This window comes from Brassica napus, chromosome C1 (genome assembly GCF_020379485.1).
Source record: "Brassica napus cultivar Da-Ae chromosome C1, Da-Ae, whole genome shotgun sequence".
NCBI lineage: Eukaryota > Viridiplantae > Streptophyta > Magnoliopsida > Brassicales > Brassicaceae > Brassica > Brassica napus.
Genome location: NC_063444.1, coordinates 45890285 through 45961463, shown reverse-complemented (window position 1 = coordinate 45961463; position 71179 = coordinate 45890285). Strand labels below are relative to the sequence as shown.

At 37.0% G+C, this 71179-nt stretch overlaps 5 protein-coding genes and 2 non-coding genes across 9 annotated transcripts; 5 read left to right on the top strand and 2 right to left on the bottom strand.

Annotated features, from left to right (window-relative positions):
* Positions 1 to 617: 617 nt before the first annotated feature.
* LOC106351108 (beta-galactosidase 1-like) lies at positions 618 to 5605 on the top strand. Its single transcript, XM_013790929.3, has 18 exons — positions 618 to 1005; positions 1153 to 1248; positions 1341 to 1453; positions 1553 to 1619; positions 1774 to 1866; positions 1960 to 2103; positions 2350 to 2438; positions 2513 to 2618; positions 2713 to 2800; positions 2890 to 3008; positions 3091 to 3255; positions 3335 to 3513; positions 3593 to 3702; positions 3777 to 3886; positions 3975 to 4085; positions 4265 to 4375; positions 4468 to 5010; positions 5081 to 5605. Exons 1-18 carry the CDS (start codon positions 841 to 843, stop codon positions 5189 to 5191), a joined length of 2520 nt encoding a protein of 839 aa, XP_013646383.1. The 5' UTR covers positions 618 to 840; the 3' UTR covers positions 5192 to 5605.
* A 1237-nt stretch (positions 5606 to 6842) lies between these two features.
* Positions 6843 to 9959, bottom strand: LOC106351119 (beta-fructofuranosidase, insoluble isoenzyme CWINV1). The gene is made up of 7 exons (XM_013790939.3): positions 9705 to 9959; positions 9572 to 9580; positions 8500 to 9371; positions 7997 to 8155; positions 7667 to 7914; positions 7392 to 7479; positions 6843 to 7175 (listed from the first exon to the last, which is right to left on the bottom strand). Exons 1-7 carry the CDS (start codon positions 9898 to 9900, stop codon positions 6996 to 6998), a joined length of 1752 nt encoding a protein of 583 aa, XP_013646393.1. The 5' UTR covers positions 9901 to 9959; the 3' UTR covers positions 6843 to 6995.
* A 17749-nt stretch (positions 9960 to 27708) lies between these two features.
* Positions 27709 to 31224, top strand: LOC125580072. The gene is made up of 3 exons (XM_048744040.1): positions 27709 to 28263; positions 28519 to 29861; positions 30243 to 31224. The coding sequence occupies exons 1-3, from the start codon at positions 27709 to 27711 to the stop codon at positions 31222 to 31224; spliced, it is 2880 nt and encodes a 959-aa protein (XP_048599997.1).
* Positions 31225 to 37943: 6719 nt separating this feature from the next.
* LOC125581088 lies at positions 37944 to 38050 on the top strand. Its single transcript, XR_007318799.1, has one exon. It is a non-coding gene; the product is annotated as a small nucleolar RNA R71 (small nucleolar RNA).
* Positions 38051 to 41470: 3420 nt separating this feature from the next.
* On the top strand, positions 41471 to 47479 carry LOC106351129 (protein indeterminate-domain 11-like). 3 transcript variants are annotated; one of them, XM_022695243.2, is made up of 6 exons: positions 41471 to 41559; positions 41635 to 41690; positions 42089 to 42326; positions 42769 to 43168; positions 44171 to 45054; positions 46909 to 47479. In XM_022695243.2, the coding sequence occupies exons 3-6, from the start codon at positions 42098 to 42100 to the stop codon at positions 47040 to 47042; spliced, it is 1647 nt and encodes a 548-aa protein (XP_022550964.1). In that variant the 5' UTR covers positions 41471 to 41559; positions 41635 to 41690; positions 42089 to 42097; the 3' UTR covers positions 47043 to 47479. The 3 variants fall into 3 exon arrangements, with proteins under 3 accessions (XP_022550964.1, XP_013646412.1, XP_022550965.1); XM_013790958.3 differs by having other exon boundaries at positions 41495 to 41690; positions 46983 to 47479; XM_022695244.2 differs by lacking the exons at positions 41471 to 41559; positions 41635 to 41690 and adding an exon at positions 41717 to 41948.
* Positions 47480 to 56790: 9311 nt separating this feature from the next.
* On the bottom strand, positions 56791 to 56862 carry TRNAW-CCA. The gene has a single exon. It is a non-coding gene; the product is annotated as a tRNA-Trp (tRNA).
* A 7414-nt stretch (positions 56863 to 64276) lies between these two features.
* On the top strand, positions 64277 to 67601 carry LOC106368800. Its single transcript, XM_048744039.1, has 6 exons — positions 64277 to 64807; positions 64916 to 65941; positions 66029 to 66169; positions 66491 to 66604; positions 66806 to 67114; positions 67365 to 67601. The coding sequence occupies exons 1-6, from the start codon at positions 64277 to 64279 to the stop codon at positions 67599 to 67601; spliced, it is 2358 nt and encodes a 785-aa protein (XP_048599996.1).
* The last annotated feature ends 3578 nt before the right edge of the window (positions 67602 to 71179 follow it).

Below are 71179 nucleotides of genomic sequence, written 5' to 3'. Positions count from 1 at the left end.
GATAACTAGCTTCCTCTTACATTGTCAACACACGAGAATAAACCACAAAAAAGCTATTAAAACAAAACATAAATGAGATAAATATTTATTTTAGGATTTGTATATCTATTCTATTAAAATGAATAATTAAAATTTTTTAGATCCAAATCTATACTACTCAAAATTTAATATTCATTTTCTCAATAGAAAAATTTATTTATTTATCTCGATAAAATTTTCGTGATCTCAACAATTATAGAATTTAAAAAAAAAGTATTTTATTTTTGTACTGAAATTTAAATCACTTCCGAAATTAACATACACTTATATACAAGGATCAAAACCGTTATAAATGGTCTCTTTATTACCTGTTCCCCAAAAATAAGAGTATAAATTATGGGCATTTAAAAAAAAAGGAACTTATGAACGTTCGGTCTCGTAAATGCTCTTTTTACATAAAAACATCCGGGAATTCTTGAAAATGCATTTTAAACCTTGGGAGGTGTTTAATTAATTTTTTAATCAACAAATGACAAAAAGTCCAAAAACACGGTGGGTCCCAAAAAGGTCTCTCAAAGGTGGCCCCCACAAGGAACCCTCCATTGCTAAGTGCTTTAAAAGCAGCTGCAAAGCATCACCATTTTGGCATCAAAACAAGAACCAAGTTTTCTTCTTTTTACACTTTCAAGAATATAAATTTCTTCACAGATCTTCTCTCCTTCCCCACTTTCTCTGAAGAAGAAAAAAATTTTAAGCTAACGAAACACTTTCTCTGTTCACCACATCTTTCTCAACTGAAGGAAGAATAGAATAAACCAACTCCAAGTAAAGCAAGATATTTTGCTTTTGCTTTCAACAGTAATGAAGAATGTGGCTATGGCAGCAGCTTCTGCTCTGTTTCTTCTAGGGTTTCTTGTCTCTTTAGTCTCTGCCTCTGTCTCTTACGATAGCAGAGCCATTACCATCAATGGCAAAAGAAGAATCCTCATCTCTGGATCTATTCATTACCCCAGAAGCGCTCCTGAGGTTTGTTTCTTCTTATTCTGAGTTGCAATGTAGTTAAGAGTTATTACAAAGCTTGAAGCTTTGGCTGTTTTTGTAATCTCTAAAACCTCACATTGTCTACCTAATTCAAGTAAATGAAAAATTTATGGTTTTGATTCTTGTGTGTAGATGTGGCCAGATCTAATAAGGAAAGCAAAAGAAGGAGGTTTAGATGTGATTCAGACTTATGTTTTCTGGAATGGGCATGAGCCTTCTCCTGGAAAAGTAAGAAAAAAATCTACCTTTTTTTGTGTTGTCAGTGATTTGATCTTTATTTCATTGGATTCCACTTTATGGTTTTTTGGCTTCATCTGCAGTATTATTTTGAAGGCAACTATGATTTGGTTAAGTTTGTCAAGTTGGTCAAACAGTCTGGACTCTATCTTCATCTAAGGATTGGTCCTTATGTCTGTGCAGAATGGAACTTTGGGTAATAATCTCTTGTCTCTTAACCTTAAAATAGAAAGTTCAAAGGAAACAAAGAAAAAAAACTAATATGATTTGTTTGTTTTCTGTATATGTTTCTCAGTGGATTTCCTGTTTGGCTTAAGTATGTTCCAGGGATTAGCTTCAGAACAGATAATGGTCCTTTCAAGGTTAGACATGTTTTTTTCTTAAAACTAGTCTCTATATATCTTCATCTTGAAGTTAATTAAATTTCACACTTGTTCATTGACCCTTGTTTTGACTCCTGAGATCATTACTTAATTAAGAAACATTGCCCTTTTTTTTTTTTTTTTTTTCTCAAAGGCTCAAATGCAAAGATTCACTACAAAGATTGTTAACATGATGAAAGCTGAGAGGCTGTTTGAATCCCAAGGCGGTCCTATAATCCTCTCTCAGGTAAGAACCCTCACTAGTGAACTGCTGTTTTTTTAACAATCCTAGTATAGAGTTAGTGTGGGACTAAGTAGACTTTTTTATGTTATGTGACAGATTGAAAACGAATATGGACCAATGGAATATGAGCTCGGTGCACCCGGTAGGTCTTACGCTAACTGGGCAGCAAAAATGGCTGTTGGGCTAGGTACTGGTGTCCCTTGGGTCATGTGCAAACAAGACGATGCTCCCGACCCCATTGTAAGAGTTTCTTTTGTCTCGTCTCTGGAACAGTTTCTTCATTAGCTGTATGTTACTGTCTCTCTAACTCTCTTCATTCTTTCTAAGGAAAATCATTTCATTAAATTATTAGTATTCGTTTAAGTTTGCACATGCTTTGGTCACACTTCTTTTCATGATCTTTTTCCCTTTGACTAAAATAATAATATTCAATCATTCTCCATGCATACTTGTTAACTTGTTGAACTTATGATTGTTCACTACTAGATCAATGCTTGCAATGGCTTCTATTGTGATTACTTCTCTCCAAACAAGGCTTACAAACCCAAAATGTGGACTGAAGCCTGGACTGGATGGTAAGCACAAACTCAAAAGTGAATCTCTTCTGCTATTATTGTTTTTTGGTGATCTCAGTCTGTTTTCTTGATAGGTTCACAAAGTTTGGAGGCCCAATTCCTTACCGTCCAGCTGAAGATATGGCCTTTTCCGTTGCAAGGTTTATCCAAAAGGGTGGATCCTTCATCAATTACTACATGGTAAAGCCAAAGTTGCTGTCTTCTTTTTTTTTACCATGTTCATAAAGTAGATTCATGAGCTATTCCAATTCTCATACACTGGTTTCTTGCTCAGTTTCACGGTGGAACAAATTTTGGTCGTACTGCTGGTGGTCCGTTTATTGCAACCAGCTATGATTATGACGCTCCTCTTGACGAATATGGTAAATCTGCTAAATCCCAACTTATCTTCTGCCAAATATATAGTAACTGTTGTCTTTTTTTATAAATATTGTCTATTACTTTCAAACAGGACTTGAAAGGCAGCCTAAGTGGGGGCACTTGAAAGATTTGCATAGAGCAATCAATCTGTGTGAGCCAGCATTAGTATCAGGACAACTCACAAGAATCCCCCTCGGAAATTATCAAGAGGTCCAACTCAAAGCCTTTTTTCATTTATTGTTATTGCTTTGATCAACTTTAATAAAACTTATGCATATTTGTAAATGTGCAGGCTCATCAGTACAAATCAAAATCTGGAGCTTGTTCTGCATTCTTAGCAAACTACAATCAAAGATCCTATGCCAAAGTTTCTTTTGGGAAGAATCACTACAATCTACCTCCATGGTCTATTAGTATTCTCCCAGACTGCAAAAACACAGTTTACAACACAGCCAGGGTAAAGAAGAATCATTACATGCTTCAACTAGATATAATGATTAAAGAGGATCAAAGTATTAAACTGGTTTTGGCTGTAGGTTGGTGCTCAAACTTCAAGGATGAAGATGGTTAGGGTTCCTATTCATGGAGGACTATCTTGGCAAGCATACAATGAAGACCCATCAAGTTACGTTGATGAGTCATTCACAATGGTTGGTTTAGTAGAGCAGATCAACACTACACGAGACACTTCAGATTACCTGTGGTACATGACTGAGTAAGTATCCAGACCTTGTAGAATCTATCAATGCATATTGACTTGTTTACTCAAATTTTCTGTTTCTGTTGTTGTACAGTGTTAAGATTAACTCCAACGAAGGGTTTTTGAGGGGTGGGAATTTGCCAACTCTTACCGTTCTATCAGCTGGACATGCTATGCATGTGTTCATCAATGGCCACTTAACTGGTAATTGCTTTGTGTACTATCTGCTGGTTCAACTCTTGAGCCTCGTTTTGACATGTTTTTGCTCTCTTATCCAGGATCTGCTTATGGTAGCTTAGACTCTCCCAAGCTAACATTCAGAAGAGGTGTGAACCTAAGAGCTGGTTTCAACAAAATTGCTATACTAAGCATAGCTGTTGGTCTCCCGGTTAGTCCATAGCACCAATCTTTTTTGCCAAACACTTAAGTTCAACGTTAGAGATGTTCTTAACCTATATGTTCTGATACAAATGCAGAATGTGGGACCACATTTTGAGACATGGAATGCTGGAGTTCTAGGTCCAGTTTCATTAAACGGTCTCAATGGGGGACGGAGAGATCTGTCCTGGCAGAAATGGACTTATAAGGTACATAAACAAATATATACTCCCTCCTTTTCATTCTAAGTTTAGTTTTATACATATGTGCACACAGATTAAGAAAACATTTATCTTTTTTATATTTTTCTAAATAAAAACGCCATTAGTTATACACTTAACCATATTTGTGCCACTCTACTGATTAGTGATGACATAACCTCTTTCAGGTTGGTCTTAGAGGAGAGAGTCTAAGTCTTCATTCACTCAGCGGTAGCTCTTCAGTTGAGTGGGCAGAAGGTGCATTTGTGGCTCAAAAGCAGCCACTTACTTGGTACAAGGTTGGTAACACATCTTGAGTTTATTTTTATTGTTATGGACATCAAGATTAGTTTCTGGTGGTTTGACATTGTCTCCATTGTCTTTGTTTCAGACGACATTCTCTGCTCCAGTTGGCGACTCCCCGTTGGCTGTGGACATGGGAAGCATGGGAAAAGGTCAGATATGGATTAATGGGCAGAGCGTGGGACGTCACTGGCCTGCATACAAAGCAGTTGGTACTTGCAGGGAGTGTTCTTACATCGGAACATTCAACGAGAACAAGTGCTTAAGAAACTGTGGAGAGGCTTCTCAGAGATGGTACCATGTCCCAAGATCATGGCTGAAACCAACAGGCAATCTATTGGTCGTCTTTGAGGAATGGGGAGGAGATCCAAACGGAATCTCATTGGTCAGAAGAGAAGTGGACACTGTCTGTGCAGATATCTATGAGTGGCAATCAACGCTTGTGAACTACCAGTTGCATGCTTCTGGAAAAGTTAATAAACCACTTCATCCCAAAGTGCATTTACAGTGTGGGCCTGGACAGAAGATCACCACTGTTAAGTTTGCTAGCTTTGGGACACCTCAAGGAACTTGTGGTAGCTACCGTCAAGGAAGCTGTCACGCTCATCACTCCTATGATGCTTTCAACAGAGTAAGTTTCATGGATCTTTGTTCTGTTTTGTGCCTTGTAACATTATCTGAAGGCTGTGTTTGTTTTGCAGCTTTGTGTTGGGCAGAACTGGTGTTCTTTAACTGTAGCACCGGCCATGTTTGGTGGTGATCCTTGTCCAAATGTGATGAAGAAACTCGCTGTGGAAGCGGTTTGCGCTTAAATATAACCGGAGGAAGTGGTTACTTTTGCATTCTTACAGGTTTTTTCTGATAGTATTAGTATGTTGTGGCTATTTACAAGCGGTGGAAGTTGTACAAAAGGGACACAACACACCGTTCAAACAATTTGGAGAGTTGTTGATTTATATGTGAATAAGCTTGTGTGGTAATTGTAACCCAAGAAAGAAAGAAGAAGAAGCACATTGAGACTGGAGAACAGGTGTCCATGTGTTGATGATTCTTTGATGGCAAAACTGGGATTATATTATTCTCTGAGTTTTGCTTCCAACGTGTTGTGTTTGTTGTTGCTGTAGTAGTTGTATTAGCCTGAGACATTCTCTGCAATTATCTCATTGCTAAACTTATGTAATGTTTTTATTTCTCTTTAATGAAACATCTTTAAGTCTTGAAGTAAAGCAATGTCTAGAAGATCAAATCACGTTCAAAATTTGAAGGCATGTGGCCCACCGAGAAGCCCATCTGATTTCACTCTCCTGGAGTATCAAAGTTACAAAACATGTAATAGCAAAGCCAAACAGCAAAGCCAAAAAGAAGTCTAGAGATGATTTATTTTTACCTTCACTAAATGAGACATCATATGTAAACACAATTTCTTTTCCTTTCTCAACTTCTTGAGGGACAGTATTGCTTTCGTTTCAATTCTTTGTGTCCTTGTTGCATGCTGTTAGCTGAGGATTGTTTTCACCCCACTCCTTCATAACCCCCTTTGAAGCCAACTCGGAAACCATGTACATTTGTTGAGTGAGTTCCATCTCTGCTTTCTCTAAGTACAGCTACTGGAAGATTATCAAGAATCCCGTACATCAATTTGAGTTAAGATTTACTTATAAATCAAATGAATCTAGGAGACACAGATACAAAGAACAATAATGCTAACTACTTACATATTAGCACGGTATTCATCATCAATCTTTTCCTTGAAGCTGAGTAGAAAATTTTAGAAAAAAAAATCGGATATGCCCAGTTTAAGAGAAATGTGAACCCTAAAATACCCAAACTTTAGAATGCAATATGTAATGTGGTTAAAGAGCGTTATTGATTTAAGAGCCAGAAGAAGCTTCATGTCAAAAGCAAAAATAGTAGATTGGGCTGCTGACCTAAGTTTTTATAAGCATGTGACATTGATCTCAAGAAATAATTTAAGCTTTAGACTTTTGCCATGAATTATTTGTTAAGTAGAGTTTAGTTGATGGTTTGACTCTGTTATAATAAGTTACGTTGGCATGATGGGATCTCAACTGATGTCTAGTGCCATAATTATTTCGTTAGTCATTAAGCTTGCTTAGTGTTGAAAAATATATATTCAACAATCAACAGCTTAGGTTTTTGCCCATCGTATTGTGGGCTAGAACTACTAGGCTTTTTAGCCGTTGTTATTAAAACTCTATGTTAGAATGGTCCTAAGTCGGTAAGTTCAGTCCAAAGCACACATATATACATACTTATTGTCATTTTTGAGCCAAACCATGCACATGCAAATTGTATTCGAGTTTCACATATAGTATGTATACACATGTGCTCGTATATTCATATATTCATATATTCATATAAAGTCCAGTATAATCATGCTTTCTGGAACTTAGAAGATTTTGACTACCAACAGAAGAATTGTAATTTAACACAGTAAACCAATACTATGAGAAGTCAAATAAAATGTCATATAACTTGAAATTTATTTCAACATACAAGTTGGACTCTTTTTCACAACCAAACAAATTGGACCACATAAGAATTCCAGAACCATATCATATAAATGCTCAATAAATCTATCTTTGCCATACGTGATCAACTGATTTGGGCAGACTTCATGCTCCAAGCACTTAAGCTTAAGACATCAACACTTTGAGATCCATAGTTAAAAGCAAAGAGATGTGAATTTTTTCCCATTGCCAGTTTTGGATACACTCTGGAGGTAATGCATGCTCTTCCTCGTCCACCGAAGCTCTCCACTACTGAATGATCAATCTACAACAACATGAAACAATAAAAGCTTCTTTAAGAAATCTATAGAAAATATAATCTTCTTGATTCTTGAACAAGGTAAATATCATATAGTCCTGAATCTTGATCAGAGGCTAATTAGCTATCTCATATTTTTTTCCTGGGGGTTTGCATGCCAATTTAACATTTCCTGAAATAGTAACATATATAAAAAAGTGTGTGAAGTGGAGACTTAATTACCAAGGCTCTGAGGGAGAGTGGTTGGCGAGGATTAATATCCACAAAAGCTCCATAAGTTGTTTTGTCATTATCTTCTTCCAATGAAGATCTGTCCCAAATTCAACATCACCCAAAATGTCACAAAATTAGAAAGTCAAAGTTTGGATATTTCTTCAATAATTTTTCAATTTGTATGTATGTGACTGTTGAAAAAATAAACATAAGTACTTGTCGCAAGGATTAGTCTAAATTAATGTACTTAATAGTTAATATGGATCGTAATCAAGGAAACGTACCTGCTTTGGTCACTGCACATGACCACAACGTACTTATTGCTGTTTTGCCGGGCTTTGAAGATTCTAAAATAAACGGATGTGTACTCTTCCAAGTTCTTAGATGCGAGAACCATTAAACCGAATGGACCTAAACCTGACTCAACCGACACATTCATCTTACTACAAATCAACTGTGGATCAGTCCAACTTGGTTGTATCACATCCGCTTTCTCCAAGTTTCTCACTTTGAACAAAACCTCCACATCCGCCTATAACAATCACAAGATTTTTAAAAACCTAATTTTTCTAATACTAATTATTTAAATCCACATATATATAAACTAATCGCACCTGTGCAGCTGTCACACCATAGACTTCAAGTCTAGATCTTGAATTTAAAACTTTGTTACGTAAGTTGACTTGCTTCATACGTAATCTCTCTAATTCCCTAACCGGCCATTGAATCAGTTGTTTCCCGGACCGATCAAGCCAAATTTTCCTTGGAATCGTCTAAAAAAAAAAGAAAGCAAAATTTATATATTAGTGTCTCCATTTTTAATTACTTGACGTTTAGGTTTGTACAAACAAATATGACATATAATTTTTTTTTTTTAAAACGAAACATCATTGACTATTTATCTAATCACAATCCAACCAATAAAAAAACTTGCATAATCTAACAAATCGTATTGACCCCAAAAAAATATCTATCAAATCATATATATAAAAAAAATTGAAAGTTGAATTTCATTTAGTTTAAAACATTTTTTCTAAAACGTCATCTCTTAAAAAAACAAAGAGAGTAATTTATACCAATATATGATTACTTAAGTTTCAAAATTTAAATAAATTACCTGAATACCGGACCAGCCTTTCTCAACATCATCCTCAACCGATGACGACTCGTTAGTCCAACCCCACAACACTCTTCGGTTCTTGGCCGAGTCGTAAAACGTTTTCGAAGCATAGTACTTTCCGTAATCGTACCTAGGAGCTGTACCGTCCATTTTAAAACCCTTGTCGGGTACGAACTTATCACCAACCCGGTCGTACGTACCGATCGTGTAATAATCATGTTTCGTGTCATCCAAGCTTATTTTCAACACGTGTTTTAAAACCTCATTTGGTTCACCAAAAGACGACGTTTCCACGCCTTTAGAGCCAAACCTCGTCACGGGGAAAAAGTCAGGACACTCCCACATTCCACTTCCGTCGTCATAATGCAACGGCTCAGGAGATTTTTCCCATTTTAGAAAGTCTTTGCTCGTGTAAGTGATCGCTAGTCCACGACGGTGGATCTTGCTTCCGATGATCACTCTCCATTTCTTGTCGTGCCCTAGCCACGCGGTTGTTGGGTCACGGAACGAGCTGGCGTTGATTCCGTTGACGGCATCAGGAGCCATCAGAGGATTTAACGGTGACTTTTTCCATTCCACGAGGTATGGATCGGAGAGATCTTTAGGCTCGGCTATGTTTTGAACCTGTTGGTTCTTGGGGTCGATTCCGGTATAGAGGATAACTGGTTTGCCGTCGGGGAGGATTGTAGCCGAACCGGACCAGCATCCGTTGATATCAAACGGCTCAGACGGGAAGATAGCCGGAGGATGTGGGTCCCAGTTGATTAAGTCTGTTGATGTGGAATGAGCCCACACGATGTTACCCCACACGGCGCCTTTGGGGTTCCATTGGTAGAAAAGATGATATATTCCTTTGTATATCATAGGGCCTGTATAAATGTAAATATTTTATTATATGCATATGTAACCATCGTGGTGCAGCGTAATAAAAGGTCGACCAATGCATCAGAAAAATCAAATATACGGTTGGTATGCTGACTTATTGGTATAATTAATGTTTCTTAAAAATAATAAATTACTAGTTTCTAGGGAAAATGATCTGTCTATTGGATAGGAAGAGTTGACTAACCATTAGGATCTGCTCATGGCAAGAGATCAATCCAATTTGTCCAAGCAGGAGCCATAGAGAAGGAACAAAAGGTTAGAGAAATAAAAACAATATGACAGTGAGGCTGAGATTAATGTGGTGGTATTGAACATACCGTTCATCCAATTCTTGGGTGGTTGAAAATGGAAGCCGGTCCGGTAGGGCTGGTTTACGGAAGGAGATTTGATGTTAGAGCTTTGGGTAAGTCTGTTGTACACATGGTGCGAGGCCTCGAGATCGACGACATAGTTACTAAGAAGTAACGTGAATAACAACCAAAGTCCAATGTTGGAGCAAACTTCTTTGGTCATTGTGTTCTTTTTTTTGTGTTGTTGGTTTCTTTATGGTCGTTGTTTGAAGGAGGGAAGATCATGTCAAATTTATAGGCAAATAACGAGGGCAAGCCTGTCAATGTAAAAGGTTGAGTATTATATTTACTAGTTATTCTTGGGTTCACCAACCAATAGTGTTTGAGTATTTGATATTTGATATCTTTTAAAAAAGAAAACAAAATTGAATTTCCAAATTAGATTATATTTTTAAAATAAATAAAAAATACATAAAAATAGTAATAGTTACAAAAAATAAATAAATTAATATTGTTAAGCCGTCAGCAAAATACTAAACCATATACCTTAAACCCTAAACCCTAAACCTTTGGATAAACCCTAAACCTTTGGTTAAATCTTAAATTTTAAATCATACATTAAAACTAAATCTTAATAACACAAAACCTTAAATCCTAATCACTAAACCCTAAACCCTTGGATAAACCCTGAACCCTTGGATAAATCATAAACTATAAATCAAAATATTAAAAATTAAACATTAGAGTTTATGATTTATCCAATGGTTCAGAATTTATCCAAAGATTTAGGGTTTAGTGATTAGGATTTAGGGTTTAGTGTTATTAAGATTTAGTTTTAATGTATGACTAGATTTTGATCCGCGCTTTCAAAGCGCGGGTTTATTTTCCTTTTTTTCAATTGACAAATATTTAGCGTCATATTTCATATATTTGTGTTTTATTTTATAAAAAACTTAAACTTTTTATCTTTCTTTATCGTGTTTCATTTTAAATGACTATTTATGTTTAAAAAATTAAACTTTATTTTTTTAATGAATTAAGATGGTATAACTCTGATGAATTAATTTTATTATGTGGTTAATATATTTAATAAAAATAATTATATAATTTTAATAAAGATTTATACTTTTCAATGAAAAAATTAATTTTTTTATGAATGCTTAAATTATATTAAGAAAAGAAAAAAAAATTAATTAAGAATGGTTGAAAAAAAAAATTGTTTGAACTTGGATTCAATGGCCCAAAGGAAAAAAAATGTGAGAATTGGATCTGATTTCTTAATCGGCCCAAATGGTCCAAGAGAGATCTGATGTGGACAGTGGACTGAATCCAAAAAAAATGGCCCAATATAGATGTGTTATTAATATTACTTGATTGCCCTTAATGAAACATGCAATGTTAGTAAAGAAAGGGCAGACTAAGATAAAAAGGACAATAGGATTTTGCTTTAATAGTATAGATTTAGAATTTAAGATTTAACCAAAAGTTTAGGGTTTATCCAAATGTTTGGGTTTAGGGTTTAAGGTATATGGTTTAGTATTTTGCTGACGGCTTAACAATATCAATTTATTTATTTTTTTGTAACTATTACTATTTTTATGTATTTTTGTTTTTTATTTTAAAAATATAATCTAAATTAAAAATTCAATTTTGTTTCTTTTTTTAAAAAATATCAAATATTAAATACTCAAACACTATTGGTGGGTGAACCTAGAGTTCGAGTTTTATTTCCCTTGTTGGCTTTATGTTAATCATGAATGTTATACTGCAATAAGTCAGACATTTAAACAAGTTGTTTCCAACAATTTTCGTTGTTTTAAAGATAAACGAGTCACTTAAATGCTTTTAGATTTCGTACCAAACTTTTAGAAACCATTTTCAAACATACAATTCTGATTGTATTTAAAAATATTTAAATAGAATGATGATATTTTGGAGTATTAATTAATCCAAAAAGTGGTAAAGATCTGAATTATATAATTTGTGGGATAAAAGTTAATAAAACACACGTCAATGTGATATTCAAAAAGTGAATGTCAGAAATATTTCTTGGTAAATCTATTATTTTGGTCATATCAAATTTAGAATATTAAATCTTAACTAAGCGTGTTTTCGGTCACATGATCAAAACAAACTTCGATAGGTGTAACTTGTAAGTTTTATAGAAACAATGTCTTATCCCATTACAACTAGTTAACACTATCAAAATTGTATACATAAGAGTTTGAACTATTAGGTTATGAGAGTATAAAATCTCGATGATATATTTTAAAATCATTTTATATCATATTCAGGTACATATATATATATACACCAAAAATGTTGGTATTAATAAGTGACGCATCAAATGCAAAACAATAATAATTAATAAAAAATACAAATTTGGTGATTTAACGGAGGTCAAGAAGCCACAACAGTTCATAAGAACGTGTCTTCTTCACTCTCCATCACCCGTCCATACACGAGGCGAGGAGATTAAAAAATGAATATATGAAAACTGAAAAGTAATTAAATGTTGAATAATATATTGGAAAAGTCAAATCCTGGACTATACTACCTTTGTCCCTTTGTAGATCCCCATTCACATTTCTATACAACTTTACAATCTTTGACATTCCAAAAACAGACCGTACCACGTCGTAAGCTGCAACTTATCCATTCCATTGTATGATATAGTTCACCAACCCGTATCTCCTCTCTTTTAACCACCGCCCACCGGTACTTTTGGTTGATTGCCTTTAACGAAAAATTGGAAAAAAAGACACTTTTAAATTATGTTTGTCTCAAAAAAACTTGTAGAAAATTATTTAGGTAATTAGGATTTATATTCTCTTTAATACTATTATACCTTTCAATTAACCTAATTAATATTAATAATTTGTAATTGATTTAAGTTTTTATTAAAAAGGAAAAACATAAAGAAAAAAAGCATCCACGGAAGAGATATTGCTCATCCCGACCGGAGGTCGTCCTCTTTAGCTCCTCACCACCGTGCTCTGTGCTTCGTGTCGGTTTCGTCTCGTCGATTTCATGGTCATGCTCTCTTCCAATCGCTGCGACCAAGCTTCCTCCACGGCGTCAACTCGTGATGTCACTCCTCCGTCTCATATCCGAAGGCTCCAATCTCGTCGTGCTCTCTGCTTCACTCCATTGTCTCTGTTACATTGGAATCAGCCCTTGCCGTCGCGGATCGAAGGAAAACTTCTCGAAAAGCAACAATGGCCAGTTTGGGTAATTTTGCAAGACATGTCCTAAAACTTTTGACTAATCACAGATTTGTCCCATAACTTTCTGTTTGTACATATTGCTCCTCAAATTAATTCCAAAACTTTCAGTTGTTCAATCTAGACCAGTCAGTATTCCTATTTTCAGCTTTGGTCCATGAATTTTTTGTGTAATGTTTACCCCAATCTTCTAAATTTACAAAAATGTCCTTATGATTTTGCCTTAAACTTCCAAACGTACACTTTTGACCCTGTTATATGAAAATTCAAAATATACAAGTCAGGAATTAATTGTGGATTAATCAAGGATCAATTTTAAGATTTTTATTATACTTGATAGTATATAAACTGGTATACATATCAAAGTAGCATAAATCATGTGTGGTCTAATGGCTTGCATGTGTATTTTTCTTTTGAATAACTCGGGTTCGAGTGAAGGAAAAAGCAGTTTTGATGAATTTTTGATTTCTGAGAGAAGATTCTATGAGAGATTTAGGGTAGATTTAGGAAATATATTTATCGAAATATGGAAGTTTCCATATTTTTCGTGATTTCCCTATAATATGTATTCTACGTATAGCAGAGCACTGAAGAGAGGGTATGAGGTTTATTTTTCCCTACGCGTATGATAACGTAAAAGGCAGAAAAGATTATGACACATAAAAAAATAAAGGTATTTCACAGAATCAAGGTTATAAGTTGTAATAAAAGAACAAGTAGATTAAACACATCTCGTTAGAATACTAGCTAGCGTAATCTAGCTCTAGTAGAATATAGAAGAAAGTTTTGTTTGTATTCTCTACCCATGATAAATATGTGTGTAATACTTACTATAAGATTTGTAGACTAGGTAGATGGCTAGAATGAGTATTATATTTGTGCTAGAAAATTAAATAAAACATGATTCCACTATTTTTAAAAATAAAATTTAAACATATAAATAGTCATACTAATGTTTTCAATGGTTTTCATATTTTTCCCAATTTTTAAAACTAAGTTTACTATTTTTTCCATTATAAAATAGTAAATCTTGTCCAAAATGACTAAATGTATGAAAAATCCTATTTTGTTATAAACCATATTGTGGATGTCCATAACCGGCTCATCCGTTAGAGAGAGAGTCGGCCGCTTTTACCTTTACCTATAGTCGGCTGGTTTTCCTTTTATCTCTAGGTTTATGATTTGTACTCTTTCCATATTTGTATTTCATTTTCTAGTCTTTCCATTATTGTATGAAGGTTTATCTATCTTGCAATTTCCTATATATAAAGGGTTCCTTATGTTTATGATTAATAAGAATACAGAACTATTCTCCTAAGTTTCACAACACGTTATCAACACGAATCTCTAAACTCTAAGCTAAACAACCCAACTCAAAAACCCCAGCCCTCGGCGAACCTCCATCCCAATCGCGAAACCCTAATCCCGATCGAGAACCTCTCATCCCGTATTCAAACTGTTCCCAACCCAGGCTTGTTCGCGTCCCGATCAGCTCCAGCTCGCGACCCGATCAGTTCCAGCTCGCGACGATCTCAGCAACCAGCCTGTTCGCGACAGACGATACCGATCCCCGTTCAGGACCCGATAGCAGTTTGTTTGCGACCCGATCAGAACGTCCCAGCTCACGGCTCTTCTCTATTTGGTGGTCCATTCAACCCGATTTGAGGTTAAGGTAATCATTGAAACTGATAATCAAAACCCTAAAGTAATAGATCAAAACCCTAATAATTAAATCAAAACCTAATGATCTGATTTGAAACCCTAAAACCTTAAACTCTAATCGCATATCATGCAAAACCCTAATGCTAAGAACATGTTCGATCCAAAACCCTAACTAATGCCTAAAATCGAAACTAAGATTGATTGCTTGATTCGATTTTGAAATTGAATTTGATTGAATATGTTTTTGAAATTGAATATGATCATATAGAAACCGTTTGCTAAGATTGATAAATTCATGCTTGAACCTGATTGATCAAATTGATAAAATTGATTGAATGAAATCGTATTGCTAGCCTTAATTGCTTGATCTGATTGAGATAGAAATCGCATGATAGGATTGCTTGTTTTCATACGTTTTCAACTTGATCAAAACCCTAATTCATGAAATCGAAATTGATTGATTAAAACTAGATACTTATTTTGAAATTGAATTACATAGAACCCGTATGCTAAAATCAAACTGATTGAATGTTTTTTCAAATTGAAATCGTATTGCTTGTTTGATTGAAACTGAATGCTAAGATTGAACACATCTTGTTTTGGTCGTGAGGCTTGGTTGCATCATAACATGTATAACCGAATTGCTTGAAAATATAGATTGCATTCGCATGAACACATTTAAGATCTAAAATATAAAACATATGATTTCAGATGTCGAAAATCAACAACTTGGATTTTGTTGCCCTAAATCTCTCTGGAGATAATTACTTGCAATGGGCACTTGATGCTAAGATCATCCTGAAATCCAAAGGACTCGGTGAATGTATCACCGTGGACAATAATGCTAGTGAGAAAGATAGATACAGAGCTATCTTGATTAATCGCCATCATCTAACTGAGAGTCTCAAAGATTAGTATTTGACCATTGAGAATCTTTTAGACCTTTGGACAGAATTGAAAGCAAGATATGATCACCAGAGAACAGTGATCTTACCAAAGACTATGTATGATTGGAGGAATCTCAGAATCCAGGACTAAAAGTCTGTGGATGAGTATAACTCAGCCCTATTTAAGATAGTTTCTAAATTGAAACTGTGTGGTGAGGATACATCGGATAAGGATATGCTTGAGAAAACCTTTTCCACCTTCCACACAAGCAATGTGTTGTTACAACAACAGTACCGTGAGAAGGGCTTCACGACTTATGCTAACCTGATCTCATGTCTATTGCTCACTAAGCAAAACAATGAATTATTGATGAGAAACAGTGAAATGAGACCTCCTGGATCAACCCCACTACCTGAAGCGCATGTGGCCTCAGAGGCCAAGAAAGAATCTAACCACGTCCAGAGCAATTGCCAACACGGCCGTGGCCGTGTAAGATGGCAAGGACGTGGCCGTGGTCGAAGCTCTTTTGGCCGTGGACGAGGAAACCAATATGGTCGAGATCATGGTCGAGACCGTGGCCAAGGAAACTCATTTGGCCGTGGTCATGGTCGAGGCCGTGGTACTTCCTTTAAACCGCAACACTCAACCAAATCTGTGTGCCATAGGTGTGGGATGAGTAACCATTGGGCTAAGACATGTAGGACTTCCAAACATCTCGTTGACCTCTACCAAGAGAGTTTGAAAGGGAAGAATCCTGAAGCTCACATGACTTATCAAGATGGTGAAGATGATTTCAATCATGAACAAGACGATCTTATGGATTATGAAACTTCAGATTGTCTAAAAGAATGAAGTTGAATTCTACATCTAAACTTTTGTGTTCTTTGCTTTTGTGCTTTCTATGTTTTGTTTTCTTTAAACTTGTTTTATTAAACTTAATGAATGAATGATTTTTATATGAAGTCTCTAAAGTATCATTCTATAATCTTGTTTTGAAGAATGCGATAACAAAGATATATTCGTGGTGGACAGTGGGTCAAGCCACACGATCTTAAGAGACAAAAGATACTTCATAAACCTAACACTTAAAAACGCCAATATAAGCACCATTGCGGGTATAACCAGCCTCATAGAAGGCCACAACCAGGCCAACATTTTGTTGTCTAAGGGTACGCATCTAGAGATATCTGATGCCTTATATTCACCCAGCTCAAAGAGAAGCCTATTAAGTTTTAAAGATATCCGAATGAATGGCTTCCATATTGAGACTAAGGGCGAAGGAAACAAAGAGTTCCTTTAGATCATAGAAATCAGCCAAAGCCATAAAAAAGTCTTTGAGACTATACCTGCACTCTCTACTGGTCTTTACCATACCAAAGTTAGTATGATAGAGGCTAATGCCACATTTAACAAAGTGGCCATCGAAAATTCCACTCTTTGGCACGACCGGCTTGGCCATCCCGGTTCGAACATGATGCGAAAATTGATCTTGAATACTAATGGGCACACATTGAAAGAAAGAAAAGTTATCCCTTAGAACCTAACGTGTGTAGCATGTTCACAAGGGAAACTCATCGTTAGGCCATCACCAGTTAAAGTGACTAAGGAAACAATAAACTTTCTGGAAAGAATACAAGGAGACATCTGTGGACCAATACACCCACCTTGTGGGACGTTTAGATATTTCATGGTCCTCATTGATGCGTCCACAAGATGGTCGCATGTATGTCTTCTGTCGACCCGCAACTTGGCATTTGCGAGGTTGCTTGCTCAGATAATTCGATTACGAGCTCATTTTTCAGATTTTCCTTTAAAGACTATACGTCTTGATAATGCTAGTGAATTCACGTCTCAAGCGTTTAATGATTACTGTATGTCCGTGGGGGTAAGTGTGTAACACTCCGTGGCACATGTACATACACAGAACGGCTTGGCCGAACCATTTATAAAACGAATACAGCTAATAGATAGACCATTGCTTATGAAGTCAAAACTTCCGGTCTCAGCTTGGGGACATGCGGTTCTACATGCGGCCGAACTGATTCACATCAGGACATCTAGTGAACATAGATATTCTCCATCACAATTGCTCACGGGTCATGAGCCAGACATATCCCATCTTAAGACATTTGTATGTGTCGTTTATGTTCCAATTGCACCACCACATAGAACAAAGATGGGACCTCAAAAAAGGATGAAGATATATGTTGGATATGATTCTCCCACGATTATTAAGTACCTTGAGCCAACTAAGGGTGATTTATTTAAGGCCAGATATGCGGATTGTCACTTTGATGAATCCGAATATCCAACATTAGGGGGAGATAATAGTAAGCTGGTAAAAGAAATTACATGGAATCAAACATCCTTATCTTGGCAAGACCCTCAGACTCAGGAATGTGATTTAGATATCCAAAAGATAATACATTTACAAAAGCTAGCTAATCAATTGCCAGATTTCTTTGCTGATCCAAAGAGAGTAACAAAGTCATATATACCAGCTGCTAATGCACCAATTCGTATTGATGTTCAAGAAGGACACAATCAACTTGCTACAGAGTCTAGAACACGTCTGAAACGTGGTAGACCAATAAGTTTCAAAGATAATAACCCTCGGAAAACAAAGAAAGGTGCTGAGAATGAATCTGAGGTTGATAAAACCCTAGACACGACCGCGGCCGATCCTAAAACCCGAGACATGGCTGCGGCCGAACCTAAGGCCCTAGACATGGCCGATGAACCTAATGTGCCAAACAACGGGGCTTGGGACGCCAAGCTTCAAGGTACTGAAGGTCTTGATAATAATGAGATCTCAATCAATTATGTCTTGTCTGGGATACAATGTAACATAAAGAATGTCGACTTTGATGATATATTTGTAGCACTTGAAATCATGGATATAAACGAAGATCATGAACCCACGTCTATCTTAGAGTGCACTCAACGATCAGATTGGATTAAATGGACAGAAGCTATAAATGTGGAGTTAAACTCATGTAAGAAAAGAGATGTTTTTGGTCCAATAATCCGTACACCTTATGATATTAAACCAGTTGGATACAAATAGGTCTTTGTGAGGAAAAGAAACGAACATGGTGAAGTCGTGAGATATAAAGCACGGCTTGTTTCACAAAGATTCTCAAAGAGACCAGGAATAGACTATGAGGAGACATACTCCCCTGTGGTGGATGCTACTAATTTTAGATTCCTAATAAGTCTGGCTATAAGAGAGAAATTAGACTTGCGGTTAATGGATGTAGTAACTGCATACTTATATGGTCAACTGGATAATGAGATATATATGAAAGTACCAGAGGGTATTGAATTGAAAAACAAATCGAGTTCTCGAGAACAACATTGAATAAAGTTGAAAAAATCACTTTATGGATTGAAACAATCAGGTCGAATGTGGTACAGTAGACTAAGGATATAAGAATGATCCGATCAGTCCATGTATATTTATAAAGAAATTCGACAAAGGCTTTGTGATCATAGCAGTGTATGTTGATGATCTGAATATCGTAGGAACCTCTGGAGAAATCTCCCAAACAGTTGAATATCTTAAGAAAGAATTCGAGATGAAAGATTTAGGAAAAACGAATTTCTGTTTGGGATTACTACTTGAGTACATTAAAGATGGAATCCTTGTGCATCAAATGGCATATACAGAAAAAGTACCCAAAAGATTCAATATGGCCGAGTCTCACCCATTGTCTAGCCCCATGGTCGTGAGATCTCTTGGTTTGGACACTGATCCATTCAGCCCTAAGAAGGACGATAAAGAAGTCCTTGGTCCTGAAGTGCCATATCTCAGTGCCATAGGAGCTTAATGTATCTGGCCAGCCACACTCGGCCAGACATATGTTTTGCCGTGAACCTACTGTCTAGGTTTAGCTCTTTTCCGACCCAAAGGCACTGGAACGAGATTAAACATATTCTTCATTACCTGTAAGGAACGAAAGTCTTGGGCCTATTTTATACTAACCAAAACAAAGAAGGATTAGTTGGTTTTGCTGATGCAGGTTATCTCTTGGATCCACACAATGCTCGATCACAGACAGGCTATGTTTTCACACATGGTGGAACGGCCATATCATGGCGTTCCATGAAGCAGACGATTGCAGCCATATCATCCAACCATTCGAAGATCTTGGCTATTCACGAGGCCAGCCGTGTGTGTGTATGGTTACGGTCCATGACCAACCATGTCCGAGTTGATTGTGGGATGACCGAAGGTAAAGACGCTCCAACGATCATGTATGAGGACAATGCAGCATGCATTGCTCAGCTTAAGGACGGCTAGATCAAAGGAGACATGACGAAGCACATCCTGCCTAAGTTCTTCTTCACGCACGAGCTACAGAAAGCCGGTGAGGTCCAAGTGGTCCAAGTGCGTTCAAGTGACAACTCAACTGATCTATTCACCAAATCACTTCCTACCTCGACGTTCAAGAAGCTCACGCATCAGATTGGGATGCGTCGACTGAAAGACCTTCAGTGAGGTACACATCAGGGGGAGTAATACGTGTTGTACTCTTTTTCCTTCACCATCGTTTTGTCCCATTGGGTTTTCCTGGTAAGGTTTTAATGAGACAACATTCAAAGCATCTTACAATCTCTGTTATGGTTATGACATCCAAGGGAGAGTGTTATAAACCATATTGTGGATGTCCATAACCGATCTGTCCATAACCGGCCCATCCGTTAGAGAGAGAGAGAGTCGGCTAGAGAGAGAGAGTCGGCCGCTTTTACCTTTTCCTATAGTCGGCTGATTTTTCTTTTATCTCTTGGTTTATGATTTGTACTCTTTTCATATTTGTATTTCCATTTCTAATCTTTCCATTATTCTATGACGGTTTATCTATCTTGTAATTCCCTATATATAAAGGGCTTCTTATGTTTATGATTAATAAGAATACATAACTATTATCCTAAGTTTCACAACATATTTAAACCAACAAAAATTCAAAGTGTCTTTTTGCTAATTCTCCCTTGCTTTACGCATATGAGATATTCACTTCAATGCATATTCTGATTAGAAATATATTAGCGAGTTTAACTAGTTTGTTAACAATAACAAAAGTTCAAAATAAATCACGAATTTTAAAATTTGGAACGGTTTAATAGATATCTCACATTGGAAAATAAAGTAACATTTGTAACATGTCCGAAGCCATATATTTAGTGTGCTAACCATGGATTTAATTATATCATTTGTCCGTCGTTGCTTGATGCAATATAAACTCCTGCTTCCAAAAACATGTGTTGCTCTATGTCTATGGTGAAAACCATTCCAAAAATAGAATTAGTCTCAAAGTAGCTAATAACTTATGTTGGTAAACGTGTAAATATGCAAAGATAGCAGAAGTCTTGATGTATGATCCACTTTTATTCAACAATTTATCGTTAAGACAAAAGGTTATCTACCATAAAACTATGAGTATAAAATGACGTTCAAAGGATATTCATTTTGATACCAATTCTCCTATCTACATTACTGGTTTCGTTATTTCCTGACAAAATTTTCGTCACGGCGCTACCTATCGATCATCATCTTGCACCGCTGACGGTTGCTTCACTTTGGTTTCTACTTCGTGTTTCCTTTTCCATTTTGGTTTTATGATTGTATTTTTCATCTTCTCTGTTATGTACTGAATCTTTCGGAAATGATGTCTCTCTTGAAGGTAGACGAAGAAGATGCATAAAGTTATTAAAAAAAGATACTCATTTTAATATGTTTTGTCAATGTAACTAATGTAAAAACTTGCACAATTTTCATTTTTGTTTCGTTTGTTTAGCCCAACTAAAATGCATTTCAAAGAAAATAAATAGTTGGTAACTCGATCGTATCATATTTTTTTGATCTTATCGTATCTTTATTTTGAATGATATCTTATTCGCCTTAAATCTTACCCCAAAAATAACAAAGCATAATAATTTTTTTTAATTGACGTGGTATGTTATGTTACATACTTACATGCCTCTCTATATGTGGGCGTGCAGATACGCGTTTAGTATGAGCAGATAACCCGCGCAAGTGGGCTAGTGGTAAGACGATGTCCAGCTGAGGGTGTTACTTCTCCCAATACTCTGGCTTCGATTCCCCGCAGCCGCAAAAACACTTCCGGGCCACGGAATGCTTTACGCCCACCCCGAGTTTAAAGTTCACGCGGCGTTGGTGCCGGGTCTCTTGGGTAATGGGTATCAGCAACGGCTGGTTCCGGGCCAGGGGTGACTACGGGTTGCGGAGAGCTCCTTGAGAGTGCATACGGGCTGCGGAACATCCCTGTTAAAAAAAAAAAAAAATAAAAAAATGAGCAGAGAAGATCGCAAAATATTGTGCCCTTTGTGATATAATATAAAAATAAAACAGCATATGGCTAACTGAGCATTATTTTGATATTTTTTGGAGAAAATGATATATTTTATTAACAAGGATCTTTTGTTTAACACTGATTAACAATCTCCTGTACTGTTTTATAGAATATAGGTTACCCAATTATCAGGGCATCATAGTTGACTACATGTCTATACCGTTTCGAGGAAAAATATAAACGAGTAAAGATGTAAAGGTGTTTGAAATAGTTTAACTAATACTTCATTTCAAATATCTAAATGAGATATGAGAAAATCAGAAAATTATGAATGTAAATTAATGATAACAAGTGATATACTCCTTTTCACCGACAAAAGTCAGCAAAAGATTTTGAGAAAACATGTGTCTGAATGAAAAGTCTCGACAAAATCACACATATTCTATCTACATCATTCATATGTTTTCTACTGTTACTTATTTGTCTTTAATTTCATATTTTCAAAAGTTTACCTAAATCCAAATTTGCTTTTTTTTTTGCTTTCTCTTAAGAATTCAGATTTTGTAACCATTTTTGTTCCGTCAACGATTTGCTAACATTCTTGTACATATATATCCATAACTAGACATCATCAATAGCGTATGTATATATACGAATACAATGAATATAAAAATATTCAAGAGTCGACCATTTTCATCATCCGGATTTTGATGAAGTAATGGATAATCTTGAAATCCTGACACGGTATTATAGAAAATGAAATGGCAGTCATTTTTAATTACTATATCTTAAATAATAACGTCTCATTCAACTCTTTACGATGATACCATTTCCGACCCAACTCCAAAACACTATTTTACCGTGATTTTGACACAAATTTTTTTTCTAATCTGTTACAAAAAAAAATTTCTCTAATCCAATACTAAAAATTATACCATTTTAATGGAACATTATAATTTCACACCAAATTTGGTGTAATACTATTCACCACACTAAAATACTATTCACTTAATTTATTAATAAATTAGATAATTAAATAAATGACAAAGAAAAATAAAAATATATATAATATTATAAAATAGTTTTTAGTGTGAAATTTGGTGTTAAGGTTGGAGAAGAATTTTTTTCAGCTCGGTCTAGAGAGAGAGAGAGTAAACCGATGATACACGCTTTGACACGGCAGACGATAAAGCACAAATATACAAGTTAATATTTTGTGTTTCAGTGTTTGACCTTTTTCATGACCTTTTTTAGCAGCCTCTATAATAAGTTTTCATCTTTGTTGTTCACTTGTTTGAATATCAATTCATTATTTGTTTAGAGGAGGCTCCAAAAGTTTATGGAAAAAAATATTTAACTAAATTTTAATCTGCACGGGCCTTATTAACACTAGTTGCATATTAAATTGCCTTAAAGTCGATTGCTCACTTGTTAAAATGCTATCTACATTAACTAGAGAATTTTTCACACCGTTTTGTTTTGCTGGGTTTCTTGGTTGGATTTAATTGTTTATGAGTTTTGTGTTGGTTATCGTGTGATTTAGGGCACAAGGATGTAATTCAGGGTCTTAAGTCATGGGCTCCATGCACAAAGTAAATTTTATGGACCCACTAAATGTGACATGAAAATATTTTTGGTAAAGGAATTGGCTAACTTAATCATCATGAATTAAACAACTATGGGATTGGGTAAGAAGATTTCTCTCTCCTTTTGCTCTGTCTTCTCTCTAAAATCAGTCACAGAGGAAGGATCGAGATGAAATCTCTTCTGGAGGTTCAATCAATTTTATCTCCGGTTAGCGAGCTTAATTCTGGGAAGCGGTGATACTTTTTACACCGCTGTCGCCAGCTTTCGTTTCCGGGAAACGGTGGCTCTAACAGCACCGGATTTCGCCGGCGATCGTCTCCGGGAGAGCGGTGGTTCTGATAGAACCATCCTTTCTCCGGCTTCTTCTCCGATTTGATCTGGAACCAGTTCTCGATCTACGCTTTTGCTTTTCCTTTGTCCAATCGACTCTAGTTCTGAATATCCTTGTTGATTTTGGTTCGATCGTAGACGTTTGATGTTTCTTAAAGCGTAGATCGATGTTTCGAGATCAATAGCTTCAACGGGTTTGGGCTCCAAGGTGGAGTTTTCGTCGCGCTTTCTCTTTGATCCTGGCGGAAGTGTCTGTCGACTTCTGGTGGATTTCCGAGGATTGTGGCGACGGTGGTTTGCATACTGGTGAAGAGGTGGGGCTTCGATCTTTCGACGCGTGCCTCTCTGATGGTGGTTCGGTCAACACGTGGCGGCCGGGTGATGCGTGGTCCCTCGCAGTGAGGATCTTGACACGCGTCCCGTTCACGAACCTTGAGTGAATGAAGCGGCGCCTTTGGGTTTAGGATGATGGGCTTATGGCCCAAAAATGGTTTGCGGTTTGGTTCGCCCATGTGTTTCTGGGCTTTATCTTTGTAACCTTGTGGTTTCGTTTTATGGGCTTTGCCTTTAATAAACTTTAGATGGAAAAAAAAAAAAAATCATCATGAATTAATAAGAGAACTACTGATCCAATGACACTTCGAGCATATGATTGCTCTGCTTCTTCTCAGGGACGTCATGCCGCGTTATGAATAGATTATAAACATTAACTGCGAAAGAAGATGCCCAAAAACCTTTGGTTCTCATTGGCTTCGATTGTCATTGATACCGTTTTAAAAAAAAAAATAATTTTGTTCAAGTTGATCCATGATTACTTTTTTGTGATTTGTGAGGTTGCTTACTTAGAATTCTCCTCATAGCTACCCATTTTAACTAACATTTTTTGTGTAAAGCTACATTCCATTCTCTCCCAGTGGAATAAATTTCTGGTGTTCTTTTGCACTTGTCCGAGGAGCATAACATCAACAAGTTATTTGGAATGTTACTTGATTTTTTTTTCTATAGATGTGTGTATATATCTCAGGTTATTTTGTCATTCCCAAGTCATTTCCAAGTGGATGTATCTGTATTTGTAACCAAATTGTCTTGGTCTAGTGATAAATAGGCTATAGAGGGAGCTTTCGCCCTGGGTTTGATTCACTTCCTAGTCGGGTTATATTGATGGATTAGTTGCGTATCCGGCTGCAAAGCCTCGTGAGATTATTCTTTGGGAAGGCATTTATGATTTCAACGGTTATTAAAAAGAAAAGAAAAAAGATGTACCTATATTTGCATTCATGTTTTGACTTACTGTCATCTGTTTACAAGCTCGTTAGTTTGATGTTCAGTGTCACAGACTCACAAAGCCTTACTTTCGATAGTTCAGCTACTGTTCGGTTAAAAAAAATCTGGTGATCTCTCAGATATTTTTGGTGTGTATGATACTGCCTTGTTAGTGAACTTCTGTCTTCACGTTTTCGGTAGTCAAAAGGAATGGATTAGTTCAAGAACCTTGTCAGTGAATACAGTTTCTTGTTTTCGAACTTGGGATACAGTTCCCTTGTATACGTTTTGTACAATCAATCGACACTAACATATGATCTAGTTACAACTTACAATGACTCAATCATAGATTTTTCTATGGGTTAAGGCACAATATATAATGTTCACCTTGAGATAGCAAGAGTAAAGAGTTGATGTTGAACTGGTAGTTCATAGTTGATGTTGTTGTCCTCTGCCTTTCCAATACACTAGAAGCACGCGGGAAATATATGACCTATTCTAGCCATTAATCTCGCAGACCATCATTTTCGAATCTAAAACACAAACTGTAGTTAATTTTACGAGTTCTAATATCATGTTCAAAATCTTATAGGTGGTAAAAGGTTTCTTGTCTATCGAACTTGGGATACAGCAAAAAAAAAGTCAAATTCTCTCTGGCTCAGCTTCCAATGAAGAATGCTTGGAAAATTCCCGGCAAAGCTTCTGTCCTGAACCCTCCGCCGTTTACCGCCGGTGAACCGTCACTCCTTCTCCCTGACCCTCCTGACCCACCTGACCCAGCCTTGCCCTTATCCCCCATCCAATTCCCTCCATTATCTTCTGCAACCCCAACTGGATCTAAGTCAAACTCTTCACGTAAGAGTGGTGCTAAAATCCCTAGCTCTCCCTTAACTGCTGCTGCTTCGTTGCAACAAGCTTCCACTACTCCAGGTGCTCTTGATTTGGAGGGGCGTGCAGCCACAGAAACTGTCCTCTCCGGATCTAGTAACACTGGTTCTATTGGATCTGAAACAACTACTATTCCAGCTACAGTACTCGATTCTCAATCAGAAAACCCTAACAACAAATTTACTATCCTTCAACCAAAATTTTCCTCTCCTCTTCAAACTAACAAAGCTTCATCTCTCCCTGTCCAAAAACCTTTAGAAACACCTGTGACCCCTAACCCCTCAAGTAATGAACATCCGCTCATTGCACAAGCCGCTGACCCATTTCAACAAACGGCCCAGGCTGCTTCTCTACCGTCGACTCACCCCCCCTTCGTTGATTGAAAAAATAAGAGCATCTGAAGATAAATCTTTAAAGCGATTGGCTCCAGTCACTATCGCCGCTTCAGGAAGGCCAAGAGTGCTCATTCCAGATTCAGTTTTCCAAAAGGGATCAGACCTGCACAAGGATTTCATAATTTGTTACTACAATGGTAAAGCACCGCCTTTCAATCAAATACAAAGTGTGTTTAACCATATGTGGGGAAAAAGAAAAAGACTAGAAATCCATAACAACCCCCTAAACCGATCTACAATAGTGAGGATACCAAGTGACTATCTGAGACAAAAAATCCTAGAGAAGAACATTTGGTATGTGGGAGATACAGTGTTTCACACTGCACAATGGTCTTCACAACACTCAGCATCTACCGCTTCCCTAAAGGCTATCAAGATATGGGCTCACCTTACAGGGGTTCCTCTCGATCTAAGGCACCAAGAAGGTTTAAGTCTTGTTGCAGGGCTGGTTGGAGACCCCAAGGAGACTGATGACTTTACAAAAAACCTAGTCAGTCTAACCTTATCACATGTAAAAGTCGAAGTCGATCTCACTAAACCTCTGCCTTCTGTCGTGGAGTTAGAAAGGCAAAGTGGAGAGGTAGTAGAGGTTCTAGTTCTCTACCCATGGGTTCCACCAACTTAGTTCTCATTGTCATGAGTTAGGACATATTGTCCGGAATTGTCTATCATACATTCCTCCCCCTCTTGCGGACCCTCCAGGAAATCAAAGCAAAGCTCAGGGTAAAAGGCCACTTGTTGCAGATCAAACATCTTCCCAAAAACCTTCCCAAAAGCCTACTCAACCACCTTCCCAAACCCCCTCCCAAACGCCTCGAAAAACCCATCAGAAAAAGAAGAGCTCCTCAATCATTCCCACACAACAATATGTCCCTGTAATAGGAAACAAGTTCTCCCAACTTGCTCAAGAATCAAACTCTGGTAGCTCTCTGATTCTGCCTGCCTCTACTCCAATGCAGGTCGACAACCCAATTTCCTCAGCTTATGCTGTAAATTCTCCGTCTTGCTTCTCACCAGAACCAAACCCACGTCCTTCCCTCAAAAGATGTAGATCCTCACCAACTCTTTCGCCTCCACCTTCCTCACACCCTAACCCTTTTGCTCCTCTATCGTCTACTAACTGCCAAGCTACCATAGATTCCACTCTCTCTTTACAAACCTTTTTGTCCATTACACCCTATCCCAAAAACACCTCCGCTCCGATCCAAACAACCTCTTTAAACACCTCCACCCCCATATCCCAAGACTCCACCTCTCAGTTAGCTAACCATTCCTATTTTTTGTTAACCCGTGAATCCATCTCTCATGGTGGTGACCCTCCTACCTTAAACTAATGAGTGTTAAACTCTTTTTTTGGAACGTCCGAGGCCTAAACGACCCGGATAAGCATCGGTCTTTTGTTGATTGGCTTCATACCCATAAGCCTATTTTTGGTACCCTATTAGAAACTCATATAAAGGAACTTTCTTTGGCTCCCCTAATGTCCAAAGTCTGTAGATCATGGAACTATGTCTCTAACCACGCCTCAGATGAAGATGGCAGGATCATTCTCATCTGGAAAGACCCCTTGAAGCTTCAGATTGTGCAGCAGAGTAGGCAATCTATGGCTTGCATTCTGACCCTTCCGAATAAAGCTCCAATCTACTACACTGCAGTGTACGCTGCAAACACTAGTGATGAAAGGATTGATCTGTGGGCTGATCTCTTGAATCTTCATAGTGGCCTAGATCTTGATAATAAAAACTGGATGATTGGTGGAGATTTCAACCAGATTCTTCACCCATCTGAGCACTCTTCGCCAGCGGTGGTAGCTCATGACAACCTCATGTACCAATTTCAAGATTGCTTACTACAATGTGGGGTGTTCGATCTGAGGTTCAATGGGCTTTCTCACTCCTGGACTAATAACCAACCAGCCAACCCTATTGGAAAAAAGCTTGACCGTTTGCTTGTCAACTCCACATTGATCTCCTCTTACCCACAAGCCTTCGCTTCCTACTCCCCTCAACTCTTCTCCGACCATTGTCCCTGCCTAGTAGACCTATCCTATATCCTACCCACTGCAGGAACAAAACCCTATAAATTCTAAAACTACCTAACCAAACATCCTAACTTTCAGAAGCTGGTAAATGACGCATGGGTTCAGGCTGGAAGCATTTGTTCGACACTAGCTCAGCTTTGTTGGAAGCTTAAAGTCATAAAAAAAGATCTAAAGAACTTAAACAGAGAGAACTACTCCAAAATACAAGAGAGAGTGAGTGAAACTTACGGTTTGCTTCAAATTGTGCAGGTACAAGCGCTCCAATCACCGTCACCGCAGCTGTACCAGGAAGAAAGAGACCTCCATGACAGATGGCTATTCCTGAGACAAATCGAGGAGTGTTTCTTTAGGCAGAAGTCGCGTATTAATTGGCTAAGTGAAGGAGACTTCAATACCACATTTTCCCACCGAATGTGCCAAGTGAGGGAAAGCTACAACGCCATTCGCTCTTTCTTGTCGTCAAATGGGCTTCTGATCACTGATCCCCTAGAGATGAGTCAACTAGCGGTAGCGCACTTCAAGTCAATCCTAGGGCCTGAGATTTACTTAGCTCCAGCTACTTTCACTCTTCATCACTGGTTTCTTGATCTTATTCCCTTCCGATGTGCCCTGCAACAATCACAATTCATGCTTTCAGTCCCAAGTGCAGATGATATAAGAGCGATATTCTATAAACTGAACCCAAATAAAGCACCTGGCCCGGACGAACTAACATCAGGTTTCTTTAAAGCAGCTTGGGACACTATAGGTCAGGAGGTGGTGGAATCGATATCAGCTTTCTTTACTATATGCTTTCTTCCAGCTACTGCTAACGCTACTATCTTATCCCTCGTCCCAAAATTCCCTGGAGCTTCAAAACTATCAGATTACCGGCCTATATCGTGCTTAAATGCTGTGTACAAGGTGATCTCTAGACTTTTGGTGGCAAGGCTGAAACCTATTCTTCATGATCTCATCCTACCATGTCAAACAGCGTTCGTTAAAGATCGTCTACTGGTGGAAAACACTGTCTTAGCTAGTGAACTAGTTCACGGTTACCACAAGAACAAGGGGACGCCAAAAATTACCATTAAAGTAGACATTGCGAAAGCCTTCGACACACTCTCTTGGGAATTCCTCTTCACTTGCCTTGAAAGCTTGCAGTTGCCGCAGCACTTCATCTCTCTTCTCAGAGCATGTATCTGCAAAACAAGCTTCATGGTCGGTTACAATGGTACAGTAAATGGGTACTTCAAAGGAAAACGAGGGCTAAGACAAGGGGATCCTCTTTCCCCTTATCTTTTTGTGATTGCCATGAACTGTCTATCTTTTATGCTAAACTCGGCAGCAGCGCAGGAGAAGTTCAAGTATCATGCAAACTGTAAGAAAATGAAAATGACTCACCTCTGTTTTGCTGATGACCTTCTAATTTTCATAGATGGGTCATTGGAATCTGTCCAACAAGTGCTTCATGTCCTAAAGGAGTTTGAAAAAAGATCGGGTCTGTCCATGAGTATGCAAAAAACGACCTTCTATGCCTCAGGTGTATCATCTCAGGTAATTGACACTATCCAAGCATCAACGGGAATGGTCTGCGGTGAGCTCCCAGTCAGGTACTTAGGAGTTCCCCTGAACTCCAGAAAACTAAATTTGGCCAGCTGCGATCCTCTGATTCATCAAATAAAAAAACGGTTCTCATCATGGTCAGTCAAAACCCTCTCTTTTGCTGGAAGACTATTGCTTATAAAGACAGTTAGAGTAGGCATCACTACCTTTTGGTGCTCAGCTTTCATACTCCCAAAAGCTTGCATAGCTAGAATAAACTCAATGTGCAGTGTCTTTCTCTGGAGAGGCAACACGGAAAGTCATAACACGCCAAGAGTGGCATGGGAAACTGTAGTCCTAACGAAGCAGTAAGGCAGCCTTGGAGTTAAAGACCTTCAGACATAGAACAAGGCGTGTTGTTTGAAACTGGTCTGGCTTCTTTTCTTCAGGTCTGGATCTGTGTGGGTGGCTTGGTTCAAAGAGGTTATTCTGAAGGGTTCGATCCACAACTATTGGACAACAAAACCGAAAGCATCTTACTCTTGGCTTGCCAACAAGCTTCTCAAGCTCAAGGATGTAGTGTACCCGCTCATAAAACTTCGATTGGAGAATGGTCTTTCGGCTAGGTTCTGGTTTGATAACTGGTCTCCTCTCGGGAATGTGGCCACATTACTAAACCTATCATCTTCAGGACTGGGAATCCCCCAATCTGCAACTGTGGCTTCTCTGTTCCAGAACGATTCATGGCGTTTACGTCCTGCAAGATCAGAACAACAATTACAATTACAAGCACATCTCACCACTATCACTTTAACTACTGATCCGGACTACTTTGAATGGGAAATTGCAGGTAAAACCTCCACTAGATTCTCTACAGGGGAGGTCTATACATACATGCGAGGTACAATTGAAGAAGTAAATTGGGCGGCATCTGTCTGGACTTCATATGGAATTCCTCGTCACAACTTTCATTCATGGTTAGTAGTTCTGAACAGATGTCCAACAAGGGACCGTCTCCTGCGGTGGGGACTCTCTGTATCAGCTATGTGCTTACTGTGTAACAATGCCCCTGAATCTCGCGATCATCTCTACTTCGAATGTGATTATGCTTATGATGTCTGGGCTATCACTGCAAGAAGATGCTCTTTGATCCCCTCTCGCCGCTGGACGGACACACTGCTGCAGATGAATCGACTCCCCACTGGCCGAGCTTCAAGACACCTTAGACTCCTCACCTTACTATCTTGGCAGTCTGTGCTCTACTGGATTTGGAACGAGAGGAACGCTAGACTGCACTCAAACACCTTTCGATTATCAGATGTACTCTTCCGATCCGTTGATCTCCAAATCAGGAACAAAACACAAAGCTTCAGAGATTCTAACCCAAGACTCTCCTCCGCCATGTTGCAATCATGGTTCCGGAATGCATGACACCTGATCCAATCCAGTAATGCTAAACTATTGCGATCAATGATCACCACTCCTGCGATCACCAAACCGTTCTCCCCGTCCCGGAGAAGACAAGAAGTCGAGGCCTTCTCTTTTATTTTTAATTGGGCTTAGCCAATTTTAGTTCCAAACTATGAGCTTCTAATTGGGTATTTTACTAATTGGGTATGTAGTAAACTAAAGCCAACCATGCTTGTAAACTCTTTTCTTTTTTCTGCTCGTAATTTGAAAACTAATTTTCAAAAAAAAAAAAAAAACTTGGGATACAGTTTCCTTTTATACGTTGTGCACAATCGACATTAATATTATATATGACCTAGTTACAATGGTCCAATCAGAGATTTCGGTATGGGCTAAGGCCCAATATATAACGTTACCTTCAAGATTCAAGCGTAAAGAGTTGCGTGTATATTATACAAGGAACACATATTCTCTTTTTTTTTTGGGGTAAAATCACATATTCTCTTCTTCTTCTTTTTTTTAATATAGAATCACACACACACATATTCTCTTTTCTTTCCCTGATTTTGATATTTGTTTTCTTCGAAGGAATGATGAATTTGTTGGCTCACGAGAAGGTGAGCGAAGAGGGCCTCTATGTTCAAACTAAGCTAGGTCTTCGCGTAGCAATCTCAATTTAACTCGGTTTATTTTTTACCCGGTAATGTATAACCAGTTAATATTCATTTGTTGTAGACTTGTAGTGATTTGTCTCTGTTCACAAAAGTCACCCCGACCCTTGGTTAAATGGCTGATTTATAGTTTGTTCGTTGCGGGGACCAGCGAAACGGAGACGTTTCCTAGTGACAATGGCAAGAGGAAGACCAGAAACGGAAAACTCGGGAACGGATGTATTCTTCTCAAGGGCGTCTCCTAAGCCGGCGACCAGACTGCATGGCTCTGTTCTGTTCATAATCCAATGATATCTTGACACGTGTCCATGACGGTCCCGTATGGTTCACTGAACCTGTCGTTTTCACGCGTGTCTATTGCCGAAGGTGACACAAGAGGGTTCCCTGAAAATTAAGTGTATCCTTTTTTAATAATTGAGCTTTTTGTGTTTTGAAAATTCAAAATTATAAACGATAACTGTTAGTTTCACTGACTCGTTCAGTTTCATATTAAGTGTTATTGTAGATGAAATTTTTCATTGCAAAATAAGTGTCGGTTTAGCTTTTCGATGCAAAATTTATTGATTTTATTCTTCAGATTATTTTTCTATTGGTTGAAATAGGAGTGGGTGTATGGGTATGACTTTTTTATATGGAAAACATGCAAAATTAAATGATTTCTTAATTTGTGTGCAAAAGTCTCAAATGACACTTATTCAGAAACATAAAGAGTAAAAAACAACAATTTCGTGACAAAAATAAAAATAAAAGACAACAATTAAGGTTGTGTGCATGTTACTAATATTAGTGCCTAGTGGTAGTAGATTACTGATGTAGATTGATATTTAGAATAAATATCTTAATTATTTAGTATTTTATTTATTATTTGGATAATTATCTTTAATGTTTTAGAGTTTTATGATTTCTTATATATAGCCGTTTAGGCTTAAGTTTGTATTCAGATTTTGATTGATTAATAAAAGAAGTTTTCCTAAAAAGGTTTTTATAAACCACTGAGAGGAGTATTTTTAATCTTAAAGAGCTTTTGATTAAACACTGTAAAGAGTATTCACAAATCCTAGTTTCCGGGTATTCTTAGAATCAACGGATCTACTTCTATCTTAGAAGCTTCCGCTACATCAAATACGACGCTGTTATAGAGTTAGGTGTGAATGTTAACAAAATTTAATTACTCTTATGGGGTTAATCATTAACTATTGTAATTAGTTGATTGTTAAACGGAAGTAGATGGGGTCCATGTGTTAGCTCAATCATTTTCATAAATAAAGGGCCCTACTGTTTTCCTGATAGATGCTCAGCTCGTGAACTAGGCCTGTGACTAATTGACTCTATACACTGTAACTCTCAAACCTTTCTAGTTTTCTTTTTAAATGGTTAACATTACCTTTCAATTTTTTTTGTCTGCAGTGATTAACATTGGCGCATTACATAGGCCATGTTCGTTTACGTGTCACGTAACCTGTGACATGCGACTAAGATTACGTTCGTTTACGTGTCGCGCGACCTGCGACTTGGGACTTGCGACCTACGACTAAACCTGCGATTAAAACTATGTTCGTTTATGTGTCGCGCGACTTGCGATCTGCGACCTGCGACCAGTCGCATGATTAAAATTTTTTAATTTTTAATCGCTATTTTTTTCAGGCGATTTGAATGGGAACCTGCGACTGGTCGTGCGATCAATCGCGCGACATTAAAACGAACGACAATTTGCGATTTGCGACATGCGACCAATCGCAGGTCGCATGTTACGCGACAGCAAAACGAACAACAACCTGCGAACTGCGATCAGTCGCAAATCGCATATATGGCAGATCGCGCTTTAGGTAAAATAACTGTCCCACGTTTTGGAAAAATTACTTACCAAGACCTTCACTTTGTAAGCAATAAATAAATCAGTTAGAACTTCGTTTTTAGTTGAATCAGATCTGTTGTCACATGTCTCATCGGAATCAGTCATTAGAATCATCCAAACTTGTTAACACATGCATGTTTTCTAGTGATCTAAAAAAGGTTTATTAATGTGGTGTCAGAATATTATGTTTTGTTATAATCTAATTCATGCATAGCTGACATGGAGATAGGGACGTATAATCTTTTATAGACCCATCATTTCAGGACAGTTAATTAAAATAACATATACATGCCTGTCCAAGTTTTTTCATCTAAACTAATATTTTATTTTCATGTCGGCCTCACTGTGTTGCTTCTAGTTTACCGAAAATGGACGATGAGTTAAAAAAACAAAATTTCTTTGTGACTATCTCACGAATTCATTTTTCAACATATACTTTTGAAAATTCTCCCTATGAGTGATTATGAAGATGCTTATATTTGCGAAGTTTTAGTTAGTTTGAACCTCATATGACCTGGAGATTGTTTGATCTACGATCGAGGTCCATTAGTCTTTTCTTATCAAATAATTAGGTTATATTCAAATTCCAAATACTAGTATTACACTACCTTGATAACACATTTTAGATAGGTAATGTGTTCCTGGTAAAGTTAGTTTTATGTGTGGGGTGAGCTGGTGTTTCATATTGGGAAGAGGATCGGACAAATCACATTGGTAAAAGCTAAATAACTGTGGAATAAAACAAGAACAAGACAAAATACGAAATTTTTTATATTCTTCTTTTTTGTTTTAAAACAATTTTAAGTCAATCCATTCGATCTGGTGATGAAACACGCTATTTATGTGGCCATTCGGATTACCTTTTAAATGTAAGATTTACCACAAACTATTGTTTAGCAAAATCAACTAACTGTATGACGGCCAACGTATGGTATTTTTTTGTATCGTGTAGTGAAGTTTCAAGCACCTCATAACAAAAATAAATAAATGGACAAAGGTGATACACTAAAACTGAACATTTTCTACTGTCAAGTTAACAGTGATAATTGTAGTAATTTAGATTCATTTGAGAAGACCAGTCTACATTTTATTCTTATGAGATTTCAACTTAGCTAAAACTAAAAATGAGGTTTTGAATTAAGTAGTGACTTGCAAGTAAAATAAAAGATTTTAAAAGATTTAGATTCGATATTAAAGATAAGCCGATCTAGGATTTCTCATCGGGTGTTAAAACTTAGCAAAACATTTATTCAAGCTCGTTGAGACATGATCTAGAACACGGATCACTCTTAGTAGAACAACCCACTGTCGTGGCGTTGTTCCCTTTGCGGTTCGACCTTGACGCCTAAACTGTCGTTTGGATCAAGGGTCGATCGCAAGCTATAGAGATCAAGTCTGATGGGTTCACTGAACACTCTAGTATCTACACTGAAATCGTCCATGAAAACCTCCATTATATCCTCAACCAGGTCAGTGAAAATAGACATCATGCAATGTTGAAATGTCGCAGGAGCATTGCATAAGCCGAATGACATTCTTCTGTATGCAAACGTGTTGTATGGGCACGTGAACGTCGTCTTCTCCTGATCATCCGGGTGGATAGGGATCTGAAAGAAACCTGAATAACTATCTAAAAAGCAATATTATGGGTAGTTAGCTAATCGTTCAAGCATCTGATCAATGAAAGGTAATAGAAAATGATCCTTGCGAGTCGCAGCATTTAATTTGCGAAAATCTATGCACATGCGATGTTCAGTTACTGTTCGAGTAGGGATCAATTCATTCTTCTCATTTGTTATGACAGTTATTCCACCCTTCTTAGAAACTACATGAACATGGCTAACCCAGTTACTATCAGAGATGGCATAAATCACACCAGCCTCTAGAAGTTTCATTATCTCTTTCTTTACAACATCTTTAAGATTTGGATTTAACCTCCTCGGATGCTCTATAGAAGTCATCAATTCATCTTCTAGGTGTATTCTATGCATGCAAAGATCAGGTGAAATGCCATGAATGTCAGCTAGTGAATAACCTAATGCCTTACGATATTTTCTCAGCTCACACAAGAGTTTAGCTGTTTCCACATTGTTCAGTTCAGAATTCAAAATAACAGGATAAGTAGAATTTGGCCTTAAGAACGTGTACCTGAGCCCCGTAGGGAGGGATTTGAGCTCGATCTTTGGAGCTTTCAGTTCGCTCCATGGATCGTCGCGAGGCATGCTCAGCTTAGTAACGCCCTTCGAAGCGACTGATCCAGAGGTATCGCTCTGATTACTTTCGTCTTTCTCCCCCAGGCTTAGATAGGTTACAAGTCTCTCAATGCTTTTGGATGATTCAAGCATCTTGTCGTAGCCGTCCGCGTCCACGCTCATGACATTGTGCTCTGTCTCAGAGCGGATCAGAGCTAGCTTGAACGGATCGTCGGTAAGGATCTCCTCGATCATCCCTTCTTGAGGGAGTAGCGCCTGATTGTTATCCTCAACGGTGTATGTCTGCGCATCTAGCATCGGTTTCTTCAGCAATTTGTTCATTTCAAACTTCATCGCAATATCTCCTAGGTGAAGATCAATCCTCCCTTGCCGAACATCAATGATCGCACCAGCTGTGCACAAGAAGGGAAGTCCCAGGATGAGTGGATCTCTCGGTTCTTCTTTAACTTCCAGAACCACAAAATCTGTCGGAACAAAAGTGTTCCCCACTCGGACATGAAGATCTTCCAGAATAGCCACCGGTGACTTGACTGATATGTCGGTGAACATCAGGGAGAGTCTTGTCGGTTTGAAGTTTGTGAAGTCTAGTTGTTTTGCCACAGAGTAAGGCATGAGATTTACGCTAGAACCCAGATCGCATAGAGGACAAGCGAATACAGTTCTCCCGATTTGTATGGAGAGAACAAACTTGCCTGGATCATCCAATTTTTTATCGGCTTGTTCTGAAGTACCGCAGTGCACTCTTTTGAAACCATCAGTAGCTCACTGTCTCCAGTCACCTTACCTGAGATGAACCCTTTCATTAAGCTGCGCATAGAAGAGATCATTTGTATCGCATCTATAAGAGGTAATTTGATAGTTAGATCTTCCAGTATCTTTTTACACTTGGTCTCCTCCCGATCCTTGCGAGACGTCTTTGCTGGAACAAGATATGGAACCTTGGGGGTGTATTTGCGCGGAGGAACAGGCTCAACTGGTGGAGCGACATGTGTCAGATCAGTCTCAGCAGACTGTTCTGGTTCCTCGTCAGATAAATGAAGTGCTTCAGATCTTGGTTGCTCACCCTCTTTCTGCTTACCCTTTTCCGCTTCTGACAACTTCTTGGGAATTGTATCCGGTAGGTTTCTTCCACTCCTTAGTGCTACAACGTTGCATTCCTTAGGATTCTTGTCGGCCTTTCCAGGTAGAGTACCTTGCTGCCTCTTGACGCTCTCAGCTGTCTGTGCGATCTGAACGTCCATCTGGCGCATATGGCTGGCTACGTTATCATATTTGGTACTCAGGTCATTGAACATGTGGTTCATCCTGGAGTTGATGTCTGTGGTGACTTGATTCAACGCTTTCCCTTGAATCTGTTGACCCTGGAGCAGCTGCTGCATCATCATCGGTAGACCCTTTATTTCGTCTTGCGGAGGAGTTGTAGGCGAAGTAGTGGTCGGTTGAGCAGTTTGCTGGTTCTGGTTCTGGAACTGGTTATGTTGCGCTTGGCTCAGGACATATGTTCTTCCCTGATATGGTTTCTGGTAGCCGTTGTTCTGCCTTTGACTGTTCTGAGCGTTGTCAACCGGATTGCCAGCCTTGGAATATGAAAAGAGGTGAGGATTGTTCCTAACGTTAGGGTTCGGGTGGTAGTTCTTGTATTGCCATCCTTGTCCACTGACGTAGCTCACTTCTTGCTGATCATCCACAGTATTGTCTCCATCAGTTGTAGTGTCTGAAACATTGTTCTCTGATGCAGCTTCCTCCATGATGAACACTTAGCTCTGATTACCTTTCAACAGCTGGTCAACCTTAGCCGCAAGGTCGTCTATGCTGTTTACGCTTTTGGAGCGATCATGTTCCTTGTTCTTGTTGAGGGAGCTGGACACCATATTTTTGATCAGTGTGAATGCGCCTGGTGTTGTTTGTGTCATGAAATCCCCATTGCTCGAGGAATCCAGAGCATTGCGAAATTCATAGCTCACTCCATCATAGAACATTTCCAGAATATAGTCATCCTCAAACCCATGGTGAGGGCACTCTCTTTGGTATTCCTTGTAACGTTCCCAAGCATCATAGAAAGGTTCGTCGGTCTTTTGCTTGAAATTCGAGATCTTATGCCTTAGAGCTGCGGTTGTGAACTTCGTATAGAAGTGGCTTAAGAACGCCGCTCTGACATGTTCTCATGTAGTGAGCGTACCGGTTGGGAGCGAGTCGAGCCAGCAAGCTGCTTTCCCTTCCAGGGAGAATGGGAACATCGTGCACTTAATGTAATCTGGTGCCACTCCATTCGCGCGAGAGAAGTTGCAGACTATCTCAAAATTCTCAATGTGGTCCAAAGGGATTTCAGCTGCGAGACCGTTAAACATTTTCTTCTGCACCAAGCTGATCAAAGCGGGTTTGATTTCATAGTCTTGTCTAGTGCAGGGAGGCGGATTGATTGCGGAGCAAGTGGTGGGGAAGTTACGCGGAAGGTTCCGCTCTCCGATGGGTGCGCCTTGTTGCTCGACTTGCTGAGCTGCGAGGTCGGCGGCTGCTTGGCGAGCAGCCTCTTGTGCGTTGATTGTCTGTTGCATCTGCTGCATCTGTTGTTGCATGAGCGCCATTGCAGCAGTGAGATCGTCTTGGCCTCCGTGATCAACCATTGTGTTGTTAGTAGGCCATGGTTGTTGTCTGTTCTGTCTTTCTAATCTTGCGAGCTCCTCGTTACTTAGCGTGAATAATGGTCCTTGTGCGTTGCTCCGAGTATGTCTACTGGTCATGCACCTGGATCATTAGCTGGAACAAAGAGATAAAAAGCAAGTTAGATGCTTTAGACTAAGTATAGAACTGAAAAAAGGTAAAATATCTGGTCCCCGTCGCAACGGCGCCAAAGCTTGATACACTAAAACTGAACCTTTTCTACTGTCAAGTTAACAGTGATAATTGTAGTAATTTAGATTCATTCGAGAGGACCAGTCTACACTTTATTCTTATGAGCTTTCAACTTAGCTAAAACTAAAAAAGAGGTTTTGAATTAAGTAGTGACTTGCAAGTAAATAAAAGATTTTTAAAGGTTTAGATTCGATATTAAAGATAAGCCGATCTAGGGTTTCTCATCGGGTGTTAAAACTTAGCCAAACATTTATTCAAGCTCGTTGAGACATGATCTAGAACACGGATCACTCTTAATAGAACAACCCACTGTCGTGGTGCTGTTCCCTTTGCGGTTCGACCTTGACGCCTAAACTGTCGTTTGGATCAAGGGTCGATCGCAAGCTATAGAGATCAAGTCCGATGGGTTCACTGAACACTCTAGTATCTACTTTCGCTGACTAGAGATGCTCAGTTCATTCATTCGATATCAGGTAAACTACTACACGGTTAGTGAGTGATTGAGCCTAAGATCTACCAGTAAGTGATCAGGTTATGACTAGCATTAAGAACTAGAATGAACGAAGAAACAAAAGAGTTGCTTATTTATGTTTAGCCTCGCGATTAATACCCTAGAACCCTAGACAAGCTAGCCGACTACTCAGCCATAACACAAGACGAACAAGACATGATAACTGAATCATACTGCATGTAAATCAAAGTAAAACAATGGGGTTCATGATGATCTTCTCTGTCAAGAAGAGGAGCTGTCTCCCTTACAATAGCAATATCCAAGAATAAGGTCTATGTCTCTTGCAAAAACTAGCGTCCTCAAATAAAATAGATAGGGGCCGCTTATATGTGGAGGCTCCCCTAGACTTCAAAGTCGAGAATCGGCAACTAGGGCAAATCTTTGGAGGATATGGAAACTTCCATAATTATCGAGAACAATCGTCTGACTGTTCCTGGTAGGATCGACCGTCAGACTGCTCCGCAGATTGTTCTTCGGGAGAAATCTCCAATTTTTGCTCTTTTTTCATACCTCTTCCTTTAGCTCTTCAATCTTCTACAGACCTGAAATGACTCTTAAAAAACTAGACTAACTCGATAAAACAATGAAAACAAGTTAGAAAGCATATACACAATGATGTCAAAAACACCGTATATCAAACGGCACATGATCATAGTTACATGCTACTAGTGTTTACTACTGTTGCCAAATTATTTTCACACTATAAAGGTAGTATTCTGGATGCATGGGTGTCAGCAAAATGAATGACAATATGTGACTCGAGTAGACATTTAATTCTGAATTTTTCTTTTAGTATTTTTTGCTATCCACATTATGCTAGAAGTAAAACAATTTCAGCTAACTTCTTCCCAATACGGTGAAAAATATGAAGACCTAACTCTGTGTTTTACATGGAAGTTATGCATCTACCCCAAGTCCCTAATCTAATTTATTCGACCCCATAAATAGTTTTTGTTTTTGGCAACCACCCCATATACAGTTAAAAGTATGGAATAAGATGAATTATATGCCAATAAAACGCATGGGACACGTATTTCTAATTTCAACAGTTTAAATAATTAATCTCCTATAAGTTTTTTTTTTTGTAAAATTATATAGTTACTTGAAAGTGGATCACGAAAGCTGGAAGTGCTATACAATTTAATTGTATTTCAGGTAAAACAACACGAGAGTGTTGACAAACCAGTCAATTATTTATATGGTTATATAGGTAAGATAGATAATATGTTTTTGGCTATTCATCGCCTTCACATATCATTTCAAATTATTACCACTATTTTTTATTCTTATTAATTAATTATTTGCATATATTGCATGACTTTTATTGGCTCGACGGCCCTTTAGAACGTTGAAAATTTCCCATTTCTCTATCATTTGTTTCCGATTCATTTTTATTTTCAACATTTGTATCATGCACACGATTGCATACACACCGTGTAAATGTATACTATATTGAAATCTAGATATATGCATAATCTCCATTATTGTATATTTATTTGGTCATAATTAAAGTAGGTTAGGGCATGCGGCACTCACATGCCTCTTCCATTTAATTTCATTTCAGCAATCTGTATAATGTTAACTCTCTGATTTTTTTTCTTAACATGAAAAGTATCAAATCTAAAAAAGAAGAAGATGTAATAGAAAGTTAACCCTTTTAGCCAAAAACCTCAAATATTAATCAATGACTCAATCATAGCTTAGTTCTGTAAGTGACAGTGTAAAGCTGTAAAAGTAATTAAACTCAAACGATCAAAAATTATTTATGATTAAATAAAGGGTAGAAAATATTACTCATATTCTAATTCACTATTTTGGTCGGCAATTATTAAAGTGGACCGTGAATAAGTATTTTTGTCTCACACTTTTCTCTCGGTGACATAAAGTACTAATTCTGATTCATAAACAGTAAGAAGAATAGTGAAATTTATAATTCCAAAGAAAATAATGAACTACATGAATAATTCTACGTACAGCTTCTCGAGAGACGTAGAAAAATACAACTAGTATTGCAAATAACTCTTTCTTCAAGCTTTTCACAGAGCAAGATGTATCTTTTAGTCACCGTGCCTTTAGCAAGATTTAAAGAAAAAAAATAATATTTTTCAATTATTCGAAACTTGTGGAATAAAATAAAACCGAAAAAATACGGAAAACAAATTTGCAGGTAATGATAAAGAAAGGACAGATTGCTCTTGGCTTGTAAGAGAAAAAAATATAAAAAGAGCAGAAAATGCCATTTTTTCTTTAGCGGTAGGGTTCTTCTTCATTTTCTCTGTATTTTTGTTTTATTTATAACTTTTGAATATCTGGGTTTCAAATATACAGAGAAACGAAGATAATAGAGTTTCTCTTGTCCACAATCTCTCTCTTTCTACTTCTAGGTATTTTGGACTTTCTTCCCTCTTCTTCGCTTTCTACAAAAATAATTTGTCAAGTTCTTGATCATGTTTCTGTGTAGTAATTTGTTGCTACTTCTATTTTGTTTCATTTACACTAATTTGTTGATTGCAAATATGAACCTGAAAAGTGGATAGAGGTTGTCTCTTGTGTTGAAGCCAAAGTAGGAAGTGATACAGATATTTATACACACAAAAATCAAAGAAGGAAGTTAGGATTATATATATAGGGGCTCATTTCTTGTATGTATCTGTTAAATCTTCTCTTTGTCTCCGTTTTCTTATCAGTATTTGTCTATATTTATTTATATATATAGATCTGAAATTTTCTTTTTGTCTGTTCTTATTTTTTTTTTCTTGTTCATTTTTTTGTTTCTCTTAAGGCTTTGGGGATGATGAACGAAGACATCTTACTTCATCAGCAAGTACAACAACAAGAGGAGAATATGTCGAATCTAACATCAGCTTCTGGGGATCAAGCAAGTGTCTCTTCGGGAAACAGAACTGAAGTAAGTGGTTCTAATTACTTCCCTCATCATCAACAACAAGAAGAGCAACAACAGTTCAGTGTTCCTGAATCTCAGCCTCAGAAGAAGAGGAGAAACCAACCAGGGAATCCAGGTTCGTGTGAAAAGAATGAATAAAAAGAAAAATACAGAACTTTTTTCTTGGTTTTGGACTGATTCATTATTCCAATTATTTGATACAGTCATCTTCTTGGAAAATTATGGGTCTTCTCCCAAAAAGAATATTCTTTTTACCCTTTTGTTCTCTTTATCATCTCTATTCTAAACAAAGAAAAGAAACAAAAACCTTTAGATCAAAAGGAAAAAACCACAACTTTAATACTATTTTCTTTGAAATTTCTGATTTTAAGGACGTTATAGTTGGATTTTTTCGTGTGCGTGGTAATTATTGTTTTCCTAAAATATTTATTTACTATATTAAGTTAAAACACAAATCGCAGCTTTGTTAGTGTTAGTTTCCCGTTGTCAGAAACTTTTTGTCAGTATTCTTTTAGTTTACTGACAATGGTTTCAACTTTCAATATTCTTGATTTCAGACCCGGAATCAGAAGTGATTGCTTTATCACCAAAAACACTAATGGCAACAAACAGATTCGTGTGTGAGATATGCAACAAAGGATTCCAAAGAGACCAGAATCTACAGCTTCACAGGAGAGGTCACAATCTACCATGGAAGCTGAAACAACGATCCAACAAAGAAGTGATAAGGAAGAAAGTGTATGTTTGTCCAGAAGCAAGCTGTGTCCACCATGACCCATCTCGAGCTCTCGGTGACTTGACAGGAATCAAGAAGCATTTCTGTAGAAAGCATGGAGAGAAGAAGTGGAAATGTGACAAATGTTCAAAGAAATATGCGGTTCAATCAGATTGCAAGGCTCATTCTAAGACTTGTGGCACCAAAGAATACAGATGTGACTGTGGCACTCTCTTTTCTAGGTAAACAAAACCAATTTTTATTTTCTTTCAATAAATTAAATGATTTTGGAATATATAGTAATTACAATTAATACTGGTTTTAAATTGGGTATGTTGTGGTGTTGTAAGAACTAAAGGGACACATGGTACAAAGTATTCTGTTTTGATATGAGTAATTTCATTTAATTTGAAAGAGGACAAGAATGGTAGCTCAAAAGAATCTTCATTTATAATATGCAACTAGTTCAGGGTAGGCCTGAGACTTATTATCCGAGATCCGGATTCGATCCGAGATCCGCTCCGGATCCGTTCCGAAAATAGGATATCCGGGGTGCCCGGATCCGAATCCGGATAGTAAAATCTTGGATCCGTGCAAACCGAATCCGGATCCGGATATCTTAATTTTTAGGTCCGGATATCCGGATCCGTATTTTTAAAATACATTAAATTTGTAAATTTTATTAATATTTATATTTGATATATTAATATTTATACATGAATTAATCTTATAATATTATATTTTAGTTTTTACAATATTATAAACATATATAAATATATTTATAAATATTTAATTTATGTATTATATTAAAAAAAATAGTATTTTTTGTTAAAAAATATATTTTTAATTATTTTGACGAATCCGGATCGGATATCCGCGGATAATAGAATATCGAGACGGATATCCGAAACCCGGATATCCGGAAACCACGAATCCGGATCCGGATATTAAATCCACAGATCCGACGGATCCGGATCCGGATACCCTAAATTTCCCGGATATCCGGATCCGTCCCAAGGCTAGTTCATGGTACTTTTCTTCCTTTTTTTCTCTCTTTAGAAAGCTATTATGGGTCTTTTTTATTTCTCCTTTTTCTTGCATATTAATCATTCATCTTACAAATCCATATGTGATTGCTACACGCTTTAGATGGACCACATAGCTTCTCTCAACGTGACATTTCTGAATATTAATTAACATTGTTATTGATCACATTATGGTTTTGTTGTTTGCTAAATAAACAGGAGGGATAGTTTCATAACTCATAGAGCATTTTGTGAAGCATTGGCCGAAGAGACTGCAAGAGAAGTAGTAATACCACAAAACCTGCAGAATCATCAACCAAACCCTCGTATGATTCACCAATCTTCTTCTTCTCATCATCAAGCACAACCAACCATGAACGTCTCTTCCTCTTCCCATAACATCACCAACAGCCTTTACTTTGAAACCAACCATAATGGTACTAATAATAGCAACACTAGCAGCAACCACCTCCATACTTTTCCAATAAAGATAGAGCAACAACAAAGCAATGATCATATCATCAATTACCACCACCATAGCATCCCTCCTTGGCTTGCTCCTCAACCGCAAGATCTCACGTCTTCAAACCCTAACCCCAGTAATGGTGGAGGAGGAGGTTTGTTCTCTCTTGCAGCTTCTCCGGCTATGTCAGCCACCGCATTGCTCCAGAAAGCAGCTCAAATGGGTTCCACAAAGACACCTCCATTACCACCAACCACAGTCTCCGAGAGGTCAGCTCATCATAATAACCTCACCACAACAATGGCGGCGATGATGACATCATCATCTGGATTCATCAGCTCCACCAACAACAACCAAGTTTTGTTTCAAGACTACAATGCCTCCGAGTTTGACCATAGCGGTGGAGAAGAAGCCTTCGACGATACATTCTGCGGGTTCTTGAGGACAAACGTTGATACTACAACCACTTCAGGATCAGACAAGAATAAAAGCGGTGGCGGAGAAGGAGAAGAGGGTTTGACGAGAGATTTCTTGGGGTTAAGACCGTTAATGTCTCATAATGAGATTCTAAGTTTTGCTGGTCTAGGGAATTGCATCAGTGGTTCTGCTTCCGATCAGCTTCATCCAAAGCCTTGGCAGGGTTAGTTAGATTCTTTTGCTCATATAATGAATCTATTTAAGTTTCTATATTAATATAAATGGGTACATACATGCGTATCTAGTTTTTTGTTTATTTATAATCGTTGCTTCTTTTCTTATTTTGTTCTGCGTCTCTTTTTTTTTTTTTTTGCTAAAAAATTGTTCTGCGTCTTATAAAATTTATATGTTGAATGTTCACCAAAGGAGAATCAAAACGGTGCAAGTTTATATATAGATATTTGATTAACTTATAATGTATTTGTGTACTTTCCTTCTGTTTTTCTTTTGGGTTCAGAAAAAGACCATGATTATTGGTTAACTAAAAGTTTGTTTGGTTGTAGTTTCTCTATGACGAATATGAAACCATCACTCAAAAATTAATTATATATATATATATATGTATGTATGTATATATTTATACTAGTATTTTTTGGTTAGAACCCCTTCCCCCATTGAGGGTGCTCTTAATAATGAAATGTGTGGCACATGAAAAGCATAAAGTACAGAGGAGGATATGCATTGGATTCGATCGTTCCATCAGGGTGACTTTTGCTTATAAACCTAACTAGATATCGGGTGGGTATTAATTTTCATGTCTATATATTTAAATATTTATATAAAATTATTTTAAATATAACAATCTGATAGTTTTCGTGTAATAAATTAATTGATTATTTCAAATCATCACATATATTTGCTATTTTTGTATTATATATATTTTAAAATTATTTTTTATTCAATTATTATGATCCTGGTCCGTAATTCAAAAAGCTAGATTTCTTTTATCAATATTTTTTTATGTTTATTCATTTAAGATAATAACTATATATATATATATATATATAAAAGTTTAAAATAAGTTAATTTTATACATGAATTATCTAATTTACTAATGTTAACCCGTTCTACCAACATATTATATTTCTAGCATAAATTTTTAGTGTTTGTGAAAATAAAATATATTAATTTATCAGTTTAAAATAATTTTATCATATTTAGTTAAATATAATGTTTTATTTTAAAATGATAGATATAACTATAAAATAGTAAAATTTGATATAATTTTTTTTCATTAAAAGATAATTGAGTATATATATATTTATATATATTAATGTATAATAACATTAATTTTATTACTAATTACAAAATTAGTGAAAATATTTATATACAATTTTTGATAATTAAGATATTGTTATAATGTTTTTCAACATATTTGTTAAGAAAATTAAATATATTTATATTTATATTTTAAATTAAAAGATATCAAATCATAGTATGATTTAAGTAGTTAAAAGATTATATATTAGCATTAAGGAAATATATTTAATAAAAAATTTAAATGATGATCCAAATAAAAATATCACACATGAATCAAGGTGAGTTTGTTAACCAATCCAAATTTTTAGGAGTCAATGTTATATTAGAAATGATATATTATTAATCCATATTATTAGTAATAAATTAATGATAACTGATTTCTAATGAGAGTTCATTTTTAAAAAAATCATACATGAATCAAGGTTGTGACTTCTGTTTTAATATATAAGATTCATAAATTTGAAATGCAAAAATATAAATGCATCGATCTCTACATATATGTTTTTTTTTTGTCAAGATCTCTACATATATGTATTATCAATTTTATTTAGAGAATTTAGGACTCCTACCAACACATTATTTGCTATTTAGCAATATACCAAATACTACTACTTGCTCACCGTACAAAATTGAATATGACTTTGATGCCCCTACATATAAACAACAGAGACACAGTAGAATAGGAGACAAAATCTTATAGAGAGATATGGGAAGATCTTATACGTACACTAATAATATTTATATCTTTTTATGTAAGACATAAAATTAAGAGTCGTCTCTCTCATTTATCTTAATCGGAAACAACTTTCTTTGGGGGTTCATCTACTGAAGTTTGGAGCGGAGAGAAACCCTAGAAACAAGTACAATCTTTTCTCGCGAATCTATGGCTGATGAGTCCTCGCCGCCTTCTGCGACTTCGCCAGCAACTTCTGTGGCAGCGACTTCGCTTGCTCCTGCGTTTCTATTTCATCCGACGGACGAGGAAGTCCTGAGCTATTACTTGAAGAGAAATGTTCTGAGTAGAACCGTAAGGCTCGGTGGAATTGGGGTTGTTGATACAAGCATGAGCCTTGGGACTTAACAAGTTCTCAGGGTTCTTTTTCTTTTTTCTTTTTTTCAACGTATTTGTGTGATTTGGGTTTCTCTGCGAGACGTATGAGTTCTTGTTTCTGATTTGGGCTGCTTTGCGGTTTCGCCTATTGACTCAATTCCGGGAAAAAAGTTTAGCTTTATGTGTCTTTGTTCATTTTCTGGTGAAAAATATTGTTGACGATTTAGGCTGTAAACCTGTGACATAAATCGACATATTAATTGTGCAAAATTTAGTATTTCTGGCGGATTCCTTAGGAGTTTTTTTTGTTATCTTGTCTTGTACTTTAATTTGTTCGCTTGTGTTTCAGGGAATGAAGTTTGTTGTCTGAAAGTTTTGTGTTTAGTTATCTGAAAGTTTTGAGTTTAGTTTGGTGTATTTCAGATTCCATTTCTTTTTAACTTGTGCTTCACAATTAGTTTGCTTGTTTTTTTTTTTTTTTTTTTTTTTTTTTTTTTTTTTTTGGTCAAAAGTTTGCTTGTTTTTTATTAGCCGGTTTTCTCAGTCAAATACCAGCCAATATTAAATTAATACCGTGATTGATTTTTTTCTTGTTAATGTACAAGCATCGTATAGGTGTTATAAATGATGCATCATGTGTACAAGAGATAAGCGCAAGACAAGAGACAAGCGCAATAATTGTACAATAAAAGTTTAACAAGCCAAAAGTAAAATAAACCATGCTAAATTTTCTTATAACCGGTTTGGTAAAAACCTTCCTTCATCGGCTACAAGAAAGTTTCATGACTATAACAAGTTTTCATATTTTCTAACAAAACGAGGTCGATGTATGGCAAAAGTTTGAGTTTAATCACACTTGCAAAAGTTTGGGGATGCTGATAAATTTGTTGTAGTATCCGGATAATTTTAAATTTACATGTCTTATGTCATTTGTAGCTATTCTATCAAATATCAGAAATATTATGTTCAATTGTTACAAGTTATTAAAGGTGACTAATATTGAATTCAGTTTTTATTTGTGTTAAGAAAATGATGATGACACTACAAGAAAACATTAATTTTGTTACTACAGTTGCAACTATGGTTGGTAGTTGCAAATATGTGATACTAATTTCTAACGGATTTGCAACTATTATACGACTATATGTAATGAGTTGTAAGTTGGTTGCAATTCTGCGAGTAAAAAATGCAGTAGTAATACGGTTGCACATTTGGGATGCATTTGTAACTCTCTTACAACTAAATTACGTAGTCACAAAATCGTAATAAAAAGAGCAACGTTAGTCTAACTAAAATTTTTAGTGTTAAATGAATAGTTATAAATTAGTCACTTATATAATTTAAATATCGTAAGTTGCAAAATAGTAGCCATGATTTTTTATACGTTTGTGACTCTAATCAAAAGAATATCATTTTAGTAGTATGTGTAGTAATTAGTAACTATTTTGCGACTACTAATCAGTAGGAGTGACAAGTTAGTTGCAATAATTTTCTAACACTTTTGACTGTATAGCTTATTAGTGGTATGAATAAACATATCACACAAAGTTTGTCTGTGTACTGATGTTGTAAGTGTTTTGCTATTTAAAACTCGCTTAAATTTATTTGGCTTAAATTTATTTTTATTGTTTTACACTAATGATTCAAGTTATTTTTGTTTAATATGCAATAATTTCTTTTTACATATAAGTTTTAAAATCAAAGAAATAACATTTAGGGGTCGAGCATATCTTTAGCTACTAATTTGTGACAGCAGAACCGATAGAAGTTACGAAGTAGTCGCAAATAGTTATTATTACTTTGCCACTGCAATCATATTTGTTTAAATAGTTATTTAAAATACCTTATTTTTTAAAAACATTTTTACTATATATCTTAGGTAGATAACAGAAGAAACCCAAAAATGATTATATCTTGAATAATTTGTATCATGGATAAAATTTGGACATATGCACATCTTCGCAAGACCCATGCTACCCATTTGTAATACATTCATGTGCAATGATTTAGATTTGGATTTTGAAAAACCAATTAGATTATTCTACATTAACAATCTGAAAAGTTCTCAAATTGATATATAATCATATGTCTTCTTTTATAAACAAGTTTTAAAAGGCAAATAAATGATATGTAGGGTTATAGGTACTGTTAGCCACTAATTTGAAACTGTATAAATAAATAGTAAAAAGTGTCAACATTTTTACATATACAATTATTTTGTAACTTATTTGCAACTCTCAAATGTATTGCAGTCGCAATGTAGTAGCAAATAATATCAATATTTACTACTTATAAACATTTGTAACTAATTTGTGACTACCGCTATTTTTTCAGTCATAGTTACACTAGAGTATTAAATATTTTCCAAGTAGTATTTATTTAGTATACAGTCATATGTCCTTTACATATATCTTTTGAAAATAAAAATGATATGTAGAGTTTAGGGTATCATTAGCTACTAATTTGAAACTGTAAAAGAAAATAAAGTTGCAAATGAGTCACAAGTAATAGCAATTATTGTTACTGGTTTGCCACTGCAATCAAATTTGTTTTAATAATTAGCCAAATATAACATTATTTAAATAAGTTTACTACTATAAACCATTAGTAAATAACATAAGACACCCAAATGGTTATATCATGTATAAATAGAATAATTGATATAATTTGGATATACGCACATATTCACAAAACTTATGTTATCCAAATGTAGTACATTCATGTGTAATGATTTGGATTTGGGTTGATTTTTTTTTCAATTACATTTTTATACATTAATGATTGTATACTCCCTTTACTTAATATAAAATCATCATATGTATTTTTCAAATATAATAGTTTTTAAAAACAATGAAACGATTAAGTTTTAGGGTATTGTTAACCACTATTTTGCAACCATTTGCATTAAGATAGTTGCACTTTAGTAGCCTAATTTGTCTAATAAAATTAAAAATAAAATTAAAAAGCTTGCTTTCTATTGGTCAGTTCGCGAAGGGAAGGATTGGCTTTTGTAGCTCATCCACCGTAGATATATTAATAACTCTAACGGCCACGATTTAATCAGATTTTTATCCCTCTTTTCTGTTTTCTTCTTTGCCAGTTTCATACACAGAAAACCTTTTATCTTTTCTCTTCATCTTCTTCTCGTTCTCTGCTCTCTCCTTTTCACTTTCTTTTTCCTTTACCGTTTCATTTTTCTTAGTTTTTTTTCTTTCTCTTCATCTCCTTATGCTAATCTAATTGATTTTTGTTTTGTTTACAGATCTGAGAAAAAGGAGCAGCTATAATAGAGCAGACGCGCCGGAGATGGAGGTGGTCTAACGAATCGGAGGAACGGTGTATGTATCAGACCAACACCGGTGGCTCCACTACCAGATCGAGTCGTTGCTTCAGATGGAACCACTCCAAGTCGTCGCTTCAGGGGGCACTCCGAGTCGTCGTGGAGCCGTGAAACCAGAGCCGGTGGAGAAGCGGGTGGCGGAGTCCGAGCACACGAGATGATGATGGTGTTTTTGTGTATTTATTGTTGTAATTTAAATTTTTAATTAAATTTAATATCAATATGAAATTTTGATTCTAAAATTACTTTTTTAATTAATAATTAATTTTTATAATTTAACGGATTCCAATTAATAATTTATTAACCATTAATTTGTTGAAATATAAATAATATTGTTGCTATATAATCATAAAAACTTGTGACTAATTTGTAACTATCTATAAATATTGTAGTCACTAATATTAGCAACTAACTTATAACCAAATTTGAATTGAGACTAATTAGTAACTATCTTTTTGGGACTAATGTGTAACGAAAAAGTTGGTGTTAAGTTTTATGCAACTACAACTGTTAGTTATAAATTAGTTGCTAATTTACCACCGATTAAATAGTTTCACCGTAGTTGCTCTTTTGCAACTAATTTACAACTAATTTTTTTTGCGACGAAGTATTTTTAACTACATTTAGTAGTTGCAAAATAGTTACATTTTTGATATTTGCAACTAATTTGTAACTATTGTTGCAGTTGTAAAATTGATGTTTTCTTGTAGTGTGAGGAAGTGTTGGTGGACTTTACCGGTGAAGATAATGAGCAACCCCATAACTCATAAAGGAATATGATCGGAAAAGATGATGTACAGCCGAGATCAAATGATTCGATCGGAGAAGATAATGTACAGCCGAGATTGTCACTGAATATTGAAGAATGCTAAACTATATTTTTGGTTTAATAGTAGTTTAACTTGTTAAGATATTTAACCGCGATAATCATATAATTAAAGATTGTCAACTTATTAATTCGAGTCAATATATTTTTAGCCAGCTATAATCTTACACATATATTTGAATTAAGTTAAACATCATTACTTAAATATTAACATATAACAGTGTGTTCGTATATGTATATGTATGCTTGTATTAGCCTCTTAGTTTTATTGTTAGCCCGTTAATTTATTTGTCAACATTAAATTATTTTTCATATTTTTATATCTATTTGGATCGATCCTTGAGATTCATTGTTAAACGTCTAACCTTTTTTAGTGATAGCTAACATTTGTTTTAGCTGAGCTATGAAAGTTTTATCCTTGAGATTCATTGTTAAACGTCTAACCTTTCTTAGTGATAGCTAACATTTGTTTTAGCTGAGCTATGAAGGTTTTATCTGAATACAAACTTTTTTCAAATATTTTCTCTTTTATTTTTTTGAAGCTAATAATATGTCTGAAAGGATACGTAAAATTTTAGCCGGTTACACATCATATTGTTGTATAGCAATCACAATTAGTTACATGTTTGTCTAATACAATTTACAACTGATATTTTATCTTATAAAGGTTAAACTTCATATAAATAACATAAATAACATGTTACCATCATGTCTTATATTAAGTCATTTAAGTAACTTTATATTGATATGCGACTATTACATTCATATAAAGTTATGTATAAAAATATTTTTTTTTGTATTTTAATAACAAGTAAATGTGTTAGCAATGTAAATATGAAAATAGCTACCAAATTTTGTTATTAGCCGCTGCTATCATTTAGAGCATCTATCTTTGTATATGATATTAATTGTATGGAACTAGAAGTAAATAATGTAATAGCAATGTGTTATCATGTAAATATAAAACTAGCCGTTTACATATAAAATTAGCCGTGCACAGGTGCCTTCCATCTTTGTTAAAAAAAGTTAAGTAATGTGTTAACGCAAATATGAAATTAGCCGTATAATCTTTGTTATAACCATTTCTGTAAATACCCTGCACAAAATTAACCGTTATCACAAACTGTCGGGATTACTAAAAAAAGATGAAGCTAACCTTTCTTCAGATTTAATCTCTACAATTTCCTCTGAGTTTTTTTCTGAGCTTAACAGACCAGACACCACCATTTATAGACACCCAATGTTTTCTGAACAGTACAAGTTTTTCATTACCCCAAGTTGTGTACGTTTTTGATGTAATTTCTTCGCTGGATTTTCTTTCTTTTTACCTGGGAGACCCTTATGTGTCAGTCTGTGAGTGGAGAAGGTTACACCTGCAGGAGAACGCTGGTCATTCTCTCTAAACGAGATATATTTTAAAAATCTAATCCAATATATTTTCTAAATTTTCTTGTACTTAGCTAGATTTCCGAAGATTCTAATTGTACTTGACTGCGTCCTATACTACAGGAAGATCACTTTATGTGGAAGGGTAGTCTCGACAAATCCATCTCTCCACATAACCAAGCCATTTCCCTGTTTCACTATTTTGGCATTTTATTAGTTTCGATGTCTTCCTTTGTTTTTCGGTAAATTATCCCTTTTATTTACCTATAATTTTTTTTATTATTTTTGGTCGAATCCTATAATCTTTTTTTTTCTTATTAGATCCAATCTAATGCAGACACACAAGTGGGATCCAACAAACGATAGAGACGCATCACGCTCTGCTTGGTGGCATGCATTAAATATATGAATAAATCACACATGCCCACAACTTTATAATATGATACTGTTGATTACACATTAACACGTTCTTTAAAGTGATGATTAATTTAGTTTACAGCTCTTTATCGGTTAATTACCATTTGCAGTTTGAAAATTAAAAACTTATTATAATTTATATCCCAGGATTGTCAATAAAATGAAATTAAAAATAATATGTTCTAGTTGACCATATATACTGACCTGGCTACAAGTTGAATAATTATTTGAATGTTTTTGTGGTCTTTAGCTAAAGTATGATATTTTCACATGCAATAAAGCGTGGAAAATGATTGAAATAGATAAAGATGTCTTGTTTTTCGAAGAGACGGATGTAACATCTTTCTTAACACATTTCTTATAGCTAAATGACTATGAAGGGGAAAATTTATAACTTGATTTTGATTTCAAATTTTCAATGGAAGAATTTTCAATAAGACAAGATCTTTTTTTTTTGGGTCCAAACTTACAGTAAAGTAAAAATAAGGGACATTTATAGATGTAAGAGATGTCAAATACAGAGGACCCATTAATATGTAGAAAATATTACAGTGAAAGCCAATTTTGAGTTTTTTATAACAGAATAAGACACTTTGTTATATTAAAGCAGTTTTTTTCTAACATCTTCCTTTTAATCTAAACAAACTAGTTCTTTTCCAACTAATATTCTGATCAACAAAACTAATGTTTTAACGGGAACCAACCTACACCACTCATCTAACACCCATCTCAACAGTTCAGTTTATTTCTCAGATTTATGACAAGACTTATATATGTTTCATATCTCAACCGTTAGATCTTCTCAACCGTTAGATCTTCATACTTTTTATATGGACGACTCAGATCTGCTCAAGTATTCATCTTCTTTTTCTCACTTTTCACAATTCTGTTTTTTCACAGATCTGTTCAAGTCAAGAGATTAAGCTGCTATTATCTTGAAAAGTTGATGCTTGGCGAATAAGAGTTATGGCATTTTGGTTATAATTTGTCAAACTCGAAAATTATGAAAAAAACTTGTTTTTTGCTTGGTTTTGGATCTAATTGGTTAATTACTACAATATTTTTAAGTTCTAGATGTAAAAACGCAAAAAAAAAAGATTGCATGAAGAAAATCAATGGCGGCTCTGAGATTTAGTTGCAGAAACGCAGGATACCGTAATAGGAAAAAGATGATTTAATTACAAAATTGCCACTCATTAAAAAAAAAGCAAAATGTGTACAATTACATGTGTACATGTGTACATCTTCACAAGTGTACACTCTGTATTATTAAAACAATGTACACTCTTCACATGTGTACACTATTTATTATTAAATCAAAAAACAAAATTTACATGTGTACAATTATATGTGTGCATGTGTACGTCTTCACAGACGTACACTCTTTATTATTAAAACAATGTACCATGTATATAAGAAAAAAATTGATAAGAAAACAAGTGACTTATAAACCTCTTTCCTTCTTCCATGAGCGTCTGAAACCCCTCGTCATCACCAGCTCATTCCAAAGTGATCCACCACCGAAATTGATACTATTCGTATGCTACATCATTGGGACTATTGGAAAATGCAAACTAAATGTTAGGCACATATGTTTGATAAAAACTCTGGTCCACCATGATTATCAATAAGAATAATATTGCATGGGAATTTCAAAGCTTGAGATGCATCGTTTCAAAATAATTGTTACATTCACATGGATTATAGCCTTAGTGAATTCTTCTACCGGCCATAGTTAACGGTTTTCTTAACAATCTAAACAAGACTCATTAATGAATTCTTCTACCGTCCATAATTAACGGTTTCTTAACCATCCAATGTTTAATAGGATGTCGATGTGTACATATATATTATAGTGTACATGTGTTCATTTTGTCTGATAATGTCCATGTGTACATCTATAGGTATCCACATGACTTTGATTCATTTGTACGCTTTCTAAACACAACACTGATGCATTTGTAAATCTGGACTTGTCTTCGAACGTATGTTGAGTAACACAAAACTAATTTCATATGTATATTTTTGATTCTTAGTATTTCACATGATTTTGTGTTTTATTCATATCTAATGATTTTTGGTTTTGATTTTAGTTTAGTTAATTTATTTTTCAGTGCATTAAAGAATTAAAACATGATTTTAAGATTTTAGTGAGAATACACAATTTTATGAACATTGCCTTAGTAATATACAATGTACATATGTAAAAGATATATACGTGTTGTGTTTGTACACATGTACATATATAATCATGTTGCTTAATTCACGTAAACTACACTTCCTTGTCTTTATATCTACAAAGACAAACATTAGGTACATGCGTACACTAACATTATGTGCACATGCACATGCGTACACTAACATTATGTACATATATACGTGGTCATCCAATGTACCCTTGTACAGGAACATGTGTACACTAACATTATGTACACATCCACGTGGTCATCCAATTAATTTTTTTTTTCTTAGGTCAATTTTGTAATAACTTCATCTTCTTCCTATTAGGGTTTTCTGCGTTTCCTGCAAATATAACTAACAGCCGCCATTGATTTTTATCATGCAATTTTCATTGTTTTTGCGTTTTACCTCTAAAACTTACACATATTATATAGATTAATAGATTAGAACCCAAAACCAAGAAAAAACATATAAAAATTAGTTTCTCCGATAGCTCTCCTATCACATCCTTTATCTATGTTGTTTCATTCTCCAACCTAAAAAAAATTGTAAGCAACTATTCTTTGAAGATTCAAATTCCTCCAACAAAAGTTAGGATTTTAAAATACAATATTTTTCATACGTCTGGTAACTCCTAAAGTCTCTTTCATTAGGTCCACTCAGTCATTTTAAAATTCAAAAACGTAACCAGAAAACTAAAAACCTTTTCCCAATTTTACCCCACCAGTTACACATTTTTCAGGGACAAGTTAAGACATTTGACTCAGAAACTGTCCAAGTAGCAATAACTGCCTCATTGTGAAATTGAAACTTGTAAACTGCCCATCAGTGTAAACTTGTAAACTGCCCAGCAGTGTGATATTTATAAGGTTTGCTTTTTGTCTGATTTTAATGAAGTGATCCCACACAATCACTACTTTTACTTATTTGTTTTTGTTTGCTTGTCAAAGATTATAACTTTTAGCAAAACCATGTGTAATACTTACAATAATGCTTGTAAAAAAGTTCTACAACTTTGTAAGTTGAATCCAATCAGTTAATGTTTTATGTACAAAAGACCATAACTTTGAGGAGTTCCCGCTGCGACGCTCTGGAGACCCTTATCTGCCACATGACTACTATCAGGCTGCATATATCAAGCTTGCCTGAAAGTTTTCTGTGGACTGGAAACCCCAAAACCTCACCGACATTGCTTAGGCTTTTAAAAAGGTTGGCAATTTTGTATTAATCAACATTCGTTTGATTCATATGAGGATACTGAAAAGAATTGTCTAAAGCTATATTTTTCAAATACAATAACGGTAGGCTAGATTAAAAGAAAACCAAATCAAACCGTGTCTGAATTCCTCGGTTAAGCGAATCCCAATCATCTGACGAATTCAGCAAAAAGGCAAAACTTGAATTAGAGCAAAATTATATGCGGAAATGTTTGGGATTTTGAACCCGACGTGAATGGAACACGCAACCTTCTGAACTGGAGTCAGACGCGCTACCATTGCGCCACGGATCCAGATGCAAATAGAACTAACTTATATTTATATATCTCTATTAAACTACATTTAATACACAGTTTGTCAAATGTTGTTGTCAGTGGGTAATTGGTTTCTCTTCTCATCTCTGTGGTCCAAATTTATTCGATAAGAAGCTCACGTTTCAATTACTTCTGTTGGTTAATATATAAAATTTTGAAATTTCACATTTTTGAGTTATTACTTATTAAAGATCAAGTTCGTTAGTATATCTATATAATGCAACATATAACAATTAGTCTATATGTTTGACAACAATCCTATCATAACCAAAAGAAAGTTATATAACTAAAAAAATAGCTATCAAATCCAATTTCCAGAAACTATCTATCAAGTATAGTTCATTTCTAACCACCAAATATACCACAAAAAAATCCATTAATTAATTAATATGAGCTCTCTCTCTGGCTAATGCTATCACTTCTGTAGCTATGAACAAGGGCAAATCTAGAAACAAACGTTGTTGAGGGCGCAAATTTTTTTATATTATATTTAAATTTTGGGTTGGGAACATTTCTATAGATTTTATAATAATTGTTAAAGAAAATAAAAATTAGATGGGGCACGAGACCCCCGTACGTTGATCTCTTGGTCCGCTCCTCGCTATGAATTGTATCTGTGTTTGAGTTTAATGTCAAACTTTTGTAAAGACTAATCTTCAGCGTAAATATAGTAAATATTTCAATCAAATAATAAAGCACGAGTGAACTCTATTTTTCATTAAATCGACCTTTTATAACGAATAAATCTAAGGGGATGTTATTCAATAGTATAAGTAGATTTAAAGTTTTTTCTATATGTTTTGTAATTTGCTGTTATTAATTTAGGTGATGATTGTTTTGCTAGTTTTTAGATTTTGAATTTTGGTTTTTAGATTTTTGCTTTTAGTTTTGATTTTGTAGTAGATTTTTGTTTTTTGAAAAACTTAAATAGTTGTTTTAGATTTTAGTTTTTGGTGTTTAAAATTAATAAAATACAAATATTATTAATAGTAAAATGTTTATTCTGAAAAAATAAAAAATGAAATGCTGTCATCAAAATTTTGTTATGATTAGCATAGATTTAAAATCTTACGTAGGGTTGATCAGTTATATGTAAAATGCTTCTCATGGGGTTTTTATTATCAGCTATTAATATGTGTTGATTAGTTGAAAATTTTAAGTAGGTTGGATCATAAATTTTTTATTTGTATTAAAAATAAATGTAAATTTTTGTAAGCAACAAAACTAGAAAATGTTGAATTTTAATATTTGATTTTAGATTTGTTTTGTTTCTAAATTCTAATTTTTTAGATTTATATTTCTAAAATTTGATTAATGTTTTCTTTTACTTTTATGCATTTTTAATAAGTTTTAACTGATAAATTAATTTTTTTTGAACAAACTTAAATTACTAAAAAAATAGATCGCAAATTTTCAATAAATAATACCAATAGATTATTAACAATACATGTAAAATTAACATTAAATTAAATTAAATTAATTTGTGGAAGCACAGTAGCCTAATGGTTAAGGTTTAAAGGTTTCTACACCCAGGTCTGGGGTTCGAATCCCAGACTATGCAATTTATTGCAGAATACATGAAATCCATGTTTCAAGTCTCGGAGAGAGCGATTTATCACTGCAGACTACGGAAGAAAGACTTACAAGGGATCTTCAACATGGTGCAAGTAAATCCGGTCAGACGTGGATCTTGATAGGACGGCTCAGGTGATGCAGTTAGGCGTAGATTCTCATAAGGCAGGTAGTATTGTCGGTTGTCAAATCGTCTATGTAATTTTTCTCATAATTGTAATGCCATAATAAATCAGCGTTAAAAAAAATTAATTTATTTTATTTTATTGACAATTTTTAAAAATGTTCTTAGTAGAAATTTTTTTTGTTATATATATATTAAACAAATGCTTTTTACTAAATCTAATTTGTTTATAGTAGTTATTGTTTTATTTATTATTCCTGTATTAATACATTAATATAACAAAACATTAATTAAAAAGGAAAAAAAATTGAAAACTTTTGTTAGATTTTGAGAAAAAACTATTAAAACTTGAATTTTGGTTTTCTATAAAAAAGAAAGTTATTTGAAAAAACTAGGTTCTCTAGATCATATGGAATCTATTTCCTTAAAAACCCGATTGTCTAACAAATGGTTTTATGAAAACTAAAACCAAAAACTATTTTAAAAACCCTAAAAAATCAACTTCTTAATGATTGATTTTAAATCTTTTCTTAAAATCTTGTTGTCATAAGTGTTGGATTTCCCTCTTTAAGCCCAAAATTAATCAAATCACAATCAAGCCTTAGCCTAAAAAGAAGAAATATCTAGAGAAAAGTAGAGAAGTATAAAAAAAGAATTGTGTAGAAGAAGAAGAAGTTTGTAGAACATGTTTAGGATAAGATTAAGAGATGGTTCTGGAGTTAGCTAGGATTTACCATCCTCTAGTATAAATAGGTGTGTTTAGTTCACTTGTATGATCATCAAGAATCAAGCAGAGCAATAAAAAGAAAACATTTTAGAAAGAGTTATAAGAGTCTCCAAAAAAAATCTCCAAACACAAAGCTTTAGTACAAAATCCCCTTTCCAAATACGAAGGCTATCTTATAAACTAACCGTCCACTTTCCATCCTAACCTCCTGAAAAAAATATTATCCGCTAACTTTCACAACAACTGGTATCAGAGCAAGGTTACCGTTATCTTTGAAGAAGTGAAGATGGAGCCCACTGTTACTTTTGAAGTGACATGTTCAAGCTCACGACAGAGAACTTCTCTTATTGGAAACCGATGATGGAAGATCACCTTTATTGCAAGGATTTGCATAAGGCCATCATCATGAAGGAAGCCGGAAGGAAAGGATGATAAAGCATGGGAGATTCTTTATAGAAAGGCGGTTGCTGTAATACGCAAGTATGTAGACCAATCTCTCTTTGAACATGTCTCTACCTACACAAATGCTTTTGAATAATGGACAAAACATGAATCCATGATTCAAAAGAAAACACCTCGAAACAAAGCTCTTCTTATTCGACGGTTGGTAAAATTGGAGTACAAGGATGGCCAGAGCATGATGGAGCACTTGAACAATTTCAAGGGGTTCGTAAATCAGCTTTACAAAGTTGATATGAAGGTTGAAGATGAAATGCAAGCCCTTTTACTCTTTAGTTCACTACCGGAGAGTTGGGACACACTAGTTGTCACTCTAAGCAATTCAGCACCGGAGGGAAAGCTTACCATGGACACCGTCACTGATAGCCTTCTAAACAAAGAAGTTCGCAGGAAGGAGCGAGGTTTGAGTTCTTATTCAGAAGCTAACATCGTTGATAGACGGGGTAGAGAAGAGACTCGTGCTCATAATAGAAGCAAAGGACGAGACCAATCCAAAAGAAGATCCAAGTCACGTCCGAGAGTTACCTGCTTCTATTGTGGCAAGCCAGGCCACATGAAGTCAGAGTGTCGGTTTTTCAAGAAAGATCAACAAGCCGGTAATATCAAACCGGACCGGCTCAATTCTCTGAAGAAGCATGAAGACAAAACTACCACCATTGTTGAAGACCAGAGCAAATATTTATATCTCGTTGGAGAATGTAATCTTAGCTCTGATGACATCTCATGGATCGTCGATTTTGGTGCTTCTTTTCACGTCACCCTTCATGGAAGCTTCTTCGCAACCTACCAAAGTTGGTGACTTTGGTAATGTTTAAATGGGAAATCAAAGAAGAAGCAAGATTTTTGGAAAGGGGGATGTTATTCTTACATCAAACACTGGATGTAATATAGTTCTCAATGATGTGAGGCATGTTCCCAACATGCGACTCAATCTCATATCAACCGGAAAGCTTGATGATGCCGGCTTGGACAGTCATTTTGGTGGTGGCAAATGAAAGTTAACCAAAGGAAGTTTAATCATGGCTCAAGGAAGAAAAGAAGGCTCACTCTATGTAACACAAGCCAAGATTTGCAAGGAAGAAGTAAACGTCGCGAGTGCTGACATGGAAATATGGCACCGGAGACTTGGGCATATGAGTGAGAAAGGTTTAGATATACTTTCTCGCAAGAAACTTCTTCCTAATATGAAAGGTACATATTTCTCACCATGTCATGATTGCTTAGCCGGAAAACAACATAGAGTCGCTTTCTGAAGATCATCTACACCTATGAGAAGGAAACATATCCTTGATCTTGTGCATACTGATGTATGCTCCATGTCTGAGAAATCCATTGGAGGTGCATCATATTTCGTCACCTTTGTTGATGACCATTCAAGAAAGGTATGGGTACACCTTTTGAAGACAAAAGATCAAGTTCTAGATGCTTTCAAGGAGTTTGTAGCCCAAGCAGAATGAAGTGCGGGTCAAAAACTCAAGTGTGTTCGATCAGACAATGGTGGAGAGTACCGGGGTCCTTTTGAAGCATTTTGCAAAGCTCACGGAATCAAGATGGAGAAGACACCACCAAAGACGCCACAACTGAACAGGATAGCCGAGAGAATGAACCGAACGATCGTAGAAAGAGTTCGGTGCATGCTCTCTCACGCTAAACTACCCAAGTCTTTTTGGGGAGAAACTATAAAGACTGCAGTGGACATCATAAATCTTACACCATCAGTTCCTTTGGAAGGTGATGTCCCGGAGGAAGTTTGGTCGGGTAAGAAGGTCTCTTACAACCATTTGAAGGTGTTCGGGTGCAGAGCGTTCGTCCACATTCCTAAGGATGAACGAGCCAAGCTAGACTCCAAAACTAAAGAATGCATCTACCTTGGCTCACCAAAAGATGTTGTTTTCTTCGAGGATCAAATAATCGAAGACATCAACAAATCAAAGAAACCAAAGTTAATGGTTGTAAGGAATGAAGATTATCATAATCCCCAAGATCATGAACAAGTGATTGGAGATGATGGCGCTAATACAGAAGAAGAGGATCCTATCATGGATCCAAATGGTGATGAAATTGAAGAAGATAATCAAGTGGAGCCAGAGGAAGAACATGAGCCAAGAAGGTCCGGAAGAGAGACATGACCATCTGTAAGATACTATCGAGATGAATATGTGAATCTTACAGATGAGGGAGAGCCACAAAGCTATGAAGAGGCCCTAGGAGACACTCACAAAGATGAATGGGTTGAAGCTAGCAAGATGAAATGCAATCCTTGCATGATAATCACACTTATGAGCTGATGAAGCTACCAAAAGGAAAGAGAGCTTTGAAGAACAAGTGGGTGTACATGTTGAAGTATGAGGAGAGAAGCTCAAATCCAAGATACAAAGCCCGATTGGTTGTGAAAGGATACAACCAGAAGAAAGGCATATATTTTGAAGAAATATTCTCTCCAATGGTGAAGATGTCCTCTATCCGAGTGGTTCTTGGTCTAGCAGTTGTTCTAGACTTGGAGATTGAACAACTTGATGTCAAGACGTCCTTTTTACATGGTGAACTCGAGGAGGAGACCTATATGAAGCAACTAGAAGGCTTCAAGGTTCAAGAAAAAGAAGACTTGGTGTGGCGATAAAAGAAGAGTCTTTATGGCCTCAAGCAAGCCCCAAGACAATGGTACAAGAAGTTTGACTCCTTCATGGTGAATCAGAACTTCAAGAAAACCAAGAATGATCATTGCATTTTCATAAAAAGGTACGAAAGCGGCGATTTTCTTATATTATTGCTCTATGTTGACGATATGTTAATTGTGGGCTAAGATCGCAACAAGATAGCCGCATTGAAGAAATATTTGGGAAGGTGTTTTGCAACGAAAGATCTGGGGCAAGTGAGACAGATTCTTGGAATGAAGATCACTCGGGATAGACCAATGAAGCTTTTATGGTTGTCCCAAGAACGATATGTTGAAAGGGTGTTGGAGAGATGTTGCAGTACCCACAACTGAGGTTCCCATCATCCGCAAAGGTCCTACCACAATGTCGGTTCAAGGGTTATAAGAGCTGGATTTGCCAAAGCTGTCCAGGAGTTGCTTGCACAGGAACAAACCGGATTCAAGCAACTACTGATCCAGGAGTTGGCCGACTTAAAGCTTGAAGACACCAGAGAACCATTAGAGGTTCCAGACTCCTTTCATTCAAGCCAGTTCTCCTCCATTGACCAGAATGAAGCCGGCCTGACCATTTCCACCTTCATCCTCAATCCATCCAACCAACTTGCTTCCGGTTCAGAGATATATCCACCATCAGAAGGAGTAGTATGCTGTTGTACTCTTTTTCCTTATCGGGTTTTGTCCCACTGGGTTTTCCCGAAAGGTTTTAACGAGGCAACATGCAAGCATACTATGAGTTCTGATCCGGACATCTCAAACCGCGACCGGTCTATTGTTTTTCTTTAATTTATTTCGGTTAAGACTTTGGCCATTTGTCTAGGCCTTTTTATCTTTAGAGTCCATTAAGGAACAACTATTTAAACCCTTGTATTTGCCAAATTTTCGGCCAAGTCTTTTTATGATATTGTTTTGCCTTAGCAAAGAAACCCTAAGTCTTTCAGTTGTGTGAAACCATTGAGAGCAGCCGCCTGACATATCAAAGAACCGATCCATTGTTCTTTGTGGAGTCCTTCGATCCAGTTCATCCCCTGTCCGATCTTGAGAGAGACATACATCCAGCAAGAGCCGGATCCATATCTATCCTTCAAACCATCCCATGTTCTTGTTGAGAGAGACACACGTCCAGTAACTTGAATCCATCAGCCATCTCTATCCTTCTCTTGTTTTTGTTTCATTGCATCTATTGTTTCAGATCGACCATTAGAAATAAAATCCCATAAAAATTCATATTTGTTTCTGTTCTTTATTTCTCAGTTAATATACTCTATGTTCTTCATTTTTAATCCATAAAAAAACTCATAAAAATCACTCCCTCTTGTTTCAGGTACAAACCGGCCGATCCTCCCCTCAACGCTCCTGTGGCCATCCGTTCGTCCTGTCCAGTCCGATCTCTTGAACCTCAGTCAAGCCTTTGAGTAGTCTGGATCTCAGCCTCCAACATTTGGTATCAGAGCTGAAGTTCCTAAACCTTCAGTTCTTCTTCTTAGTTGTTTATCTTGTTTTGAACTTTCAAAAAAAAAAAAATTAGTTTGATTCTTCAAATTCGAAAATTCCAAAAGGCAAAGTGTTCTTTCCTTAATTGGCTGATTCGATTTTAATTGGCATTTAGTGTTAGAATTGTTCACCAAGTTTTCTATTTAAAAAAAAAAAAAAAATTGGAATTGTTCACCAAGTTTTCTATTTTTTTTTTTTTAAAAATATTTTACTTTCCTTTTTGAAACAAAATCGATTTGCCTTTTAATTTTGCATTTACTTCTTTGCTTGGTCGATACTCTTGTATCCAATCCAAGTTCCTTATTTAAAACTACCATACCCCTTTGCCTTTGATCTTTTCCTTGAGTTTTCTTTTTCAGAAAATATGGGAGATGTAGGTCAAGACCAAGCTGCCATAAACGCTCAACTCCTAGACGCCAATGAAGAGCTGAGGGCGAGTCTTAGGGCTATCACTGCCGAGCTTACTCAGCTAAGGCAGGGAGGCCGTCCCAACGGACCTCGACCACCCAGAATGAACCAGCCGGATCCGCATGACACTGACTCGGACGCGGACAGTACTGATGATACGCGCAGTCAGGACGAAGACATGCCTAACCAGGGAGGAAGGAGGAACGCGCCAGGACGCCGGGCCCAAGTAGGAGGAGGCCGCGACTATAGAGGGGGGCGAGATCGAGAGGATGAAGAGCCATGGCTAGGAGGCAAGGCGCTTAAGCTGAATCCCCCAACGTTTGCCGGCAAGGTTGATCCAGATGCTTATATCGTATGGGAGAAGCGCATGGAATACATCTTCGGCTATTACCAGTATAGCGAGGCCAAGAAGGTCGCCCTAGCAGCAGCCCAGCTGACGGACAATGCCCTTTCGTGGTGGGATCGAGACGTCGCCAAGTCCGGACCAGTGTGGAGAGCGCGTAATTGGACCGAGATGCGGACCAAGCTTCGCGCGAGGTACATTCCATCATACTACCAGCGTGATGTGCTATAACGTTTTCGTAAACTTACGCAGGGAACTAAGACCGTGGAGGAATATTATGAGGAGTCCGATGCACTTAGGAATAAGCTAGATACCGACGAACCCGAAGAGACGATGATGTCCCAATTCCTGGAAGGACTGCAAGATCGCATTGCCCGCAAAGTGGAGAGACAACATTATGAAGACTTCAACGACCTACTGCACTTTGCTACGCAAGCCGAGCAGCACATCAAGCGCAAGACGGCCAGTACCAGTCGCAGCAAACCCGCGTGGACTCAACCGGGTGCAAAACAAGGCGACAAGGGCAAAGCGATTAAGGTCGAGAGCCGATTCAAGACGAACCAGGCTGACTCGTCCAATGCGCCCAAACCAGAGCAGGGTAAGACTCAAGCCCAAACTTTGCGTACTCGTGACATTGTTTGTTATAAGTGTCAGGGCAAGGGACACTACACCCGGGATTGCCCAAACAAACGAGTAATGGTCCTAAAGGGAGATGGCGAGTATGAATCCCAAGATGAGGCAGAGACCGCAGCCGTGATCTCGGATGAGGAAGTGACCGACTACCCGGAGACAGGCGAGCTACTAGTGACCCGGAGAGCTCTTAGCACCCTCTTTGATCCAGAAACCATCCAGCGGGAGAACATCTTTCACACAAGATGTAGTATTGATCACAAGGTATGTAGCTTGATCATTGATGGTGGTTCTTGTACTAACATGGCTAGCAAGTATCTTGTTGATAAGTTGGGGTTAGTCAAAACTGCCCATCCTCGGCCATACCATCTCAAATGGCTCAATGACGAGACTGAGCTTAAGATTGCCGAACAAGTTGTTGTATCCTTCGGTATTGGCAAGTATCATGACCAGGTCAAGTGTGATGTTGTACCCATGCAAGCCGGCCATATACTTCTAGGAAGGCCATGGCAGTTTGACAAGGAGACTCTTCACCATGGACGTACCAACATCTATAGCTTCACCCACAACAACAAGAAGCACAGCCTAACACCTCTCAGCCCCCAAGAAGTTCATGACATGCAGAAGGCAATGGCACAGTCCAGCCAGGTAAGTAATACTAACCTTTACATGACTTCCAGATAAGTGTTTAAGTCATTACAACGTGAGACACAAGTGCTACTAATGATCTTTAAGGAAGGATGTTTTGCAGGATTTGAGGCTCCTGAAGTACCAGATGTAGTACAAAACCTCATGGGACGTTACAAGGATGTCTTTCCTGATGAGATCCCAGCCGGCTTACCCCCTGTCCGTGGCATAGAACATCAGGTCGACCTTGTACCCGGCGCGCCCCTACCAAACTGAGCTGCTTACCGTGTCAACCCCGAGGAGGCTAAGGAGTTGGAGCGGCAGGTCCAAGACCTCATGGACAAAGGCTACATCCGCGAGAACCTTAGCCCCTGTGCAGTCCCGGTTCTACTAGTGCCTAAGAAGGATGGGACGTGGCGTATGTGTGTGGACTGTCGAGCCATCAACAACATAACCATCAAATATCGGTACCCTATACCTAGATTAGATGATATGTTGGATGAACTGAGTGGGTCTGTTGTGTTTTCTAAGATTGATCTCAGGAGTGGATACCATCAAGTACGCATGAAGGAAGGAGATGAGTGGAAAACCGCCTTCAAGACCAAACAAGGACTGTACGAGTGGCTGGTGATGCCATTTGGCCTTACCAACGCCCCTAGCACATTCATGAGGCTTATGAATGAGGTCCTTCGACCTTAAATTGGTAAATTCGTGGTTGTGTATTTTGATGACATCCTGATTTACAGCAGATCTTTAACTGAACACCCTGGACATCTAGAACAGGTTTTGAAAGCCTTGATGCAAGAAGGCCTTTATGCTAACCTTAAGAAATGCCTTTTCTGCACTGATCAGTTGGTATTTTTAGGCTTTGTTGTGAGTTCACAGGGCCTGAAGGTTGATGAGGAGAAGATCAAGGCGATACAAGACTGGCCGACCCCGACCACGATCGGACATGTCCGCAGCTTCCATGGACTGGCCAGTTTCTACCGACGATTTGTGAAGGATTTCAGTACCATCGCCGCCCCAATGACCTCTGTGATCAAGAAGAATGTATCCTTTACTTGGGGTCCTGCCCAAGAGGAGTATTTCAACCGGCTTAAATATAGTTTGACACACACACCGGTCCTAACTCTTCCTGATTTTGATAAACCTTTTGAGATTGAGTGTGATGCTTCAGGGACAGGAATAGGAGCCGTACTGACCCAAGGAGGCTGGCCAGTGGCTTTCTTCAGTGAGAAATTGAGTGGAGCCGCCCTCAATTATCCCACCTATGATAAAGAGCTATATGCTCTAGTAAGGTCACTTGAAACTTGGCAACATTATCTTCTGTCTAAAGAGTTTATTATTCATACAGATCACGAGACTCTTAAGCATTTGAGGGGCCAGACCACACTCAAGAAGAGGCATGCTGGAATTCGTGGAGACTTTTCCCTATGTGATCAAGTACAAGAAGGGAAAGGACAACGTAGTGGGAGATGCTCTATCCCGGCGCCACACCCTCATTACCACCATGGAGGCTAAGATCTTGGGTTTTGAACAACTTAAAATGTCTTATGAAACTGACCCTGATTTTTCTGAGCTTTACAGTAACACGGCTAAGGGAGCCATGGGTCCATTCTATCAGCAGGACGGGTTTCTTTTCAAGGAGAAACGCCTGTGCATTCCTCATGGTTCCATGTGAGACCTACTGACCCGAGAAGCTCATGGGGGCGGGTTGATGGGGCATTTTGGTCGAGACAAAACCCTGAGCGTCCTGTCCGACCACTTCTATTGGCCCCGGATGAGGCGCTACGTCGAGAGCCTTTGCGCCAAGTGCATTGTCTGTCTCAAAACCAAATCCAGGTCGCATCCTTATGGTTTACACATGCCTTTACCTATTCCTATTGCACCATGGGTCGATCTGTCTATGGACTTTGTGCTGGGCTTGCCCAAAATAGAACACAATGATTTTATTTTTGTTGTAGTGGACAGGTTCTCCAAGATGGCACATTTCATTCCGTGTTCCAAGACCAATGATGCAAGCCTAACCACCGATCTCTTCTTCAAGGAAGTGGTGCGCTTACATGGAGTGCCTCGTACCTTTGTGTCCAACCGAGACACAAAATTCCTCAGCCACTTCTGGAGGACCTTGTGGAAAAAGCTTGGAACCAAGCTCCTTTTCTTGACCACTTGCCACCCACAGACTGATGGTCAGACCGAGGTAGTAAACCGTACACTCTCTCAGTTGTTGAGGGCTACGGTGGGTAAGAATCTTAGAAATTAGTTGAGTTGTTTGCCTTTCATTGAGTTTGCTTATAACCATGCAAGGCACTCTATTACTAATCTCTCCCCTTTTGAGATCGTGTATGGCTTTAGACCAGAGACACCCATGGACCTATCCGCACTGCCCCCAGCCATGCAAGTTAGCCAGAGTGGTGACAAAAAGGCTGAGTTTGTGAAGAACTTGCACCGGCAAGTCATGGAGACTTTAGAGAAGAAGGCTAAACGGAACCGGATCAAGCTCAACAAGGGGCGCACAGAAGTTATCTTCCAACCAGGCGACTGGGTGTGGCTCCATATGAGGCCAGAGCGGTTCCCGGAAGAGAGGAAGAGCAAACTATCCCCACGAGGGGACGGACCATTCCGAGTGCTCGACCGGATCAATGACAATGCCTACCGGCTAGAGCTGCGAGGTAAGTTCCAAGTTTCCCGAACGTTCAATGTGTCTGATCTGTCTCCTTATATTGTAGATGACGAAGATGTTCTGAGGACAGAACCTGTTCAAGAGGGAGGGGATGTTTCAGTACCCACAACTGAGGTTCCCATCATCCACAAAGGTCCTACCACAATGTCGGTTCAAGGGTTATAAGAGCTGGATTTGCCAAAGCTGTCCAGGAGTTGCTTGCACAGGAACAAACCGGATTCAAGCAACTACTGATCCAGGAGTTGGCCGACTTAAAGCTTGAAGACACCAGTGAACCATTAGAGGTTCCAGACTCCTTTCATTCAAGCCAGTTCTCCTCCATTGACAAGAATGAAGCCGGCCTGGCCATTTCCACCTTCATCCTCAATCCATCCAACCAACTTGCTTCCGGTTCAGAGATATAGCCGCCATCAGAAGGAGTAGTATGCTGTTGTACTCTTTTTCCTTATCGGGTTTTGTCCCACTGGGTTTTCCCGAAAGGTTTTAACGAGGCAACATGCAAGCATACTATGAGTTCTGATCCGGACATCTCAAACCCGGTCTATTGTTTTTCTTTAATTTATTTCGGTTAAGACTTTGGCCATTTGTCTAGGCCTTTTTATCTTTAGAGTCCATTAAGGAACAACTATTTAAACCCTTGTATTTGCCAAATTTTCGTCCAAGTCTTTTTATGATATTGTTTTGCCTTAGCAAAGAAATCCTAAGTCTTTCAGTTGTGTGAAACCATTGAGAGCAGCCGCCTGACATATCAAAGAACCGATCCATTGTTCTTTGTGGAGTCCTTCGATCCAGTTCATCCCCTGTCCGATCTTGAGAGAGACATACATCCAGAAAGAGCCGGATCCATATCTATCCTTCAAACCATCCCATGTTCTTGTTGAGAGAGACACACGTCCAACAACTTGAATCCATCAGCCATCTCTATCCTTCTCTTGTTTTTGTTTCATTGCATCTATTGTTTCAGATCGACCATTAGAAATAAAAACCCATAAAAATTCATATTTGTTTATGTTCTTTATTTCTCAGTTAATATACTCTCTGTTCTTCATTTTTAATCCATAAAAAAACTTATAAAAATCACTCCCTCTTGTTTCAGGTACAAACCGGCCGATCCTCCCCTCATCTTACCCGTCTAGCCGCTCCCGTGGCCATCCATTCTTCCTGTCCAGTCCGATCTCTTGAACCTCAGTCAAGCCTTTGAGTAGTCTGGATCTCAGCCTGCAACAAGAGATTCAACATGCACAAAGCAAAGCCGGTGAGCACTCCACTTGGTGGACATTTCAAGCTAAGTTTGAAGCAAAGTCCAACAAGTGAGAAGGAGAAAGAGGAAATGAAGACTACCCCATACACATCAGCAGTAGGCAGTCTCATGTATGCTATGGTGTGCACCAGACCCGACATTGCCTATGTTGTAGGAGTTGTGAGTCGCTTTCTAGCGAATCCAGGAAATGAGCATTGGAAAGCAGTTAAGTGGATCCTATGCTATCTACGAGGCACAACGAAGAAGTGTCTATGTTTTGGCAATGGAAAATTGGAGTTGAACGGTTACACCGATGCAGATTGGGCTGGTGATAAAGATTTAAGAAAATCGACATCAGGATTTGTGACTACCTTTGCATGGGGAGCTGTTTCCTGGCAATCAAAACTACAAAAGTGTGTTGCCTTATCCACCACGGGAGCGGAGTACATCGCAGCAACGGAAGCGTGCAAGGAGATGCTATGGATGAAGAACTTCTTGCTTGAGTTAGGAGTAAAGCAAGAAAAGTACAACATGCTATGTGACAACCAAAGTGCTATTCACTTAGCAAAGAATCCAACGTTTCACTCTCGCTCAAAGCACATCGATATCCGATATCACTGGATCCGAGAAGTTGTGGAAGAGAAGCTCATACATCTCACAAAGGTACACACCGACGAAAACTGGTCAGACTTTATGACCAAGGTATTACCGATCAAGAAGTTTGAAGATTGTTGCAAAGGCACGAGCATGGCGACTGAATCGGGCTAAATCGGGAAGGGGAAGATTTGTTGGATTTCTCTCCTTAAGTCCAAAACTAATCAAATCACAATCAAGCCTTAGCTCAAGAAGAAGAAATATCTAGAGAAAAGTTGAGAAATATAGAAGAAGAATTGTGTAGAAGAAGAAGAAGTTTGTAGAACATGTTTAGGATAAGATTAAGAGATGGTTCTAGAGTTAGCTAGGATTTACCATCCTCTAGTATAAATAGGTGTGGTTAGTTCACTTTTATTATCATCAAGAATCAAGCAAAGCAATAGAAAGAAAACATTTTAGAAAGAGTTCTAAGAGTCTCCAAAAAAAATCTCCAAACACAAAGCTTTAGTATAAATTCCCCTTTCCAAATACGAAGGCTATCAACACTAACCGTCCACTTTCCATCTTAACCTCCTGAAGAAAATATTATCTGTTAACTTTCACAACAACAATTGGTTTTTGTATTTAAGATATTTTTATTAAATTGATTTCTTACTCTACGTGTTATGCAACAATTAAAGTTTGATCAACTGTAGATTCCAATCGGCTAAATAATTGTTTAATGAGATAATTAGATTGTTAA

What these genes read in the sequence shown, in the direction of transcription:
- LOC125580072 (XM_048744040.1), top strand. Translation starts at nt 27,709, where the DNA reads ATGTCCAAAGTCTGTAGATCATGGAACTATGTCTCTAACCACGCCTCA. An exon ending in CCGACCATTGTCCCTGCCTA is followed by an intron (nt 28,264 to 28,518) that starts GTAGACCTATCC and finishes CAAATTGTGCAG; the next exon opens with GTACAAGCGCTCCAATCACC. An exon ending in TGCGGTGAGCTCCCAGTCAG is followed by an intron (nt 29,862 to 30,242) that starts GTACTTAGGAGT and finishes TCTTTTCTTCAG; the next exon opens with GTCTGGATCTGTGTGGGTGG.
- LOC106351108 (XM_013790929.3), top strand. Translation starts at nt 841, where the DNA reads ATGAAGAATGTGGCTATGGCAGCAGCTTCTGCTCTGTTTCTTCTAGGG. An exon ending in ACTGAAGCCTGGACTGGATG is followed by an intron (nt 2,439 to 2,512) that starts GTAAGCACAAAC and finishes TTTTCTTGATAG; the next exon opens with GTTCACAAAGTTTGGAGGCC. An exon ending in CATCAATGGCCACTTAACTG is followed by an intron (nt 3,703 to 3,776) that starts GTAATTGCTTTG and finishes TCTCTTATCCAG; the next exon opens with GATCTGCTTATGGTAGCTTA.
- LOC106368800 (XM_048744039.1), top strand. Translation starts at nt 64,277, where the DNA reads ATGGGAGATGTAGGTCAAGACCAAGCTGCCATAAACGCTCAACTCCTA. An exon ending in ACGTCGCCAAGTCCGGACCA is followed by an intron (nt 64,808 to 64,915) that starts GTGTGGAGAGCG and finishes AAACTTACGCAG; the next exon opens with GGAACTAAGACCGTGGAGGA. An exon ending in TCATGAGGCTTATGAATGAG is followed by an intron (nt 66,605 to 66,805) that starts GTCCTTCGACCT and finishes GTGAGTTCACAG; the next exon opens with GGCCTGAAGGTTGATGAGGA.
- LOC106351119 (XM_013790939.3), bottom strand. Translation starts at nt 9,900, where the DNA reads ATGACCAAAGAAGTTTGCTCCAACATTGGACTTTGGTTGTTATTCACG. An exon ending in AAGGCTGGTCCGGTATTCAG is followed by an intron (nt 8,156 to 8,499) that starts GTAATTTATTTA and finishes TTTTTTTTTTAG; the next exon opens with ACGATTCCAAGGAAAATTTG. An exon ending in ATGGTGTGACAGCTGCACAG is followed by an intron (nt 7,915 to 7,996) that starts GTGCGATTAGTT and finishes TGATTGTTATAG; the next exon opens with GCGGATGTGGAGGTTTTGTT.
- LOC106351129 (XM_022695243.2), top strand. Translation starts at nt 42,098, where the DNA reads ATGATGAACGAAGACATCTTACTTCATCAGCAAGTACAACAACAAGAG. An exon ending in TGTGGCACTCTCTTTTCTAG is followed by an intron (nt 43,169 to 44,170) that starts GTAAACAAAACC and finishes CTAAATAAACAG; the next exon opens with GAGGGATAGTTTCATAACTC. An exon ending in TCATCCAAAGCCTTGGCAGG is followed by an intron (nt 45,055 to 46,908) that starts GTTAGTTAGATT and finishes TTTTTATGTAAG; the next exon opens with ACATAAAATTAAGAGTCGTC.